At 56.3% G+C, this 69,390-nt stretch overlaps 1 protein-coding gene across 2 annotated transcripts; it reads right to left on the bottom strand.

The window, feature by feature from the left end:
• Positions 1–9,133: 9,133 nt before the first annotated feature.
• On the bottom strand, positions 9,134–60,903 carry FOXP4 (forkhead box P4). 2 transcript variants are annotated; one of them, XM_082638415.1, is made up of 17 exons: positions 60,422–60,903; positions 41,516–41,750; positions 30,071–30,166; positions 23,710–23,832; positions 23,124–23,210; positions 21,431–21,578; positions 21,076–21,286; positions 20,692–20,796; positions 19,855–19,942; positions 18,700–18,783; positions 18,387–18,594; positions 18,229–18,305; positions 17,343–17,444; positions 13,579–13,700; positions 12,100–12,166; positions 11,535–11,704; positions 9,134–11,086 (listed from the first exon to the last, which is right to left on the bottom strand). In XM_082638415.1, exons 2-17 carry the CDS (start codon positions 41,732–41,734, stop codon positions 10,939–10,941), a joined length of 2,055 nt encoding a protein of 684 aa, XP_082494541.1. In that variant the 5' UTR covers positions 41,735–41,750; positions 60,422–60,903; the 3' UTR covers positions 9,134–10,938. The 2 variants fall into 2 exon arrangements, with proteins under 2 accessions (XP_082494541.1, XP_082494542.1); XM_082638416.1 differs by having other exon boundaries at positions 18,387–18,558; positions 60,422–60,902.
• Positions 60,904–69,390: the final 8,487 nt, after the last annotated feature.

Genomic DNA, 69,390 nt, shown 5'->3' with positions numbered 1-69,390 from the left:
CCTTGGTGTTGAACATTCCATGGGTTGGGACCAATGTATAAACACAAGTATCAACCATACAGTCTCACAACGAGCATTTTCACTGCCCTAAAAATCCTGTGCTCCACCTATTCATCCCTCCCTCTTCCCAGCCCCTGGTAACCACTTACATTTTACTTTTTAAAATTCGCCTTTATCCCTACTTCTAAAGGTAACCAAGGTAACCCATGCCAACCCTCCCCTGACCTCTGGGCCCTGAGTGTGGAGCAGGGGGAGGCAGGGAGATTGCCTCTCAGCTGCCCTCTTCACTAGCTGAGGACTCAGCTTTCTCTGCCCATCCTCTCTCCAGCTTCTGAAACTTGTTGCTGTTGTCTTCTCTCTTGTTCTTTTGTTTTTTTTTTTTTTGCTGTGCCGTGCATCTTGCGGGGATCTTAGTTCCCCAACCAGGGATCGAACCCAGGGATCTTGCAGTGAAAGCAGAGTCCTAACCACTGGACTGCCAGGGAATTCCCTCCCTTGTTCTATTCTATTTGTTTTTATGAGTCTACACCCTAAAACAAATCCCTCTGCTGTAGTTTAGCAGGGCTTCAGGATGGCTGGAAGTGAACTGCATGAGCTCAACTGGCCACCTTTAATTAGAAGCTGCTCCAGTTGGATTTTCTGTTGTCACCTCAAATTCAACTTGACCCAGACACCCCACCCCTGGCCCCATCTTCTCCTGCAAAATAAGCTCCTTCGCTTAGGAGACTCTTAGTAGGTTCTGATTTCTGCCAGTGGCTTCCGCTGCTCTGTTACCCAAGGCTTAACACCATAGGGTCCTCTCTGCACCTGTGTGTCCCTTGCCTCCTGTTCATGAAACTAGTGTCCCGTCCGGTGTCCTTCCCATTTCCCCTCCTCTGTTCACAGAGGCCGCCCAGATCCAGCCTCTCACACCCAGGCCTGAAGGAACGGCCTGTTACTGATCTTCAAGCATCCTCCCTTCACATTTAACCTACAAAATGTCTTCAAACAAACTTGCCATGGTCATGTCATTCACGGCTCAGAAATATTTTGTCTAGAGTAAAAAGTGCCAATTTCTGAGTTAGGTAGGGGAGTTTCTACAATATGACTCCTATCCGCCTCTCCTGGCCTCATTCTCCTGCTAGGACCGCTGGGCATGGTTACGGCCACTCTGAACACACTGGCCCTTCCTGACTCTGTTCCCTCTGCCTGCACACCTTTCAAGACTCAGCTTAAATGCTGTCTCTGACACAGAGCTTCACAAGTTATCCCGGGGAAGTTGCCAACACCCTCTTCTGTGTTCCTAACCTCAAGTCGAATGTCCTAGTGCCATATTTCTTTTTTTTTTTTAATATTTATTTATTTATTTTGGCTGCACCAGGTCTTAGTTGCGGCATGTGGGGTCTTTAATTAGGCATGCGGACTCTTAGCTACGGCATGCATGTGGGATCCAGCTCCCTGACCAGGGATCGAACCCCGGACCCCCTGCATTGGGAGCGTGGAGTCTTACCCACTGGACCACCAGGGAAGTCCTGTATTACCATTTTTCGGCTTACATATCTGTCTGTCTTTGGGGTTCTCTGAGGGGAAGGACTGTGTCTTATCCATCTTGTACATTCAGGGCTTAGCTTGGTGCCTTGTATACATTAAGTTCTCAATAAATGTTGAATGTATGAATGATTGACATTATAGTTATACTTCATTATTTGTGTCTATTCTTTTCTATGCTGCTGCCTTCATTATCACCATATTAATAACCCTTTGATAGGAAGATCGTTTTAATAATTAAACTCCCTGCAAGTGTCCTCAGAAGGGCCTTCTTTGTACCAAAGATTGCTCACAGCAAAAGGGGAAAGAGTATGTTCTTTTTGCATGTCGCCTAGCTTCAGTTATTATTTTACTTCTTTACATATCCATGTTCTTTCTCCAGCTGCTCTGTAAGCCTCCCGAGGGCGGGGCCTGTGCCTAGCTCTTCCTTCCAGCATTCTCCATAGCACCCAGCACCAGCCTAGGTAGAGAGGAGGGGCTCAGTGAGGATTTGTAGATGGAACGCGTGTGCTCTGAGGTCGGGGAGGATAAGTGGGCTGGTCTGGGGTGACTCTCTGATGTGGAAGCAAAATCAGGAAGCCCAGCTGGGCCTGGGTCAGGCCTGGGAGGAGGGAGATGGCAAGGACCAGTGTGGACTATGGGAGAAGGAACAGCCCATCACAGCCAAGTGTTCTCTGGGAAGCAGGGAGAAGAGGAAGATGAGGAAGGAGGGAGGGGGAGGGAGGAGAGGAATGTGTGTGAAGAGAGTGGCAGCGGGGTGGGAGGTGGCCAGTACAGTGGGGGAGGAGCTAAGTGGGTGGGAAGGCCTCCAGGGTCAAGGCCTCAGGGCAATTTCTTCACTCTAGGGGCTGATCAGCCCCGGTCCTCCAACTCCCCTGCCTCCCGTTCGCCTCCGGAGCCCCACTTTGCAGTGTGGGCATCAGAGCCACCTTCAACTTCATTGCTGCTGAACCTTCCCTCCCTCAAGTGAGCACCACCAGGCCCAGGCCTCTGCTCGGGGATGGTGTGCCCTGCTCCCTCCCTCCTCCCCTCCCTCCCTCCCCTGGTGGGTCCCATGACCATTCCAGACTCTCCCTCCCAAAGGGGGCCCCACCCCTCTTCCTGAGCAGCTGTGGTCGAGTCCTGGGGGAGATCCTGAGAAAGGAGATGTGAGAAACACCTAATCTGATGGCGCAGGGAGGGTCCACTCACAGACACTCATGGGAGAATCAACCTGAACCTCTGCTGCCCTCTCCCCACCCCGCTTAAATATGTATCAGAAAACAAAATCATTCCAGCCGAGAAGACTAATAGCAAAACCTTTTCTAGACATTCCATGGCGGTGCCTCCTCCCCTCCACCTCTGGGGTCCTTCTCTCTCTCCCTTTGCTGCTAAACTCAGTGAGAGAGAGATTCCCCCCTCGCCTCTGTTTCTGCTTCACACAGGGACTCCTTCATGCAGCTCCTCCTCTCCTCGGAAACTATGCTGTCCTAGGGTGCCAGGGGCCTCCTGTTGCCAAGTCCACGTTGGTGGCGGTGGCATGGAGCCTGAAGGTGTCCCTGACCTTGCCTTCTGTGAGCACTGCGGCCCTGCCACTGCAGAGCCCCTGCCTCGGCCTCGGGACCACCTTCTCACCAGTTCTCCTCCCTCCTTGCCCCCTGACCATCTCTGTCTTCCTTCACAGCCATGCCTCTTGCCCCGCAACCAGATGTGGGCCCAGATGTGCTTCACCAATGTCCATTTCTCCAGCCCCTCTGCACAGGGCCAGATGGCTGTCCTGCCCCTTCCTGCAGGCCCAGTTGAACATCGAACTTCTTCCTTGGCTCTGTCTTGAGCCCAGAGGGGCTGAAAGCATGAGATTTCTTCCTCTGGCCCAGGACCCAAACCTTGGAATCATTCCTCTTTTGTTTTTAAATGAAATATTCCAGCCACACAAAGGTACAGGGAATAATGGAATGAACCCCTGTGCTCCCACCAGCTGGCTGAAGAATAAACCATTATCGATATACTTGAAGCCCCTTGAGTACCCCTCCCCATCGCATCTCCCCTTCCCCAAAGAGGCAGCCACCATCCTGAATTTGTTATCATTCCTACAAATTCTTTAAATGTTCGCTGCATGTGTATGTGCCTTACATGATATATAGCTTTCATAGGCATGGCTTTATGCATTATGTAAATGGCAGCACTACGTATCTTTCTTCCATTTTCTCCCCTTCAAATGTACCCAGCTGATGACAAGTAGCTCTGGTGTATCCCTTTTCTTTGCAGTCTAATATTCCATTGTGAAAATGTGCCACACTTGACGTCCCCCCGTCCTGTGAATAGACATTTCAGATAACACTCAGCTGAGGTCATTCTGGACCTCTCTTCTCTCGTGCAGTCACCCGGTCCCAGTTTCTACTCTGTTGTTCAAAAAACCTCCTGGTATCATTTTCCAAAGCAACCTCCCTATTTGGGACTCCTTCGCCCATCCCCTGGACAACCCCAGTAGCCACCTAATGGCCCCCACAGCCCCAGCTTAGCCCACTCGCCCCACAGCTACTTTCTCCCCGCACCTGATGTCAGTCGGTTCCCCTCTGCTCTAAACCCTCTCCTGAGTGCTACCCCTGGCCCCCCAGCCTGGACTCCCAGCTTGCCTTTGGACCCTCCAACAGTCACTCCTACTGGCTTTCCAGTATCATCTCCCAGTCCTGCAGTCTCTCTGGCCTTCTTTTTTTTTTTTTTTTGCTGTATACGGGCCTCTCACTGCTGTGGCCTCTCCTGTTGCGGAGCACAGGCTCCGGACACACAGGCTCAGCGGCCATGGCTCACGGGCCCAGCTGCTCCGCTGCATGTGGGATCTTCCCGGACCAGGACACGAACCCGCCTCCCCTGCATCGGCAGGCGGACTCTCAACCACTGCGCCACCAGGGGAGCCCTCTCTGGCCTTCTTGACTCTCCCCTAAATGCCCTAACCCATCCCACCCCTCTTTCTCTGGGTGGTTGCCCCGCTTGCCAGGCTCTCCTACTGAGCCTCATCTTTCCCTCGAGGCTACTACAGTGCCGTATCTTCTCCGAGAAGCCTGCTCTGAACACCTCTGCAGGCCACAGCATGGCGTGATGGAATCACGGATTTCGCCCCTGCCAAGCTCACCTATGTATTTACTGAAGTACCAGACTGTCCCCCTCTGATGTAAACTCCTCGGTGACATGGGCCACAAGTTTGAATCTTCATCAGCAGCGCTGACAGGGTATCAGCAGGCGTGGGCCCGTGTGCATGCTTCACGTCCACCGTTCCATTTGATTCTCCCCTTGATCTTCTGAGGAGTCAGGGATTCTGATCACCACTTTATAGATAAGGAGACTGCACCACGATTCACACGCCAGGGGCCTAGCCCGGTGCCAGAGGAGGTAAATGTGGGGCGGCAATGACAGCAGTGGGCTGGGTTTCTGTCAGTCCACTGGCTTCTGGGCCCCTGCCTCTCTCTCCTCACTCAACCCCTTGTTTTCTGCCACGTGAACCTTCCCAAAGCTCCATCTAGGTCTACCTACAGGCTTAGAACGTTTCTCCTCTCCCCACTTCCTACCCAAGTTTCCCCCTCCCAGCTGCAGCCTCTCTTCCAGGGAGTCCTCCAGGAGTGCACCGGTCCCCTCACCCCCATGGTAATTGGCATCCAAGACCACATTTTGTTAACAGCTATTATGTGCTGTGGGCCTAATATGCACTAGACATGTTTTGATATGCTGTATAATTAATCTTCTCAACAAGCCAGTGATGATCGCCCCACCCCAGTCTACAGACGAGGAAACTGAAGCCCAGAGAGGTCAAGAAGTTGTCCCAAGGCCACAGAGTCAGCAAGTAGCAGAGGCAGGGGCTGAACCCCTGCAGGCCCTGAGTTTTCTCCCCTGCAGTTCTCGGCACTTGGCTGATCACCGTCAGTTTCCCAGCCAGAGAACCAGCTCTCTGAGAGCTGAGTCCCGTGCGTCTCTGGTGTCTGCCCACCTGTGTTCCTGCGTTTGGCCTGCTCCTGAGCCCAGGCAGTGCCCTATGGAGACAGTCTGAGTTCCAGGTATGAGAGCAGGAGGGGCCCTGACCCCTAGCAGGGGTAGAAGCCTTCTACTCAGGGCCAGGAGCTCCAGAATGCCCACCCCACCCTGTACCAATCTTGCTAATTCGACCCATCTCCCAAAGGTGGCCAGTGCCCCCTCCCCACACCCCCTCCCCGGACCCTCTTGGGTAGGACAGAGGGCCTTTCAGCCTTGGCTGCCACCGTGACCATCTTCTTGGGAGGGGCTGTTTTTCTAAACTTTTGAACCTGAGGTGGAGGCGGACCGCAGGCGTGGAGGGGACCTGGGCCTGTGTGATGGCATGTCACTGTGACTACCGTGTGGTATGTGTCCCTGCCCTGGCTGGCCACAGGATAATAGCAGGCTTTCAAGATGGAAGGGACCTCTTGGTGTAAACGTAGCTAGCTAATTAGCAGCACGTGTGTGTGTGTGTGTGTGTGTGTGTGTGTGTGTGTGTGTGTGTGCGCGTGCGCGCGTGCGCGCGCGCCTTGTGAATCTGCACCCACTCCCACCCCTGCCCAGGGGCCTCTTTGCCTTCACTGCTCAGACTCACTCTGTTTTCCAGCAGAAGGCCCCCCAGTACCCCGCTCCCGCCTCATTAGTTTTATAGAGCGTTTCAGCCTTCTTTCTCCGGTTCCCTCTGTCCCTTAGTGACATTCCAAGCCCCAACTTACCTCATTCTGCCTAGAGAAGAGCAGCATCTGGGGAACTCTGAATTCAGGGCCTGATTCCTGGCTCTGAGGCACTCTGTACCTCAGTTTCCCCTTTGGGAGTCTCCAACAAGGGGTGGGGGGAAAGCCAAAGTGTATAGCGTCACTAGAAAGCTGAGACTAAGGCACGGAGCCGCTGTCTTCCCTTCCCCCACTGCAAACCAGATTCCTCATTCTTAATGCTTCATCTGTTAGCCTGAGTCCCTGAGTCTCAGTTTCCTCATCTGTCAAATGGGGATAATAACAGTATCTAACTCAGAGCTGTTGTGAGGATTACACAGAATATAGGGCTTCTAGAATAGTGTGTGGTATGAGATAAGAACATTAAATGTTAGTAATTATTGTTACAATTAAAAATCTTTACTGAGCCCTTTGTGGTGAGCAGTGTACTAGGCTCCAGAGGCGTCATCTCTCCAGATCACGCTCATCTCTCTTCTCCTATTTCTACTCGGGGTGCTTCATACGTCACAAGTTGGAGGGGGTCTGGAAGCTCCGAGAAACAGCAGGAGGAACCCTTTTCTGCCCGAGGCTAGAGACTGTTCTCAGGGACATGAGGTTGTAGGGCTGTGGTTGTCACAGGAAGCTGAGCGCCCTCTCCCCACACCCCCACCTCCCATCCTCCCCTGGAGGGCAAATTTGCCCAAAGAGGAGCAGAAGCTCGGCTTTGTCTGAAGCGCCCTCTGCTGGCCATCGGCGAAGGCCTTGGGCAAGGGCGGCGAGTTAAACAGAAGGTTGGGGGAGGAGAGCCGTCTGAATGTGAGGGGAAGGGGACTTCTGCCCGATGCAGAGCCCACAGTGCCACCTTCTCACCCTCAAAATGCCTGGCTTGGAGTTGTTTTTTTTTTTTTTTAACCAGCCTGAGAACAGTTTCCAAAGACAGCTTCTCTCTCCCCTGGTAAATGCTGAAATAGACCAGGGCAAGCAGCCAGCCAGAGCTAACAACCTGCCCCCCACCAGCTGCACAGAACAGTAGGAAGGATAGCAGCTAGACAGCATGCAGAACTTCCTGACAGCAAAACATGATTGGGGGCGGGATGTGGGAGGCGGTTCTTATTTAGAAGAAGGTAACGATGTAATGACGGGGAGGAGTGTCCCGCGTGGGATCTGTCAGATCAGAAAGGAAATTAATTATTGAGTCTGTACTCAGAAGATGGAGGCCCACAGCAGCCTCCTGTTTCTCATATTGTAAGACCTTCTTCTCTGCCAACACCTGGGATAGATCTTCACCCCATGTCCAAATGTACTGACCAGACATTTGCCGGATCCCTGTGGGGAGGAATCAAAAAAAAAGGACTCAAGTTTGAAGCAGGAGTTAGATCACTGGACGGACTGCCCTGGAAGTGAGGCTGGGTGTATCCTTGTCCCTCTAGAGTCTCCCATGTGGGAAGGATGCTCCCAGGGCCAGCCTAGAAAACAAATCTTCTTCCGTGGGTGGAGTAGGGAGTTTGGCAGCCAACACCTCTGGATTTTCTAGAAGGCTGGTGGGTTCCAAGGGGAAGGGGGGAGGGGAAGCGGCGGCTGCAGTGAAGCTGAGGGTAACTGCTTTATTGCGTTGTAGAGAATGCCGTCGTCCACACCAACTATTCTGTTCTACCGTACAGAACCCTGGCGGCCTCCACGGAGAGCGAGGTGGGGCAGATTATTATCAGTGCCACTTGTTCATAGCGCCTCGTGGGCGAGCTGGTGGGTGGAGGGTGGGGATTCTGAGCCCCCAGGCTGAGCTCCCCTGGCCTGACCTGGCCGGGCCCCTCCTGAGATGCCCTCTGAAAGGAGGGACAGGGTATTCACCCTGGGCTCTACAACAATGTCCGGATGCTTCGAGCAGGGGGAGGAGGCAGGGTGGACAGAAAGTGGGGAGAGTGAGACAGGACACAGATGATGGCTGACAGGAGTAGGAAAGGCCTGAGACCCGTCAGTCAGCGGAGACTCCACCTCCGGCTCCTGCTGGCTCTCTTCTGCTCGACTTCCCTCAAGCTTGGCTTTCGGAAAGTTCCAGCAGTTTGGTGATTTGTGGGGTTACCGATTCCAGTTCTGCTGCTCTCTCAACATCTTCCCCCCTCTCTCCGCACTTCCGCCAAGTACACACACTCCTTCCTGCGCCCTGCTCTGGAGGAGGGAGTGTCTGGAAGGTGAACACAGTGCGGGGAGTAGGGAACTGGCCAATAACCCAGTAACGGCACTGGGGTCTGAGGAAGGCGGAGGGGGCTCCCTTGTTGGGGTGGGGCAGCAGATGGGGAGCCAGGACTTAATGTGGGCTGGTGTGGTGGTGCCCCCCACTCCACCCCGCCTTTAACAGCCTGCACCTTTTCCTCCCCCAGCTGTCAGGGTCCAGATTGCATGGGCTAGAATAACCTCTTTTTCGACCTGAGCCCACCAGTGCTATGACATTGCACACAGGGGTGGGTGAGCATTTCAATGCCCCCCCCCCACACCTATCCAGGTAGCCCCCAGGAAGACACGGGTGATGGGCCCAGAGGCCACCTGGGCATGCGGTCCTGCAGCAGGAACCCTCTCCATCCCTAGAGGAAATCTACTCCCTGATGAAAACATCCAGGCCAGGAACCTGGATTTCAAACCCACGAAGGAACCGGGGCAAGGAGCTATGACTTTGAGAGAAAACAGGAGAACGATGGAGAGACCTGGTTTGAAATTTCCGAGAATACTAAGATGACGGATGGAAAAGGGGGCCAGGCAGAACAGAGAGGAGCCAGAGCCCTGGCTGGGATGAACGTGGAGGTGCCGGTGCCCGGGGCTCAAGCCCACTCCTGTACGTGCAGGAAGTGGCCCTTCAGGAGCTCCCAGCTGTCCAGAGCCATCTTTGTGCTTCCACGCCCCTGCCCTCCCTCCCCTTGCTGACACACGCAGGGCCCTGTGAATAGAGGACGTTTAATATTTCTGTGCTGGTCAAACAGAACACAGGTGGGGAGTACACAGGGGAGGGGGCGGGGGGCCCCCTGCCTCTTGGGAGGGGTGGCTTGTGAAGGGGTGTATGTGGGGGGTTTCTTGGGAAATAGTCCAAGGAGTCTTCTCAGCAAAGGGGCCTGGCCTGGGGTGTCATAAGCATCAAATACACCCAGTCCTTGGCCTTAAGTTGGGGTCCCCCATAGGGGGTCTGTGGAGAGTCTCACTTTTTTTCCAGCTCCTTCGCTGGAATCCACACTCCCAGTGTGATGGGGAACTTGGTCCTGGAGAGAGGGGTCTGGAGAGCCCCCAGTAAGCAGCCCAGGGTTGGGAAGAGGGCTCCCGTGCCCACCGCCCAAGGGGCCGAGAACCCCGCGGGGTGCCGAGGGCTGCCCATCTCCTCCCCTCTGCCTGCTTTCCTTCCCCCCGGGCTGGGCAAGAGCAGAGGGGAGGTGAGCAGGGCCGCCAACCTCTACTGAGTCCCAGGGTCCTCAGGGTGGGGTGGAGGGAGGGCGGAGAGAGAGGGTCTTGGCCACCAACAGACACTGTAAACTTTGGTTTAAAACAATAACTTAAGTTGGGGAGGGCTTCCAGCCTGGGGCCGGGATGGGAAGCGGGATGAGCAGGGGGTATGGGAGGCGACAAAGGAAAAAGCCAACAAAAAGTTTTGGTTTTTGCTTCCGGCATAAGAAAGGTCTTTGGTCATCTGTGTAACTGGGGGGAGGGGGGCACAGGGAAGGGGTGCTGAGGGCGGGTGAGGGAAGACTGCGATGGGGGAACCTGAAGGCTGGGATGTGAGTGACCTGTCGGGTCACAGCAGCGACCGTATTCATCCCACCCGCCCCTCAAGCCTGGTTTCAGCCTGGCCTTTCCCTGGGACACAGGCAGATGCTTCCCGCAGTCCTGGCACCACCTGGGGCCCCAACTCCAGCCTCAAGGGCAGCTCGGCCGCCTTCAGCGGGTCCACTTCCACGAGTGCACCGGGCACAGGCCTCTGTGGAGGTGGGCACCGGGCCACTTCCTATGCTCCCTTGGCCTGGGGGGCAGCACCCAGCAAATGGGGGTGGAGGCCCCGTTCGGCCCTGTGGGGGGGGACCTGGAACCAGGCATCCCTGCTCCCACGGAGCCCCCCAGGGCACTCCACTTGTCCCCCCCCCACCAGCTGTGGCTCTTGATCGGGCACAGCTGAGGAGCTGGTTTTTTCTGGGGCTGCTCTGAGACTTTAGCTGCCCCCAACCCAGGCCAGGGCAGGGGTAGGAGCGGGGGTGGAGCTACTTCACAGTAAGGACAAGAAGGTGGAAGGGAGCACAAATTAGGGAAACGGGGTCCTCTGGCCAGAGTACTGCCAGAGCAAGATGGGGGGCCCTGGGTGTGAGAGGGTGGCTCAGCCCCGCCTGCGGGTCTCCATGGCACTGAGGGGCCCTGCGGGGGCGAGCTGGTGGGGGAGGAGGGCCCTGCTGCTGCTGCTGGTGGTTGGGGGGCGGGGGAGGCAGGATTCGGATGTGGGCGGGGGAGTCTGAGGAGGGGTCTGGGCCCTCCGTGTCCTCTACCAGTCCCAGACCAGAGGTTCTGTGTCCCCTCGGGGGGCGGCCGGTCCCTGCCCCCCCGACTCCGAGCGTCGTCAGGTCAAGTCACCTTGGGAGTTGCTGGCCCAGCCCCCCATCTGAGTCCTGGAAGTGCCTTGAGGTTGGGCGGGGCGAGGAGTCGGGGTAGGTGGGGCCTGGCTTCCGGGAGGGAGGGGTCTCACCCCTGCCCTACCTGCCCCTAGAGGCCCTTAGGACAGTTCCTCTCCAGGCAGCTCCTCCTCCAGGTCCCTGTCTTCTGGAGGCCCCGAGGTGCTGGGGTTAGGGGGCCCCAGGGGGGGTCCCGGCCGCCTGTCTTCCTCCGCCTCAGCTGGCTCCTCTTTCACCTGCACCTGGTGGCTGTGACAGAAGGGATGATGTGGGCACCCTTGAGGTCCTCTCCTGCCGGCCCCAGCCCAAAATGCATCCAGGATCTGGGGGCGCAGGGATGTGTCCAGAGCTTGCCTCCCCAGGACCCCCTCATCTCTGAGCCGCTGGGGCCTGACGTCTCAGGTCTGGTCTCCCTTCAAAGGAAAGGAGGTCTCGGGATGGACAGAGATTGCCTTTGGTTGGGAAGGAGAGAGGAAGGGAGATGACAGAGGATGGAGAAGGGAGGGAAATACAGAGGATACGGGGGGGGGGGGGGGGGGGCGGGGAGCAATAAGGGAGGGAGGGGCCACCTGCCCTGGGAAGAGAGCTGTGCTGAAGGCGACAAGATGGGGATCCCAGCTGCAGGGGGAGAAGACTCTGCCTTCCTGATGTTTGTGGGGGGCACGGCGGTGGGCTGGGGTCCATGCCATGGGCTCACCTGTACTGGGGTGGGGAGAGGCGAGGGGGGCTGCTGCTGCCGTTGCTGGGCAGCGGCTCCATGGGGGCGCCCATGTCGTCATGGCTGAGGGGCAGGAGGCTGCTGGCGGAGCCAGGGTTCAGCATGCCAGGGCTGTTGAGGAGGGGGAAGCTGCTCTCGGCCAGGGCAGCCTGGAGGGCACAGAGTTGGGGCCTGTCAGCGGGCTCCACCCAGTCAAGTACTGTCCCTTCCCCAGCCCTAGAGAGCCTCCCGTGTGTCCACGGGCTGGCAGATCTCTGGCACCCCCTCCCAAGGCCAGAGCTCCGAAGCTGAGCTGCCTCCCACCTTTCCTGAGAACCTGGGCCTGACTTCTTCCCTTCACGGGAGACAGAGGACCCCCACCCCCTGCCCCCGCTGCCACCCCAGATCTGTAAGCCAGGGAAGGGATCACCACTGGCTATGCCAACCTACCCGCTCTGTGTCCCGTCTCTGCCAGGGAGGGTGGGGGAATGTCTCTTCTGAAGACCAGTGTGCTGGAGGGAAAGTGAGGGGGTGGGAGGGCACTGGGCGGGGACCAGTCCACTACCTGGTAGCTGGCGTTAAGTGCTCCATAACTGAGGCCCGAAATCATGTTCTTCACCAGGGTGGGGCTCCTGGAGGAGAAAGAAGGCGGCGTCTGCTTCATTCATTCGCTTGTTCCTCACTCAGGCCTTGACCCCAACTGAGGGCGTGCTCTGTGCCAGGGACTATCCCATTCATTATCCTGGGAAGCCAGAGTTGGCTGTGCCCCATCTTATTCAATCCTCCCACTGACCTGGCACATCTGGGACCGAAAGCCCCCTTCACAGGTGAGCTGCCGGGGCTCCTAGGGGCCCTGGAATGTGCCCAGGGTCTCAGGGCTGAGAAGTAGGACCCAGATCCCTCCCTGTGTCTGTCTCCACGTCAGGTGGCCCAGTATTTTCTCTCCAGTCTAGATTTCCCGATGTCTGGCAAGGTCTGAGTGATAACCTCCATAGTCCCCTACTATAAAATCCACTTTCTTGCCATCCTGAATTTTGGGACACCCAATAAGCCGTGTGCTCAGCCTGTCCCCACATGCTCCACACCAAAGGCTTTTCTGCACAAAAAAGTGTTCAGGAGTTGGGTCAGGAAAAGCAACGGCTTAAGGCCATCCTTCCACAGTGACTACCCCCAGTTTAGAGGGTGTCTCAGAGAGGTTAAGGAACTGGCACAAGGTCACACGGCTGGTGAGAAGCAGAGGTGTAATTCGAGCCCAGGTCTTCTGATTCCAAGTTGATAACAGGATATAAAGATTCCAAGCATTGTGACTGGCACATGGGGGCACTCAGAAGGGAATGGCTTTCCTTTTCGGGTCCCAACCCTGCCCCAGCACCCACAGCTGCCTGAGGGTAGAGAGGCTCTTGTCTGGGGTGAAGGAATCTTTGAGGGGCACAGGCACCCACAGAGAGCCATCTAACTTGCTTCAGAGGCCCAAGATACGCAGGCAAGCCCACGTGGGGTGCTCAGAGTGGGGAGGTGGTGGCGCTGGAAGGGAAGCTGAAAGAGGAAACCTCCCCCAGGTTCCTCAGTTTCCACTGGAAGCGCTGCGTGGTAGAGGTCAGAGACCCAGCTCTGCCAGGAATCTGCTGTGTGACCACCCTCCAGCCCCTTGTCCTCTCTGGGCCTCCTCTCCCTGTAAAGTGAAGAGGTGGGGCCTGGAGATCTCACAGACTGGCTCATCCTGCAATAAGATGGGGGAGAGTGGCCCTGGGGATGGCAGCCCCCTCCCCAGCGGCCGCACTGGCTGCCATCTGCCCATGCCCCAGCTCCGGCCAGGGCTACTTTGGGCTTCTGTCTCTCTCTGGTGCCAGGTTCCCCTCAGCTCCTTCCCTCAGTCAGAAGCAGAAGACAGAAATGTCCTCTTCCTAATCAACTGTCACTTCCAGATTCCAGGCTCTTCTGGGCTCCTTCAGCCCTTTTCTCCCCCGCCCCCAACCCCACAGTGGGAAGGATCCGGGGCAGAGAGGTACCCTGGAGGGGTATGGGGGGGTGTGGGCCCACGTACCCCGTCATCTTTGGTGGTCTCCGCTTCTGGTATTCCCGCTCGTCCACAGTCCACACGGCACCCTTGACGTTCTCCACACGCACAAAGCACTTGTGCAGGCTGAGGTTGTGTCGCACTGCATTCTGGGGGTGCAGTGACAAGAAGCAGATGCTCAGAGGTGGCCCCTCCTCCACTCAGGGGAGCACAGACAAGAGGGTCCTCAAGTCCCACCTGGTCCCACCTTCCCCAGCAACAAGCAAGGGGAGGGCCGGGCAGGAGAAGATGCAGCCGGAGCCGAGGGAAGACCCCCCTCGGCCCTTGGAGCCAGGGGCTCTGGCATCCTCACCACCGCCAGCCCGTTGTATTGTCTGCTCCCTTCTCCCTGCCACGTTTTGGAAAACTCTGTCTACCAAGTGAATGATACCTCATTAGCAATAATCTGTTTTCTCAACATCATTAGTCAGATGCATGTAGCTGTTAGGGCTTCTGAGCGGCACGAGACCATACTCAGGTCCTGGCACCTCAGTGAGCCTGGGACACCTTACCTCAGGTGCACACAGAGTTCCCACTAAGCCTTTAAAAGTTTTGGAAATAACTCAGGAAGCCTCACTGCAACCTTCCTTGACCACCTTGGAGCGTGGGAGCCTTGACTTTGGGCTGTGGCTCAGAACAGACGGCTTATTGAAAGCATGAGGTATACAGTAGAGGCCTAATACATACTTGTTAACATAAAGAAGCTGAGAGAAAGGAGAGCCCGGGTTTAGTGGCTGTACAGCAGGAAGAGGAGGGAAAAGTCACCTTGTCGGTCCCACCTCCTCCCAGCAGGATAACTTCAGGAATTGAGGTCATGCAGTTTGTAGGACACTTGGGTGGGGGCAGGGGTGCTTGGCCCAATCCCCCCCCCACCGCCCACCATGTGCCTCGCTCCTGTCCCCACGCTCTCCTCTCGCAACTTCACAGCCCCAAACCGTCCCTGTCCCCTGTCCCCTCCTCAGCCTCCCACACCTCATCTCCAGCCTTGTCTCCTCTTTACATTTCTAAACGGGGAAGAAAGCAGGCTGGGCAGGCAGCCCATGCCCCTGGAGATCGATCCCCTCTCCCTTTCTCCCTTCCAACTCTTGCCACTTGCAACTGGCCCGATTTCATTACCAATTTTAATTTGCCTCTAATTAAATCCTGTGTATTTTTCCGACTCGCTTGCTAATCCACGAGGGAGGCGGGCGGCTGGAGTGGAATCTCTTGGAGCGATAATTACAAAGGGCCTAATCACGCCGGGGCTCCTGCCTTGGAATAAATTTGCCCGCATTACGGGGCTCCGATCCTCTGCTTTGCAAATGAGAATGACCCCAATTTCCGAGGATGGCCTCACTGGGGCTTTTTTCCCTCATTTCGAAGCCTGATTCGTGATGAGAGACTAATTCGTTACGCTGAAACATTAACGGCAATTTAAGGGGTCTGGCAGGGGCTGCGTAAACAAAAGGACAGGCCCACAACATGGGCCCTGGGAGGGGACAGACACAGGGGAGGGCTGGCGAGGACCATCAGCTTGGCAGATGGCAGCTCTGTCCCCGGATGAACGGCAGCTGGCCTGGCCCACGCCGGCTCCCAACCCTTCTGCCCTGGTCTGAAGTGGACAGCATCCCAGGGTGGGGGCCCAAGAGAGTAAAGGAGGAGGAAGGAAAGGGAGCTGAAATAGTTGAGGAGAAGAGGAGGGACCTCAAGGGGCAGATAAACAGGTCGGAAGCGGGGGTGGAAAGAAAATAGAATTGGGAGTAGACAGGGTGCATTTCCCAAGTGACATGAATGGAAGCTTGGCGGCAAAAAATCCTGAAGGTCAGAGTGGACCGCAAGGTGAGGTGGATTCTGCTGGGCCACAGGGAGGGCGCAGGCAGTGCCCCCAGTGGCAGAAACAGCAGCAGAGCACTGTTAAATGGGAAGGTCACTCAATGAGCTGGCTTCTTGCTGGGACCTAGACTAGGGGAGGGGAGATGGAGGTGAAGACCTGGGAGGGAGGCACGCCGCTGAGATGACCAAGGCTGGGCCACCAGTCAAAGGTGGTAAGAAGGCCTAAGGGGGCTGGGCTACAGGAGAGGTGGCTTCATGATGGTCATCGAGGGGTTTAAGAAAGTCACCTAAACCAGCTCCTCCCGACCTCACGAAAGGAGAGAAGTAGAGATTGCAGAGGGTGATGCAGTTAAGAGAGAACAAGAAAAGAGGGTAGGTGGATGAGAGGCACTCTGCCCCCAAGGAGGAGGTTGCCTAGGGCAGTGAGGCTCCACATTGACTCCCCTAAAGGTAGAGGGTTAATATACAATATTAAAGTGAACATTACGTAACAATTGTAATGATCCCTAAAGTTTGTATAGGACTCTATCATTACGAAACCTGGTATCCAAACTGGCCTGCAGGTTGGAGACTGAACCAGGTGGCTCCAAGAAGGCTCTGATGGCTCAGAGAGAGGGCAGGACTGTGGTTGGCAGGAAATGACATCACTCGCAGCCAATCACAGCAGCTGTCCCAGCCTTGCAGCCTCTTTGCCAAGCTTTGGGAATTGGGCACGGGGATACAGAAGGTCACGGAGCAGTCTCTCCTGCTGCACTTAGCACAGAGAAGGCAGAGAAGGCTGGGCCCTTACAGACCCCACCTTGTCCTGGTCACTGGTAGGGAGGGGGCCCTAGTGACACTTGTTGAAACCTGGTGGGATCCGGGAGGTAGGCTGTTTAACTGCAGCTTCTGCACTGGCCAGCAGAGGGACTCAAGAACCAGGGATCCAACTCAGGTCCTGAGATGTGGGGGACTCCTTCCCAGTGTCCATCCTGTCCATCCTACCCGACACTCCCTTCTCCTTCTCCTCACCCCCTCCCACCCTGCTGCACAGAACCTAATATTCTCACCCATCAAGACAGCCAGACAGACTCATACCCCCCATGCTGGCTCTAGAAAAACAAATGGCTTAGTGTCCCAGCCCACAACTCTTGTGTCCCATTTTCCTAGGTTCCCTCCCTTGTCTGTTTCTGATCCCCCAGGAAAACTCTTATGGCTGAAGGTGTTAAAATGACTAATTGGATGAAGACAATTATCTTCCTGCTACTGATGGCAGAGCTGGGGAGAGTGTGAGCGTCTCTGTTTGTGCCCCAGTGTATTACAGTCCAGGGTCTTGGTCCACCCACGTGTCCAGGCCTGTGAGCCCCCTCTCTCCACCGATCCTGGGCTTCAGAGCATGCGCCTTTAGACGAGGACTCTGAACCCTGAGGGTCTCCTGTGAATGTAACCCAGGCCTCCCTACCAGGCTCAGGCACTACCGACTCCTGCAGGCCCTACTTCAGGGGGCTGGGGTTTTTGGGCCCATGGGGGGAGTGCTCCAGAGAGGTGGAGGTAGAGGGGCCCAGGGCCCAGAGCCCAGCCTGGAACCTGGTGGGGCCACTTCTATAGAACTGCCTCCCCGAGGGGACTGTTAGGCAGCCTTGGTCTCAAACAGATCTGGAGGGGCTTCCCTGGTGGCGCAGTGGTTGGGAGTCCGCCTGCCGATGCAGGGGACACGGGTTTATGTCCCGGGCCGGGAAGATCCCACATGCCGCGGAGCGGCTGGGCCCATGAGCCATGGCCACTGAGCCTGCGCGTCCGGAGTCTATGCTCCGCAACGGGAGAGGACACAACAGTGAGAGGTCCGCGTACCGCAAAACAAAAACAAAAACAAACAAACAAACAAAAAAACAAAAACAAAGAGATCTGGAGATGTCCAAGGCCGCCTGGGACCCTGGCAAGGAGGAACGGGCATGCCTCACCTTCCAGGTGGCCGTGTTTCTCCGGAAATAGGCGAACATCCTGGTGAACCAGTTATAGATCTCATTCAGGGTCAGCTGCCTGTCGGGGGTTTCCAGGATGGCCTGTGGACAAGGAAGAAGTACGGGGACCCTCAGTCTGGGCCTGCAAGGGCCACAGGCCTGTGTGCTGTGCTCCAGCTCCCCTCAGCCTGGCCCCTAACTCATCTGAGAGCAGAGGAGACCCGCTGCGGAAGCACGTGGACAAGGCTGGGGGTGCTCGATGGTCCCGAGAGGGGCAGGCTGGTTACAGCCCAGCCAGAGGCTAAAGGGAACACGGGCCTCGAGGGTCATGCACTTGTGCAAGGAGCACGTGAACTTCTGCTGGAGGGAAAATGGCTCCAAGGGCCCCTGCCCTAGACTGGGAAGGAAAGCAGAATTCTTGGGAGAAAGAGGTCCGGGGGTGGGGGATGTTTGGGATTTGTCCTGGTTTTTGTAAAGGGCACCCTAAACATGAGATGGCGCGCGCGCGCGCGCGCGCGCGTGTGTGTGTGTGTGTGTGTGTGTGTGTGTGTGCGCGCATCTGAGACAGAGAAAAGGAAACAGACTACAAGTGACCATAAGTCTATCAGAAAATTGTCTCATGGGAGTGTGTGTACGTGGAAATGAGGGTATGGATGACACAGGGGGTGTAAGTGGCATCAACAGTGTGTACGCTCCCACACAGGTCTGAGTGACCAGCAGGATGGCTCAGCCGAAGCCCACGTGAGGGGCCGTCTGGCTGAGAAGGAAAACGCAGGTGTGAGTGGGAGATGGAAAGTTACGTTCTCTGGTCCCAGGACCCTGAGGGAGGGGTGCAGACTGTGTGCCTCCCCCCACCCCCCGACTCCGTCTACCTTCCCACGCTCACCTGGCGGATGAGGGAGGCGTAGGTGAAGGGGGGCCGGACGTCGGCATTCTTGTAGAACTCGTGATTCTGGGCCAGCTCTGGGGGAGACAGGCAGAGGCTGAGGTAGCCAGAAGGGGGGTCCAGCTTGGGGAAAGACGCCCCCTCCCCACGGCCCTTACCTGAGGAGATGGGGGAGCAGAACTTGTCGCTGGCCCTCCGCCGGGCGGGTCCCCCACTGTGCAGGGAGGCAGAGCCGAGGCCAGGGGGCCGTAGGGGGGTGACAGGGGCAGCGGCCGAGGTGGGGGGGTGTACGAGACCGTCTGGGAACGAGTCCGCCGCGGAGACGGTCACCTTGGAGAATGAGGAGGAGCCGGAGACTGGGTTTAGCTGTGAGCAACGGGGAGGATGCTGAGACCAGTGCCGACAGGATGAGGGGTCCGGGGTGGGGGGGCACGGTTCTTGGAGGGCCGCAGGGAGGGGAGAGTCACTCACTGGCTGGCTGAAGGGCTTGGGCTCCGAGGGCCGCATGTGCAGATGGGCCATCATGGCCTGCAGCCGCTCGCTCTCCTTGGCGAGCTGTGGAGAGGTGGGAGGTGAGCAGGGGTTGTGCCTGGTGTCGGGGAGCGGGCGGGGGTGGGGGGGGCGGGCGCAGCCGGGCCCTCCTCCTCCACATACCAAGCCCGTCACCACCACGCGCCCCCGCCCTTGGCACCCCAGCTCCCTCCGTCCCTTGCTCCTGGAGGACCTCGGCTTTTCCCTGCCCCTCTGGCCCCTCACACCTGAAAGCCAGGACTGGGGGCTGCCTGCTCCATGAAGCCCTCCCCGCTTCTCCAGACTGTGTGTCCCCAGCCTAGACCCCCGCACAGCCGCTGCACTCTGGGGGGCCTTCTTCCCAACAGCACACGCCTTTCCTCCCCATCAAGAGCAGAGGCTGTGGCTGAACAACACCCAAGTTCAGAGGCACTTGTGTGTGAGAGTGCCCTCACATACTGAATGGAGATGCAGGAATGGATGAATGATTCATTCACCTCTATTCATAAATTCAATAGATCTTTTACAACCACCCTCTCATGCAGGGAGCTCTGCTAGGTGCCAGAGGGAAATGGGTAAATATTGATTGGCTGCCTGATGGACTGTCCTGAGGAGCCTCCTGAGTATTCCGTGCTGTGGAGTGTAGACTCCGGAGCCAGCCTGCCCTGGTTCCAATCCCAGCTCTGCCACCCACTGGCTGAGTGATCAGAGGCAAGTTACTTCACCCCTCTATGCCTCTGCTTTCTCCATCTGTAAACTGGGCATAATAAGAGTACCTACCAACCATATCATATAAGGTTGTTCAGAGGACCCCTTGAGTCACATAGGTATTTAGTATAGCACGAGGTGAGGGCTCAGTATGTTAGCTATGCATACCATTTTTGTTGTTTGTATGAGTATGAGTCTCTTCAGGACCTCGCATCAGAGAGGCCCCCAACCCTGGTTTCCCCCTCAGAATCTGGCTGCCCTCACCTTACAACCATGGTAACAAGGACCTAGAAAGCATTAGGTGACCCTTCCATGAGACCCCCTAAATCCCTCCTGGAAAGTCAGTGCTGTGGGTGAGGCAGGGGTGGGAGCCCCTCCACGCCCCTCTCCCGCAGCCTGAGGCCACACCTGGATCTCCAGCTGCTGCACCACCTGCATCTGCACGCGGCACTGGGCTGTGCTCCGGTCGTCCAGGGCGTGCTCTGTGTTGAGGTGTCTTCCGGGGGAGGAGGGGGTGGAGAAGAGAAAGTTGGCCCTGGTTCTCCTGCTGTCACCACCCACCCCATCCCATCCTCTAATCCCGCCCACAGCCTGGAAAGCAGACAGACCAAGAGATACAAAGAAGGGAAAGAGATGGGGAAAAAAACAAACACAAAAACGGGGCAACAGAGGAAGCCGCCTTCTCGTCAGCCTCCTTTGATGTCTTTGCTAAAACCCCAGCTACAGAGAGATCTAACTGCAAATGAACTAATTAAGTAAACCTCTGACGAAGCGTGAAAACAATTTGTTTGACCCTGATGCTGCAAGGGTCTGGGAGACAGTGGAGTTAATCAGTCAGTGACAGAGCCTGGCACGGCTATGGCAGCTGGCCGCCTGCTGCCAGCCGCCTGTCCGCCAGGCCCGAAGGCCGTCGCTCTCCGGGGCTGGGGCTGGGGGAAGCCGGGGAGGGCGGTGGGGGAAGTCTTCTCCTTCTCCTCACACCCCCAACCTGCTGGGCTCAGCAGCCTGGGGTCGGGGTGGGGAGGCTGCTGGCCCAGGAAATACAGAACGCAGACGGGGTAGGAGTGACCGGGGAGTTGATGGGGGGCAGAGAAGGATCAAGGCCCCCCCCCCTGGGGTGAGGATGGCAGGACAGCTGGTGGCTGAAGGCGCAAGAAGTGGCAAGCTAGGTGGCAGGCTGGGGGATGAGGGGCCCTGTTAGGGGAGGCAGGCTGGGGGGCAAAGGAGAGTGGGGCTGACACCTACTTGATAAACTGGCCCAGGTCTTCACACAGGGTCTCACAGCCTGGCCACTTGCACTCTCCGTGTCCGTAGAGGGGGTGGGAGCCGGGCGTCTCCTCGTGGGAGGAGCTGGGAGGGCAGGAGGGAGATGGTGGTCAGGGACCCTGAAGACCCCGGCAGCCCTGGGTCCCGCCCAGCCCCAGCTCCCCTACTGATGACGTTTCTGTCCCTAATACAGGTTCCCCAGAGGCCAGGCACAGCTGTGCGTGCCCCGGGAGAGGCAAACCTGCCGGTCGGTCCCTGAGCTACACAACCCCACCCCAGCCCCTACCACAGGTGCCAGCCCTCAGGGTCAAGGCCAGTCCCCGGGCAGGTCTGCAGCACCTCCTCCCAGCCCGAGCCCCATACCTGTCTCTCCGAGGTGTGAGCACAGTGGGCTGTCCGTTGGGCAGGGTGTGGTGGGAGAGGGGGGGTGAGACTTTGGGGGGGGCGGCGAACGAGGTAGCGGTGGTGGCCGTGCCGGTGAGGTCCAGCCCCTCCTGCTTGACGCTGTCCTCGGCGGGCTGCCCGGGGGCACCCTCACCCTTCCACAGCTGGGGCAGGTCCGTCGGGCACACGGCTGCGATGGGAGGGAGAGAGAGGGGAGGCTGGCCGGGCCCCAGGAATGCATGGGGCCCCCACCTCACTCCTGGGAGCAGGGGCTGACAGCCGGCGGGGGCAGCGAGGGCGTGGGGCTGGGGCTGGCTGAGGGGTGGGTGCTCACCTTGCGGCAGGGTCTGGAGGGGCCCCGAGGCTTGGCCGGGCTGCAGGCTGACCAGCCCCTGTCTCTGCAGGTTGAGCAGGTGCTGTTGCTGCAGCTGTTGCATCTGCAGGAGCTGCTGCTGGAAGGCCAGCTGCTTGTTCCCCAGGGCCTGGTGGGGGGCCCGAGGGGGCGGGCGGAGAGGGCTGCCATCAGCCTCAGGCGTGCCATCTGGCCCCCACCCTGCGGCCACCCCTTCCCAGGGCCTGTCGGCCCCCGGAGCTGTCGCGGTGGTGTCCGCAGCTGCAGCCTCCCTGCTCCCGGCCCAGCTTCCATAGGGCTGCATGCCTCCTCGCAGGAAACACGCACGCACACACACGCGCGCACACGTACGCACGCACGCGCGCAGACACACACGGCCAGACCCAGACACGCGGCACGACGCCCTCCCCGCTCCCGCCTCCCTCCTGCTGCTGCTTCGGCTCCCGCACCACAGCTGTGCTCGCCTGGGGGGCGCGGGGGGCTCTCATCACAATGATGGATGAGCCTGTCAGACTCCAGGGGCCACTCCCGCCTGGCGGGCACCCTTCCCACGTGCCCGGGGTGCCCCCCTCCCGCTCTCAGGAGGGGGCCTTCTCCCCTCCAGCTCCTCTCCTCTCTTGCGTCTTAGATACAGAGAATCAAGGCATTTGATGGGACTTTAAAAGATCAGCATCGACAGGTCATCAGGACCCAGGCTAGGAAACAGTCACATCACTACTGCCCAGATGCCCGCCGCCTGCCCGCACTTGCTCACTCTGCTCTTGGTGGCTCCCTCTCTCCTGCTCTGGCCCCGCTCCCCCCGCCCGCCCCTCCCCCCCTCCAGATTCAGTACTTCACACAAGCACTGACAGTCAGCCTGTCAGCAAGCCTTTTCAGAGCCCCAGGAGCCAAGCATGTCCCAGGCACTCTGGAGGCAGGGATGGCTCAGCCCACCTGCCCTGGAGGTGGGGTGGTGGGCTGGCTATTCAGCCTAGAGACAATGCAGAGAAGGAAGCAAATAGGAGACCTTTGAGGGGGAGGCTGAGGGCGGGAGGGAATGACCGGGTGTCAGCAGGGCAGCCTCCTGGGAAGAGGCGACTTGACCTCGGCTGTGGTCTGGCCAGCAGGAGAGAAGTGCGTGTCTGGGACATGGTATGGAAGCTCAGAAGGCACTGTGGCCCAGATGGGGCAGGGGGTGCAGGCTGGGGAGTTCTCTGGAGAGGCAGGGCAGGATGTTACAAGAAGCAACAGAAGTTGGGGCAGGGCTCAGGGGAGGGACTGCAAGATTTTCAGGACCAGCCTAGAGGGCTGACGTGCTGGGTCACTAACAGACAAGCAGGCAGGAAGAGGGCATGACCACGAGGCAGCCGCTCGTGAGTGCGGACCATCCGACACTCACATACCCGTCTGCGCGTATGTGCTCAGATGACACAGGGCTCAGCCCTTCTGCTCCCCTAATCCAACACCACAAGGCGAGGAGAGGAGGACTGAATGCGGCTGAGGGAAGGTGGTGGAATGTGGGCCTCCATCCCCCCATCCCGCCCCCCCCAGCCTTTGCTGGTTTTTCTACTATCCCAAGGCCATTCTGTCCTGACCACTTTGGGACTCCCAGCCCCTGGCTAGGAGAGGGCTGCCGCTGCAGGTGAGGGGCGGGGGTCCTTTGAGGGGCACATCCGGCCCTGCCTGAGCCCCTTACCTCTTTGGGTTGCTGCTTCCCAGCCTGCTGTTGCGTGAGGAGCTGTAAGTGGAGTTGCTCTTGCTGTTTCTTGTAATATTCCTGCAGCTGGGGGTCGACAGCAGAGCGGGAGTGGGTTAGCGCAGGCGGGGGACTGCTGACCCCAAAGCAACGGCCAGCCCTCTCGTGACTGGGCTGCCGTCAAACAGGTGGTCCAGCAGGGAGATGTCTGCTCCGAGAAAGGCTCTCCCAGAGCAGAGCCTGGACGGAGAGGGGAGAGGGGAGCCTCCCCCTCCCTTGGTGGGGGAGGATGAAGTGCCAGGATGTTCTTTGTCCTTCCCCGGGGTTTGGAGATACAGGTGGGGCGCTGTGAGGGCGCATGGGGGTGTGTGGGAGTCTGCTGTGGGAGAAGCCTGACCTCTGACCCCTCCCCAGCTGTCTTGGAGGAATGCAGGTCAGTCCGGCCAGAGCGGTCTCTCTGGTTTCTGCCACTGCTTTGGCCTTTGGTGATGTTGGTAGTAAACAGGGTGGGAGTGGGGAGGCCAGTGCCTGGAACACCTCGCCCTCCTCTCCCTGCCCTTCCGGGCGGCCCCGGGGCCAGACTCACCTGCTGCAGCATGAGCGCCTGCTGCTGCTGGAGCAAGGCCTGCAGCTGTGGGGGTGACAGGATCTGCTGCATCTGCTGGGGGGTGAGCATCTGCGGCGACATCATGGCCACCGACACGGGCACCTGTGAGATTCGCCCCGTCAGCCCCTCACCTCTGCCCCACCCCGGGGGAGGGTCCGCGCCCAAGCCCCTGCCCACAGCGGGGCACAGCAGCTCCGCAGTGAGCTGCCTGGGCTCACATTCTGGCTCTGCCACCTGCTAGCTGTGCGTCTCTGGACAAGTGACTCACCTCCCTTGTTCCTGGTTTTCTTGTCTCTGAAATGGAAGTAGCGACAGTGCCTGCCTCTTAAGGTCATCACGAGGGCTAATGAGTTAGTACTCAGAACAGAGCCTGCAGGGCCTGCAGGCGGCTGGACATTACTGCAGGATGTGCTGTCTCTGGCACAGGAAGGTTAGACCCCAGTGACACTGGTTAGTAGAATCCATGCTTTGCAGGGTGTCTCCCCCAGTGATGGGGAGGGGCAGCACCTAGCCACTGCTGACTCCTGCTCGGTCTGTTCTGAGAACACGATCCACAAGGTGGGCCTGGCCAGGAGGGCAGCCTGCAGCCATGGGAAGGTTTCAAAATGTAGCCCACATGGCATGAGAACCTGGACTTTGGCCCCTCTCACACGCGTGTCACGTACTCCAGCACACCTGTCTAGACGGCACACACAGTGACCGGGAGCTGACGGCCAGGGAGCACCATGAGGGCCACCCTGTGTGAGTGTGTACGTGTAATCACCTAACTAGGTCCAAGTGGGGTGGAAAGAACACCACGCAGAGATGCGGGGAGAGGCAGGCTGCTCCTCCTCGCTCTGCAATGAACTTGCCAAGTGACCTCCAGCCATTCACTGGCTGTCTCTGGGGTGTCAGTTTCCTCCACCATAAAACAGAGATGCCTCCTTCCAGCTGGAACTTGCAGGATTCTCATAGTAGGGCAGCTTTCTGCCCTCTGCCCTGGGTGAGGCCTCTATAGGAGGCCCAGAAATCTAGCTACAGGGCTTCCCTGGTGGCGCAGTGGTTGAGAGTCCGCCTGCCGATGCAGGGGACACGGGTTCGTGCACCGGTCCGGGAAGATCCCACATGCCGCGGAGTGGCTGGGCCCGTGAGCCATGGCTGCTGAGCCTGTGCGTCCGGAGCCTGTGCTCCGCAGCGGGAGAGGCCACAACAGTGAGAGGCCCGCGTACCGCAAAAAAAAAAAAAAAAAAATCTAGCTACAGGCAAAAGGTTCAGGGAAAAGCAGTATCATCATTCTTTCCCCAGTTCCCACCTCCCCTGAAACCCCTAGCCTGTGCAGTCACAGCCTGGGTAGTCCAAGTTGCAGCACTGTCTTGATGCCCAGGACAGGTGTCCTGACAGGGCAATTGGCCATCCCCATCACTCTTCAAGCTCCATGTGCACAAGTCTCTAATCTCCCATCTCACTCCCCAGCCCAAGCAGAGCTGACACATGGCAGGCACTCACTAGGTGTGTGCTCCCCCGAGTTGAGTTACCTTCCTGGCAGATCAACCTTGGGGCGGGGAGGGACGGGTGCTGGTGGGCCAGTCCAGGGGGAGTGTCTTGCAAGAGACTTGTCCTGGTCAGGACAGCACAGGTTATGTCCCCAGCAGATTCCTGGGCCCTTTCACCTTCCCCCAGCCCCACAGGCGGGGCAGAAGAGGAGGAGTTGGTTCCATTCAGGATCCCTGGCAGGGGCAAGGCTCAGCCTCCAGCCACCAGTGAGGGCATCCCCAGGCAGAGGAGCAACGGGGGGGAAGTGCAGTGGCTCCAGGGACATCGGTAGGTCTCACTGCCCCCACCTCTTCTTGCCCCCCTTCACTAGTGGCTGAGCCCCAGCCCTGGGCTCCCCTCCTTTACTCCAGGCATCTCTGTGCAAACATCCCTGGAAGGGGCACCTAGCTTTTTAGCCATGGCCACACCGTGTGAATGAAGGCTCTGAGGGGCCTCTAACGAGGAGCCCTAAGCGCCAGGGTTGGGACTCATGCCCAGGTCTGTGTGCTCTGCAGTTCCCGCTGTTCCCACATCCCGCACCGCCTGCCCACACCCCGCCGCCCAGGGCAGGTCTTGAGAAGGGTTAGGAGAGTGTGTGGAAATGGAACCGTCCAGGGAGCTCAGGGGTTCGATGAAGCTAGAGATCCCAAAGGCCAACCTCTCTCTTTACAACTGTCTCCTGGGGAGGCTCGGGAAAGTCAGGCTGCAGGGCTGTTCTGGTCCCCACTCTCGGAGGGTCAGGCCATGGCACAGATCCAGCCCCCCCCGTGCAGAGCCAGCCTGTATCCTTTGCTGGGTGCCCCCGAGGCAGCTGCATACCTGTCCTTTGACATGGGGGCCCCCAACATGGTGGAGCTCAGAGCCCTGGATTTCTGAGTCAGATGACCCAGGTTCTTATCCCTGACATTGACTATCCCTTTGAAATCGCCAAGCCTCACTTTCTGCATCTGCTAACTGGGTTTGGCACAGCTGCCCTCCCTGCTTCACAGGACTACTCAAGATGATGTTGGTGGCGGCTGATTACATGCCAGGCGTGCCAGGTGCTTGGCTAAGCCCTTCATGTGTATTATCTCCCTGAATCCTCACAGCAGCCCTGGGAGGAGGGTACCATCATCGTCACCATTTTAGAGGTGAGAAAACCGAGGCCTAGAGGGACAGTGGGGGAAGAAGTAAGTGAAGGTGATTTGTATGGTCATGAAATTCTACACAAACGTAAAGAAAATTACTTTTTAAAACATTCTGGGTTTTCCTTTTCCCTTCTTTCTCTCCCCTCCTCCACGAGTGCACCTTAGGCACGCCAGGGGCCCAACGTTCCGGCCCCAGGGGCATTACGTGGCAAGGGTCACTTTGGGCAAAAGCTCTGGGCCTCCCATGCTCGTGGCTGTGAGAACTGAACTAGAGGAGATGGACAGGGCCCCCAGCCGAGGAGACTGAGCCTAGACACCCAGGAGGTCTTTCCAGGCACCAGGGGTGTGAGTCACTGCGAGTGGCCTGCAGGAAAGGATGTGGTATTTCCTTCCTTGGGGCTTTCCTCCTTGGAGGCAGGGGAATGGAAGAGATGACCTTGGAAGGCCTCCCCGGCCCCTGCTGTTCCTGCCAGTTGGCTGAGCCGCAGGCTGGAGAGGTGGCCGCAGTAATCTGGATGGATTACCTTGTGTGTACTTGTCTTGAAGGTGGCCCAGCAGGGTCAAGAAAGGTCAGTGAGGTGGCAGCTGCCTGCTATTTCCTGAGCTGGCTGAGCCCATCCCTTCCCCTCACATCCCTTGGGGGTTCTGAGGACTGAGCTGGAGCTCCCCTGGTGTCCCCACTGACCCCTCACCAGGCTGGGATGTGTCAGGATGGGCACCGTCGGCTAGTCAGCCCAGCGAGGCCCGTGAGTCACCATCTGGAGGGCGGCCAGGGCAGCTAAATGCTTACAAAAGCCCTGGCAGTGTGAGCCCCAGGCAAAACGCCGACAGCTGCCTCCAGCCCCTCCCTCGGGGACCCTGCTCAGGCCTGGAGCCCTCCAACCACCACGTAAATCAGCGTGGGGCAGACACTAGGTGATTTACAAAATCATCTCGTTTTATCTTCACCATCCTACGGGATAGATGCTGTTATTAGCCCCATTTTGCAGATGAGGCAAACTCAGGCCCAGAAAGGTTAAGAAACTTGTCCAGAGTCACACAGCTGACAAAGGGCAGAGCCAGGATTTTAACCCGAACAACTAGCTTCAGGACTCACACTTCCCTGCACACACTGCGATGCTGCCGCGTGCTTAGCACAGTGAACTGCATCCCCAGTACAGAGCCCTGGCCTGATGGTTCTCTGGGCGTGGGGAGATGGGGGTTCTTGGGGCCATGTCTGAACTTCTCCAGGAGCCTGGAGCCCCAAACCCTAGATACCTTCCTTGCCTCTCATCCCCACCCTCAGGTTCAACATCTCCAAGGAAGTGGGGCTTCTGACCCCGCGTGGGGTCCAGGGCCTAGAAATAGCTTTTCTAAGAACTCAAGGCTGGTGGTGGGATAGGGGAGAGCGTATTTTGTTGATCTGGAGCCTGAATCAAGTGGGTAATGCAGATCTATGGCAGCCTCTTTCCCAGTGGTCCCCAACTCAAGGCAGGATTGCCTGCCCACTCACCTCCCAGCCATGTTCACCACCCCTCTCTCAGAGCCAGCTTCAGAAGAGTTTCTAAAACCATATTAGGTCTCCAGCTCCAGCCTGGAGATTGCCTGGCTTGTGCCTGTGCCTGGGCCCCAGGCAGGGAGAGCTCAATCACAGAAGGCAGCACAGGTATCTGAGAGTTTGGGCAGAAGGTTGGCTAGAGCAGGCCCCTTAGCTGGGCCCAGCCTTCGTCTCATCTTCTCAGCCCCCTTGCCATTTCTAGAAGTTCTTCTTGGTGTCTCACCACGATCTTTCTTGCTGCAGCTCCAGCCAGGACTGAGGACTACCTTCTGGTCATTTGCAAGGGAGTTTAACCTCAACTAAGCTCTGGCCTAGTCTCCCCACTCACCCAGGGACCCCGATCCCCATACTTAAGAGGTTGAGTTTGGGTCCTTGATTCTGGCACCAAATTGTATCCATCCCAACCCTCAGCCTCTAAATAGGCTTCCTCTACGTCCGGTACCATCCCTGCTCCTCCCAGCCCAGCATACATGGTAAGCACTCTGCAAATGCTGTCAGTTTAGGAAGTACTGAGTAAGCTTTGTTGAGCGACCCCTCTCGTTTTTGGGGGGTGCGGGTGATCTCCGAAGGAAGATTCCACAGCCTCTTTTCCTTTCTTAATTACTTCAGATCCTACCCTTCTTACCCTGCTGCAAGTCCTTCCTGATGTCTGACCTCAGTCCCTCCAACCACCATCCAGCGCCCTCCCTCTTACTTGGGTCAGGAGACCCTCTCTGGGTTGGGGAACATTCCTACTGTTCCCCAGCCGACCCCTCCCTGTTCTTAGAAGGGGGTACTAGGCTGGGCCCAGGGTAGAAAATTCAGAACAGATTCAGAACAGTAGCCCGAGGGCCACTTCAGACCCAGGGAGTCTATGGGGGGCTCCTGAATTCAAAGAGACCCAGTCCTGACACTACGGGGGCATGAGAACCTACCACCTCATTCCAGTGTGAGAACTTTTTCTTCCAGTTAGTGGCTCTCCGAACTGTCCTCCCCTTCCCCGCCCAGGGCACTACCCCTCTTTGCCCAACTCCTCCCCCTGAGGCCTGTCTCATTAGGTTGGAGACTTTTAAAAGAGGGTCACTGCTCAGGCCCCACAACTGTCCGGTCCGGCACCTTCAACTTCTTGAAAGCACTTTCGGAATGTAAGCTTGTTTCACAGAAAACCCAGATATGCCCTCGGAGCCGCAGAGCACTGGAATCTGCCCCAGGACAAACCCAGTCCCGGGTCCTTCTCCGGCCACCCTGTACCCCCTCCCCGCCCTGCTCCTCTCGTCCCCCCACTCCCTCAGCACCCCACCCTTCAGGCTTCAGCGCTTTGCGGATCTGATCAGTGCTCACCCTTCCTCCCTTAGATAAACTTCCTTCCAAAGCCCCGCTTAGTCCCCTCCCCAATTTGGAGCCACCACCCCTCCCCCCGCCCCCCCCCAAAAGGGGTGGGAGAGCGAGGAAGCCCGGCTGCGGGGGGAGGGGGAGGGGAGCCGGGGGGGGGGAGGGGAGCAGGCTGCCCGCGGAGCTGTGACCCACCCCGACTCAGACGGCAATTCTCCCAAGTTCTTTGTGACACAAAAGGTAAACAGAAGGCCTGGCTTACCCCTGCCCCCAACCCCGTCTCCCCTCCCCTCCCCCAGCCAGCCAGATGGGCCGGCACGCTGCGGGGAAGGGAGAGGGGGACAAAAAGGGCAGATTGTGCAAAGGAAAACAAAAGAGACAGAGAGACATCAAGAGACAGGAAATGTGGGGAGACAGAGAGAGTTGGTGGGTGAGAGACGAGGAGGTGGGGGGAGGGCGTAGTGGCCTCAGCAAGTGAGAGAGCCTGGGAGGGGAGCAGAGAGGGACGGGCCCAGTGACCCAGAAGTGCCAGGGAGAGACCCTGAGCGCAGAGCCAGGGAAGAGGAGGCAGGCAGACAGGTACAGAGACAGAGGGCTCAGACAGACTCAAACTCTGGGCGACAGACGCGAGGCTTGGTGGAGGAAGGGCTGGGCGGTCAGGTGCAGATGAGAAGGTGGTGTTTCTTCACCTGCCCCTGCAGTGACTGCAATCCCCTCTGGAAAGCCGCCCCCTCTCTGGCACTGGGGATGGGGCCAGAGCAATTCTCCAGCCGGTCCTTCCCCTCCCTCGGTGCCAAGCCCACCCTCCGACCTGGCCCCAGCCCAGCCCAGTACAGCAGGGCATCCTCCTCACCTGCACGGCAGAGGCCGACTGCTTGCTGTCATTGTTCCCTGGGGAGCTCAGGCCTGAGGCCTGCTGCAGCAGGAACTGCCGGGCCACTTGGAGAGCCTGCAAGACAGGGACGAATCAGTGCTCCGAGCAGACGTGGGGGGGCAAGGGTCGGTGCAGGATCCTGGATTCAGGGAGCGTTTGGAGAGAATAAAGGGGAGGAGGTCAGGGTCATGTAGAAGGTCTTCGGGATGAGTGAGAGGGTCACAGGGTCCACCTGGGCTAGGGGATAAGGATAAAGGTAGGAGTCACTGAGAGAAGCTGCCAGGCTTTGGGGATCAGAACCTGTAGGGACTCACTCTGGGACCTGGTGAGGTTTTGTTGGGACTCAATGGGGTCAGCAAATGGGTCAGCGGTCAAAACAAGGACGCAGGAGAAAGTCGTGGTGGACTCAGGCTATTAATAGTAGGTACAATTTGTCGAGCATCTACTATGTGTCAGGCACTTTACAGGCAAGATGTCATTTAATCCTCTCCTGGGAGGGTGTGAGGTAGGGATTATCAGTCCCATTTTGCAGAGGAGGAAGCTGAAGTTAAGTAATACGCCCAAGGTCACACAGCTAGGAAGCGTCAGAGCCAGGATTTGAGGCCAAGAAGCCTGGCTCCAAGGCCATCTGCCTTACTAGGTGGTCGGTCTGGGGGCTATGGGAGTAGCATTCACTTGGAGTCAAAGCACACAGTTGGGGGGATGAGGGTGGAGTCTCGGGGTCTCAGGGTCTGAGCGCTATGTGGCTTTATGAGTCAGTGCAGGAAGTCTGGGAGCAGGGCCTTGTGGCACTGGGGGAATTGGATCAAGTCCTGAAGGGAGTGTGAACTATCAGTGAGTTACACTGACTGTAGTGGTCGGGTGGACTCTGAGCCAGTGGGATCATGAGAATGGGAGGTGCATGGAGTCTGCAGGAGGAGCCTCTCCGGCCAGGCAGTGGGCCTAGGAGGTGGGCGGACGAGCAGTGAGAGGTTGAGAAGGAGAGGTCAGGTAGGAGACAGAGGCCAGGAAGTTCTCTGTAAGGTCAGCCAAGCAAGCCCTCCATCCCCCGCCACTCCAGGTCAGTAGAGGGCTCAGAGGCAGGGGATGTGGGGACCTGTCCTGAATCCACATTTCAGGAACACAAAATATACCCAGGTTCCTCAAAGATCTCCTTGGGGGCCAGAGCAGTTGTGTCCAGGCCTTTGAAGGGGGGCCAGGCATCAGGTAGACCTGGCTTTGAAGCCCAGTTGTGCCGCCTACTGGTAGTGTGACCTTGGGCAAGTTATCCCCTACCTTTGTGCTCCAGTCTGCTCTGCAAAACTGGGCCACTACCTAACTCTGAAATACGTGCGGGTGGGGGTGGGGTGTTAAAGGACCAATGCTTGGCACTTGGTCGGCAACGAGGAGCGTATCCTGAATCTCTCACCTCCTCCAGCCTCTCCCCAGCGCACCTATTAAATGCCACAGGCCACCTGCGGCTTCCTCGCACATCTATCCACACACACTTGTCTGTCCTCACGTGGACTTCCACTCTCCTACCCACCGCGAGCACCACCAAGGCAGACCTATAAGGTGGGACACAGATGCACTCATAGCCCCCCACCCTGCCACTCAGCAAACACTTAGGGGACGCCCACTGTACACCAAGCATATATACACACCCCCTTCGCAGCCCTTTCATTGAATAGCTGAGCCTCCCTGAGGCTTAAACCTAGTTTACCTTAGGACGGTACCTAAATACACCCTGGTGTATCTATGGGAGCGTGTCCCAGGGCAGACCTGGCGTCCAGATTGGCACGCCCCTCACCAGCGCCCCAGATCCTAGGCCTCTTCCACACCCCTCCTCCCCAGGACCTCACACTGGGAGGAGTGGCCCGGGGTTGCTTCTCTTCAAGATTCACATCAGAAAGTAGAAATCTGACCTGAGTCAAGGGCTCTGAGAGGCTGTGGGAGGAGGTGCAGGGTGAAGAAGAGGGGAAGGAGGTGGCCAGCTGGTCATCCGGAAGGAGCCCTGCCTCTATGTGCCTCGTTTTTTAGGGACCCCGCCCCAGGTCTAATGACACGGGCTGGACAGATGCTCTTTGTCCTCCAAAGGTAGAGATGGGGTAGAGGGGTCAGAGATCAGGGGGCAAGGTGGGTGAAGGATGGCCCAGAGGGGATGCTGGTCAGGGTGGGGGGAGGAAGCCCCCCCCCAATCCCTGGTGGGAAGAGGGGAGCCACAGGGGAGGGTTTTCCAGGGGAAGTTGGAGGGAGTCCCGAGCAGTCTCCTGGTGGGGGGAGTGGCCTGGGGGGCTGGATTCTCTCCCCACTGACTCACTTACTTGGTGGTCCCCTGGAGCATGAAATTACAAGATTTACAGGAAAAAAAATGACAGGGCCTTGCAATCTCATTCCTGTGAGACCTCCCTGCGACAGGCCCCGCCCCTCCTATCACTCTGAGCCTTTCCTCCCCCGTTAGGCCAGGTGACAGGGGACCAGGTGAGACTCTAGGCCTGGCCAGGTTGTCACCTCCTCTGACCTCCCACCCTTCCCCCCACACTCCTTCCTTCCGTTTCCTACGTGCCAGGGATGGTGCTGGGTGCTGGGCATACAGAGAAACAGAACTTGGCCCTGCCCCAGGGCTCAGGGCCTGTGCTGTGATGAGACGCCCGTCACAGACTGAGGTGGAGATGGACACCAGCACCGGGGCCCAGACGAGGTGGCAGCACTGACTGGAGGCTGGAAGGGCAGGTTCACCAAGTGGACAAGGAGGGTGAAGGGTTCAGGGCGTTCCAGGCGCAGCGACCCTCACACCACAGACGACTGAAATAGCTGGTGAGTCTGGGGACCTGGAAACCACTTGCAGGGACAGAAAATTGAGCTGTGCTGGAGGTGAGTAGCCAGAGAGGCTGGAGTAGCCCACGGGGCCTGCTCCTCTAGGCACTTCATTCATTCATCCTTCACTCATTCCTTCATTCACTTTCATGGCCACCCACCTCATACTGGCTTGGAGAAGATGGGGAGGTGACAGTGGGCAGCACACGCTCATTTCATGGACTTTACTTACAGCCCAGCCTTGACCCAATTAGGGACTTGGTACCACCTAAAGATCACCCTATAGGTGCCCAGTGGTGAGGGTGATGGGCAGACCCTGGGTTTGGGGCCCAATCTCCTCTCCCCAGATGGCCTGGACATGTCACTGACTGCTCAGTGCCCTGTAATGCTGCTCCATCCCCCACCCCCATCTGGACCCCTAACCAGGGATGGTGCTCTGGGAGGAGGGGCGGGGGAGGCCCTCTGGCCTAGGATGTCCTCCTCCAGGGTGGTCACCCAAGGGATCAGGTAGGTCTAAGACTTTCTAAAGCCCCATCCGAGTCACAGTCGCCACTCTGGCGGCACCAGGCATGTGTCTGCACTGCCTGCTGTGGCTGGGGACTGATACACGGGGTTCAGTTTCTCTTCCTTGTGGGCCAGATACAGCTTTGAGTAGGAAGAGGCATTGAGAATCCCACTGGGGAGAAGGCATGGGGGGGCTCAGGGTAGAATGGGAAATTGGGAGCCATCTGGCCTTTTAAACCTTATTTTCCTGCTCCCTCCACCCTTCAGACTGAAAACCAAATGCCCAGCTCTGTGGTTTGGGGAATGAAGTCTAGTTTTCCTCTAAAGGAAGCAGTACTGGTCCATTCAGGGCCCGGACCCTGGTCAAAGGGACCTGGATCCAAATCCTGGCTCCACCAAACACTGAGTGACCTTGGGTAAGTCACATCACTGCTCTGAGCCTCAGTTTCTTCCTGTGTAAAATGGGAATAACCCTGTAGTCGGCTCACAGGTTTGCTGTGAAGAATACAGGTGACAGTGTACATGGAGTACTCAGCACAGTGCTGGCAGTGGGTCCTGGATGGACATTAACTCTTGTGATTGTGATTATTGATCTTTCACCTTCCCAGGCAGCTCCTGATCATTTGTCCAGTGCCACCCAGAAGGACTTGTTAACCAAGCCCTCTTCCGTCTACACCCACCCCCATTCCCCCTCAAGCCTAAGAACTCAGTCTCGCTAATGAAGCCGAACTCTCCTCCCCCAACCGCCCATTCAGAAGTCATTAGCAGGAGCTTCACAATTAGGAACAAATGGCTTATAACGGATGGCATCCAGGGAGGGCGGCAGGGTTGGAGGGGAATGAAGCTAGTGCTTTGAGGGCAACAGGGAGCTGCTATGAAAAGAAAAACAAGTCTTGGGGCAGATGCATCTCTCATCTTCGGGATGAGACTACACCCTCATTTCTGTCTTGGAGAATTTGGGGGAGGACCAGCATCCTCTCTGTGGAGGCCAGGTGCAGGGCTGTTTACTGGTTCTTTCTCCAGGCTGGAGGATCCCAGGTCTGTGTCGGGGTCCCAGCCTTACTCTGTGCGTTTGGGAGGGCGGGGACGTGGTGCTCAGGGAGACAAGCACGAAGGGCTGAACTCTGAGAACAGAGAAGCAGAGTCACGCAGGTCACAGACCTGGTGAGCTGGAGTGTTAGAGGGTATCTAGTCTAGTGTTTTCCCAATTGCTGGTCATGAGCTAATGGTGGGTCATATAATATCAACTTAGATGGTCAAAAAAATAGGAAAAAATACACACACACACACACGAAAACATCAGAGTTACTAGGTAAGCATAAGCATTGTTTCGTGAAACTCTTGTGCGCTGCCACGCCAAATAAAAGGCATTTCTTACGGCAGATCTCCAGCAAAAAGGTGTGTGAAACACTTATCTAGTTCACTTTATCGATAAGGAAACGGAGATCCGAAGAGGGGCAGCGAAGCGCCCAAAGTCACACAGCGGCAGAAGCAGAACCTGAGTCCCCCGGGGCCTGACACGGGGCTCTGCACAGGGACGAGGAGCCAGGAGCTGGGCAGACAGGATGGAGGAACCCCCGCCCCAGCAAACTCTGGTCTAATCCCGATGGTGGTAAAGAGCAGCCAAAATAAACAAAACCCAAGCTTCTTTTGTCTGCATCTAGCTAATTTTGGCAAAATTGGGATCTCAATTGTCATGATAATTTCAACTGGGAGCTGTGGCTAGGTTTAGGGGAAGGGGCCCTAGAAGGGTGTTTGGTGGGCCGGCCCACCCCAAACCTGAAAAGCCCTCCCAGGAAGGCCCATCACCTGCCCCCCCCCCCGGAATATGACTTTTGATTCATTTATCTATAATTCATTTTTGTGAAGCCCCACAGGGCACTCACACTGTCCTAGACACTGGGGACATGGCGTATTTGCTTTAATGGAGCTCATGTTCTAATGGGATGAGACAGACCCTACAACAAAGCGAAGCGAGCTGTGAGAGACGGTGGCCAGCGTTACGCAAAGGACGGCTGGCTGGTTACTTAGATTGTGTGGCCAGGGAAGGCCTCTCCGAGGACGCATTTAGGATTAGGGGGCTACTTTTTCAAGGGAGAGTATTCACGGCTGGAAGGAGCTGGTGCAAGAGCCCGGAGGTGGGCATATAAGGTTGGAGCATTATGAACCAGAAAGGCTAGTGTGGCCAAGCTGAGTGGCCTGAGAAGAAGTCCCAGGGGTGAGCAGCAGCCACATCACTGGGACGATGGCTTTTTATTGCCTTCTACACTCAAGGAAAAACTGCTGGCGGATTTTAAGCAGGAATTGATACAATCTCTGAGAGGAGATACCTAACCCACTGCTAGTAAACAGTAGGTACCTAATAAGTATTTGTTGACTTGAATTAAACAGGAAATGTCTCTCCATCTACCCCTTGAAATACAAGTCCTCTGGGACCAGAGTGTGGAGGGAAGGGGTGCAGGGAGAAGGGTCAGGGGTCAGGGGCCCCCACCACTAAGGGTGCTGACCTGAGGAGATCCAGGTTCTCCACCAGCCAGGCTTTATCCTCCAGCAAAGAGACATAAAAATGAAATTACACAGAGAAGAGGGGCAAGGAGGATGGGGGAGAGGAGACCATAAAACCCCCGAAGTGATTCTACACCTTTTTCCCTTGGGAAAAAAAAAAAAAAGCTTTTTGGAAAAGGCTGTAAATTTTTTTTACACCAACCTCGTAAAAATGACATCGGCGCATTCTCAAATTAGAACCGTTAAAATGAAAACCAGCAACGCGCAGATACAGACAGGCCCACGTGGGTGGGAGACGCACAGACCGGTTTTAGGACCCCTTCACCGCCAAGCGAGCGTCTTGAGAATGCCTCCTCTCCACAGAACAGAATTAACAAATGAACCCAACAGTGCCCAAAAGGGCAAGGCCCTCCCCAGAGGCTCCTTCCTTCCCTCCCTTCGTGCCCCCAGCGGGGAGCAGCCCCAGGCCCATCCAGCCCCTCTGGGCCAAAACCGGCTCCACCAGAAAGGTCCAGCAGTGGCATCTGGGAAGGAGCTGAAACAGTGCGGGGCAGTCGCGGGATGGTGGCGCTTCCCCTCAGAGAGACTCCTCCCAGATGCGTCCCAGTAACTGGAGTTCTCCAGAAGGGTGTCTATTCCCAGGCCTGGGTTCAGCGCCACCCTCACGCTAGCCATTCCGCAGGGGCTGTAAGTGTGGGGTTTAGAGTGGGGACTGTGGGGGGCATGCAGTTCCCTCCCCACTGACTCCCACAGGGGCTCCTCAGAATGAAGGGGCTCCAGTAGGAGAAAACCTAGCTCACCCGCTGGGCAGTGGCCCTGGGATGCGGCCTGTCCCGCTTCAATCCTTCACCCTCAGAAGCGGAAACACTCACTCCCTTTCCCCAATTCTCCCCAGTCCCCGAACTCCTATCAGGAAGGACAAGAGCTCTGGTAATAAAAAGGGGGTGAGAGGGGGTGTCAGAACTCCACAGCAGAAGGGAAACCTGGGAGCACAGTGGACTTGCTCTTCCCTAGTCCCAAGGAAGCAGGGGCCTGAGCATCCCTTTCCCAGGCCCCAGGCCCTCTCCTTGACCTTTCTCTCCCCTCTTAGGGAAACTTCCTTTTTTGTTGGACTAGGGGGCAGACACACAAAACAGGGTGGCCTCTGGTTTAGTAACCCAGGAAGGGTAAGAGAAGGGGGGTTAGGTCCTCCCCCCTGAGGCATCCTCTCAGGACCCTGCCTGTCACCTTACTACCTGGGCCCACCTCTCACCTGCTCTCTGTTCCCAAGCAGGAGGGAGCGGTCGGTCTTGTCTAACACTACCCCACAGCTGTCCCAGGTCAGGGACCTCACCCACGGGAACTTTCTAAGTCTCGCCTCTGAGGAGTTCGGGTCCCAGCTCTCCCTCCAGGCCCCCAGCACTTCCTTGGAAGGGGCTGATTCTACGGAAAGAAAAGGGGAGTTCGGAGGGTGTAGGACTAGAGATGAAGGAGCAGAATCTGGGGCAGGAGGGTGGGAGTCCCAAAGACTGAAGAAACGGGCCCCAGACCTGAAGACGAAACGCAACCGTTGACAGCGTGTGTGAGGTGTCTGGGCTAATTCACCTCTGAAGCCTCCCCTTTCCACCCCCTCCCCCTAGAGGAGAGCCAGATGGGGGAGGAGAACAAAAATCTCTTCCATTCTTCTTTCCCCAGCTCCCTGACACTCCCCTCGCTCCATCTCTACGGAGGGGGGTGAGTTAGAAGCCCATGGATGTGCAGAGCCCCCAAACCATTTTGAATCTCCTCACAGGATGTGAACAGGGTGGGATTTGGCCCCAGTTGCCAAGGCAACTGCGGTGGGAGTTCCCAGACGCTAGGCAACCCTCCTGTGACCCCCGCTGACCTGTCACCCCCGCAACCAGAGGACAATAGCAGCGCAGGCTCCGGAGGCCCGGGACGCCTTTCAGCTCAGCCGCAGAGCCAGCAGCCCTGCCCGCCCCCACTGTCTGGCCCAGTCCTCCTGGCCCCAAGTCCAGCGAGCATCCAGCCTGGCCCCCAAAACCTCCCCAGGCCCTCCACCTCACCTCCCCAGAGCTGGCACACACTTCTCCCAGCCCTGGCTGCCCCCCATCAGGGATATTTGTGGAGTCTATGCGGAAAGCCCTACACACTGGGAACATTTTCATACAGGTGAAATTAGATTAGGAGAAAATGCAGGGGCGACCTTCAAAGAAAAAAGCCATCCTAGAGGGGAAATATGTGGCCGGGGGCCACTGAGGAAGGAGACTTTGTCTTGGTGAAGGAAGGGAGGGGGTTGATGGGCAGCTGGCACGCCTGTTCGGTCCAAGGCATTCTTTAACAGCAGCTGGGGATCACCAACTCCAGCGGGCCAGCAGGGTGCCAGGTGCAAAATAAGGTTCAATGCGTGTTTGCTGAGTGAATGCACGCTCCAGGGCCCACAGCGCTCTCCTCTCCACGCTTCCTTCTCAGGGGTGAGTCTGCAGGAGACTGGAGACCACATGAAAGCCCCAAGGACAGAGTGGAGGCGGTGTGGCTCTGTCACTCACCAAAGAGAGGACTGGGAGGAGGGAGCGGGAAGCTGGGGCCTTGACTGCTGAAATGGGGCAGCCAGAGGGGGACCCTCTCTCCAGTCAGACAGAGCCTGGCAGCTGAGCCCTGTCTCCCCTACCCCGCCTCTGTTTAAACAAGCTCCCGGCCTGCTGTTGCATGGAAACAGGCGCCTGCTCTTGTTCCAAAGTGACGTGGCTGCCCTCTTCAGCACTGTTTGTTTCAGCCTAAAGTCCTGTCACCAGCCTGACTTCTGACTCGCCCTGTTTATCTCTCTCTCTCCTTTGTCAACTCATTACTCCCAAAGGCCAAGACTGCATTTCCAGGGCTTGTTTATCCAGAGCAGAGGGGCAGGGACCAACAGACCGACCGACAGACGGACAAAGAGGAGCCACGGAGGCACAAGGAGGAGGGACCAGGGCACTGCCCGAAGACCCACTCACACCCTCTGCCTCTGGAGTGGCCACTTAGAGCCGGCGCCCATTGCTGCTTTTGTTGATTTGTTTTAAGAGCGCTTTTAGATTGGGAATGGAGTGCTCTCATTCACTCACCAGCAGCGGTTAATTTAGCACCTACTAGGCGCCAGGCCTTGCTGCCTCCATTACCCTCAGGGGACTGTGAGTGTGGTGGGAGCTGAGCCCTGCACTAGGAACCGGGAGACCTGAGATCTAGCTTTTCCCGTGTCACCTGGACAAGTCAGTGCTACCTCTGGCTGCCCCCTCGTTGTGACATGGGAATAATAACACCCATCTCCCCAGGATGGTGAAGCAATTAAAGACCCAAAGCACCAAACAGAGGCAAGGTGTTTGTTTGTCCTCGAAGGACTTCCTGGTGGGGGTCGAGGAGGAGGGGGCACTCGCTGGGCCACGGCCCTCTTTCCTACATTCGCTCTACCCCACAAACAGTCAGAGACACTTGTTGGGGGGGACCAGAAAGTGTTACCCTCAAGCTCCCCCCAAAGCCTCGCTCATATATTAGGAGAAGGACAGCCCATAGACTGTTTCCTTTTAATTGAAAATTTTGTAATTTTAATTTTGCAGGGTTCTTTTCATAGTTTGGAGCCAAGAAAACCTTTTTTAAGTCTCAAATATTTTCCTTGGCCCCAGGCACTACGCCCATAGTGAGCCCAAATGGATAAAACAGCCCTCCCTCCGCCCGCCTCCAAATCTCCACCCCAGTTTATTTGTGAAACAGATATAGGATTTTCCAGGACTTTGGGATATTCACCAAAACAAACAGGGATAACTGGAACGTGGAATATAGATGGTAAAACATGGCCTGAGCGCGACGCAGAACAGAGAAACCTGATCGGTACAGACAGTTCCGTCCCTCCCCACCCCACACCTCTCCCCACTTATCCTGATATCTGTGTTCAGTCTTCTCTTTAAATAATTTTTTTAAAGAAACTTTCCAGTTTCAGTATTCCTCCCAGCCCTCCCCCGACATTCACACTTTTTCATAGCTCTGTCTGCATAGAGGTGCAGGAGGGGAAGAGTTTTCACCCATACAAAATGGGTGGCCTTGGAGATTCCTGGTGGGGTGTGTCCTATTATTATTTTGATGAAGGGCAGGGTTCTGCCCTTTGACCTTCTGTCCCCCGTAGGTGGTACAGATTCTGTGGGTCTCTTCCCCAGACAACCTGTTTAGGAGGGCTTGGGAGATACCAGCAAACTCCCAAGGACCATCTCCCTGGAGAAAGGAGACAGGCCCTTACTGCTCAAGTTTCCACTGTTTGCAAGAGGAAGGAATTTTTTAAAGTCCTCAATTCTGTTCACATCCGTACTGACCAGGGATTTTACCCCAAATTGCATCTGATCCTAACAACTCCTGTACTTTAGGTGCCAAGAGGTAAGGGAAGCCCAGGACTGGCCAAGGTTGACTGCTGGAAAGGGGCAGGCTGGGACTTAACCTGGGTTTGTTCAGTTCCTGCATCAGTGCTGGCTGACCAGCTCAGTGCAGAGCGCGGGGCCGAGCTTCTGACGGTGCTGCTTCCAGTCTGACCTCTAGCTTCAAGAAGTGTGGTGGTAAAGGACCCCTTAGGGGCTATGGAGTCGGGGGAGGAGCCCCAGGGCAAACCTGGGAGAGAGCATGAGGGCGATGTGGGTACACACATCTGTGTGCACGAGGCAGGGGTGGGGTACGGGCAGGGAGGAACATGCAGTACCCGAATTTTCCACATTCCCAGCAGAGCCCCCAAGGGGCAATGCCACCAGCAGTGATTCGAGGAGCAAAGTCAAATAAGAGAAGGAGCATCCCAAGGCCAGGGCTGGCTGGGCTGGTTCTCCTGAACTTGTCAGGCACGATTCTCCCTTCTTCCCGGGTGGGGCCGGGACCTGGGGCCCCTGCTCTGTCATAACCCAGCTAGGCTTCCCCACCCCCTAAGGCCTCTCGATCCTCAGAGAGGCTGGTCTTGGACTCCTGAACTCTGCAGTTTAGGGTGGGAATGATGAAGGGGAAGAGGGCGGGGGACACAGACAGCGCTTCCAGTCTGAGCGCTGAAAATGGAGGCCTGCCTCTGCCTACTGCTCTTGACCTTTTCCCAGCTGCCTTGACCCTTGGTGCCTGGAAGTTTAATCTCACAGCTAGCTTGCATCAGGGCCCCAGGCAGAGGTGGAGGTGGGGAACATTTTATAATACAAATAAAATGAAGATACCACTGTGCACAGCCCCCCTCCCCCAAAGAGCACACACCTAGAGCAGGGTCTCCCTACCCCAACCCTGTTTGTTAACTTAGCGGGAGTGTGGGAGGAGAGCCCAGGCGCCCGCCCACCCAAGACGCACACCCTCAAGCCTGCTGCCCAGGCGTCTGTCTGCCCTTGTGGGCGTTTCTGAGGCTGCCCTAAGGTCCATGATCTCAGGGCGCCCAGCCCCACTTCTCTTTCTGGGAGGGCGGCTCTCCCCCTGCCTTAGTGACCCCTCGAATGGGAGCGCACAGAGGGGGCCCCTGCAGGCTGGACCTTCTCAAGAATGTTAAAGTGAGGCTGCGTGGCAGGGAGCTGTGGCCCCCAGGTGGCCAGGGTGTAGTGGGAAGAGAGGCCTGGCGCCCCTCTCCCCTCTCCTGGGTTGCTGGGGAGAGGCGCCAGCTCCTACCTGTTGCTGCTGGAAGTGGAGCAGCTCCGCAGGGCTCATCTCGCCGTTGCTGTCTGCGCCCGCGGCCGCATCCCTGCCTGCGCTGCCTCCGGCGGGGCCCGCAGTCCCGGCCCCGCCGCCACCGCCGCCGCCGCCATCGGCCTGCCCGGAGAGGCTGCCCACGCCGTTCTGACCAGACGGAGCCGACCTGATTGTCTCCGAGGCGGATTCCACCATCATGTCGCTCTAGCGGGACCTGGAAGGGGAGGAGAGACACGGGGGAGGGGCTGAGGCTGGACAGGCAGGGCGGGTTCCACCCGAGGAAGCAGGCGGTGCCCCTCAACACCCCATCCCTAAACAACACAACCCCCACCAAGTCCTGGGGCGGCTTCTCCCTCTCAGTTTCCTGGAGGCTGATCCCGGGACCCCTGTTGCGGTGCAGACCCTCCCTCCTAAGGTCAACCTCCGCCCCAGGCAAGGGAAGCTCCAGACTAAAGCGGAGGCCGCCCCGTTGCCCCCGCCCCCATTTCCTCAAGGAGGCGCTCCCCCCGCAACCCCCCCACACACCCAAACCGGTTCAGGCCTCTCCCTCCAGGCTAGTGTGTAGGGAAGAGCGAGGAGGGGGCGGGGGTCCTGCAAGGACTTGAAAGCAGGTGAGCTAGTCCCCAACCACCATATTGCCCGCCCCCGCCCACACGCACCTGTAATGGCCTTTGTGTTTGCTCCCCCCCTAGATGGGGAGTTCCCCAAGAGAAGGGCCTCCTTCCCTCACCCCCCCCCCACACACACACAGCAAAAGCCGCTGCCATTTTCCCAGCAACTATTGGGTGCCAGACCCTCCGCTGGGCCTGGAGCTGTGCAGGGAAGGCAGCTGGTGGTCCGACTTCTCTGACCTTCCATTCTAAGGCCCTCAGACCAGCACCTGGCCCAAAGCAGACACTCAATATTTACTGTCTCTACAGGCAGCAAGATCCCTTCTCACAAGAATTGTGGGAGAATAGTTTTTTGGGGTCTTTTAAATTTTTATTTATTTATTTTTGGCTGCGTTGGGTCTTCGTTGCTGCACAAGGGCTTTCTCTAGTTGCGGAGAGCGGGGGCTACTCTTCGTTGCGGTGCGCCGGCTTCTCATTGCAGTGGCTTCTCTTGCTGTGGAGCACAGGCTCTAGGTGCGCGGGCTTCAGTAGTTGTGGCACGTGGGCTCAGTAGTTGTGGCTCGTGGGCTCTAGAGCGCAGGCTCAGCAGTTGTGGTGCACGGGCTTAGCTGCTCCACGACATGTGGGATCTTCCTGGACCAGGGCTCAAACCTGTGTCCCCTGCATTGGCAGGTGGATTCTTAACCACTGCACCACCAGGGAAGTCCCGGGAAATATAATCTTGATTTTACAGATAGGAAACTGAGGGTCCAGAGAGTCAGAGGATTTACCCAAGGCAAAGTCAAGGCCTGAATCCTGTATCTTCCCCCATCTCCCCCAGTTGCCTCTCAAGGAGTGGCTGAAACATGCTCAGAAAGAGAGAGGGTATGACTGGGATAGTTATGGTTATAGCGAGGAGGAGGCCTGGGTTTCCTTCTACAACTCATGGAGGCTGTACTATCTCAGGGACTTGTACACAGACTATGAAGCAGATGGGGGACTTCAGCATGCAGAGCTGTTCTCAAAGTCTGGGGTCTCCAGCTATCCCTAGATTCACAGCCCCTTGAGAGGAACAAAAATTTCAGCCAAACAGGACAGTTGGTATTCCCCACTGATCTCTGACATGAGTCTTAAAACTCCCTAAACCTCAGTTTCTTTGTTTGTATAAGTAATGACTCCAAGCCTCTCAGATCCTGTGAGGAGTAAATAAAATAGCACATACAAACCACCCGGCAGAGTAAGCGCCAATAATGATGAGTCCCTTCTTCACCTGCCCTATTTGTAAGGCTGAACACCCTGGGCTCAGAGAGGTCAAAGACTTGGCCCAGATCACCCAGCAATCGGGCTGGAAGTCAGCCAGCGTTCTTTCCTCCCTTCTTGATTACCTTTTGGCCTTGGCAGACCCCACAACCACACGGTGTCCCTGACCCAATAAATAGGTGCAGGAGGACCTTAATAGAGAAACTGCTGGAAGGATTATTTCCCGAGTTCCTTCTCCGAGGTGGCAGCTCCCCAATTCTCTTTCACTCTGGAAGAACTCTTTTCTCCTCACTCTATTGGGCCACTTGCTGTTTTTGTCCCTGCTGTCAGCAGAGTGGGCAAGACAGTGAGGGTATCTAGGTGTGTGAAAGGCCCGTGGGGAGGCCACTAGTTCACGTGTGTGCCGTATCACCCTGTTCTTGTGACTCTAGGTGTCTGTCCCAGTGGACCTGTGTGGCCTCCTGGGTGACTGTGCTGCTGCTGGAGTGCCCCACGTTTGTGCGTTTCTCTGTGTGTTCCCAAGGGCTTGTTGCTCCCCCACCCCCCAGCTGCTGCTCCCAGTCCTGGGTTCTGCGAGGAGCTGGGCGAGGGGCAAGGGCAAGGTTGGGGGCAACGGTTCAGAAGAGATTGAGCACTTGGTCTCCGGCCTTAATGGCCGTGTCAGCCCCAGGGCCAGTAGCTACCAAATGATGGATGGGGTGGGCACCGTCCTCCACCCACCAGAGCGCAGGGCTCCAGCCCCTCCCCACAACCGCCCACCCGGATCCCTCCCAGCAGCCTACAGAGCACTTTCCCTCACTCAGGCCTGGGCCCCAGCTACACGAGGGGGTGGGGAGACAGCAGGGGCCACTCTGCTCCCCCTCTGCCTGACCCTGGCCCTGCTGGGGGTGGAGAGCAGCTGCCTGCCCCATTCCAAGTGTAGCTTCCCTGAGATCTGAAAACTCCTGGGCCCCAGGGGACAAAGACCAGAGCCTCAGGGGTGTGTGTGCACAGGAGAAGGAGAGAGAATCCAGCAGTTTCTTCTTGGGGTAAAGGGAGAGTGCCCCCCTTCCAACATTAGCACACACCATAAAGTTGCTCAGACAGCAAGTTTGGAAAAGGGAGAAAAAAGGAAGGAGGACGCAAACAGAGGTGCCCTTTTCTTTTCTTTTTATTGGGGGGGGAACAGAGCGACACCCAGTGAACAACATAATTGCTGCAATGTGGCGTGTAATAACAGCTATTCAAGGGCCGATCATTCATATGAAACAGGGTGAAGCCAGCCTCTCATTTGCATGCTTGAGATTATATGCATTTGAAAAGTCATTTCCGCAGGGTGTACGAATGGCATTAATTCCCACGTGGCGCGCCGCTCTGCCCCCTCCCGGGGCCTTCACCTCTTTCCAGGCTCGCGCCTGCCTGTCCACCAAGACCAATCCAAACCTGCAGGTGGGTGCTCCCAGGACTCTCCTCACCTCTGCCCTGAGACACCTGTCCTCCTAAGGAGGAGCACAGCAGCAGCCTCAAGCCTCCTGCCTGTCTCTCTGCAGGTGTTGCAACAGCCCTGGGTTGCTCCCTGCACTGTGGGTGAGCAGGCTCTGGGTGCCTGGCGCCCAGCCAGGTAGGGATGGGGTGGGGTGGAGTGGGGTACTGGAGGCAGGCCTTGATATCCGTGCCCTGCACCCACAACAAGGGTGTGGGCTGGAGGGGAAAGGCAGAGTCCATGGGAGCCTGGACTTTGGCTAGAGAAGGCAGGGGACTGGGTGTCAGGGGGCCTGAGCTCAGTCACAACCAGCTGTGACTTCTTTGCCCCCCTCCTTCTCTGGGCCTCCATTTCCCCATCTCTACATGGAGAGGTGGTCTTGAAGGCCTATTCTGACTTGGGAGCTCCAGGAGGGAAACTCCCTAGTCAGTATCTACACAAGAAGCTACCGTGTTCTAGCGGCTGGTGAGAGCCACCGAGGCTCCACTTGAATCACAGCTGTCCCTTTCCCAAAGGGAAATGTAGGCCTCACATTTCCCAATGGGGACCGGGGCTGCCTGCTCTGGTACTGAGGGGGACCCTCCAAGAGCCCCCTCCTCCATTCACTCCCACCCTTCCGCCTCTCTCCACACCCTCCTATCCTGCCAATCCGCGCTCCCGCCCCAGGCACCCATTTCCTCAGTAAAGAGCTGCTGACTACCTGCAGAAGTGGAGAGGCGCTCTGGGAATGAGACCATCTGGTTTCAAGGGCCTGCTGTGTGACCTTGGGCAAGTCACTGGGCTCATACCAACAAGTAAGTAGAGGCAATTAGAAGGTCTTTCTAGGATTTGCTAATGAGGCCCACCCCACCCTTCCCTGCACCCTCTCCTACGCTGCGCTGGGGGCAGAGGCCGAGTCATTTCCCGTGCTCTAGGATTTTTGTCTGGGGTGCTGGTCCTGTCCTTGGGTAGGCCCTGGTCTTCCGTCTCTCAGGGTTCCCTTGGGGAGCCAGGGCACCTCGGAGCCTTTGGCCAGTACCCCGACGCTCCCGCAGACAACGCCGTCGAAAGGAAGGAAGGAAGGGAGGGAGGAAGGGAGGGAGGGAGGGAGGAAAAAAGGAAGCAAGCAAGCAGGGTCAAAGCCACAGCCGCCTCTTCCGCTCCGGGGGAGCCTGCGGGCCGCCCGGGGGGGGGCGTGTGTGGGGGGGTCCCACTTCCCGAGGCTCCTGGCCCTTCGAAGAACGCGGGCTCGCAATGAGGGCCGCCTCGGAACGCGCCCGGGTCCGCCTCTGTCCCCTCCCTGGCCGGAAGTGACGAGTTCCACCTACCTTGGGGCCAAAGGGAGGACCCAAGGGCTAGGGTGCTTTCGGGGGAGGGGAAAAGGACGGGGAGCCCCACACGCGTAGAAACTTTTTGTGCCTTTTCCGCGGGCCCATATGGTGTACGGAGTATTAATTACCGTAGCTTTTTAATTAACAATCGCTTAATCTGAGCCGTAACATTTGCCACGACACCCTACGCCTCGTTGCGAACCCGCGCCGCCCGCCCTGCCAACTCATCAATTAATTTTTATTGACGTTTTCTTCCCCAAACAGGCACAATACCAGGGTTTTCCAATTAACACCTCCGCGATCTCTAATTAGTGCAATTAACAGACTGATGGATGCCCGGAGTTTACCCGCGAGGGAGGGAGGGAGGGAGGGAGGGAAGGAGGGAAGGGGCGGGGCAGTCCCCAGCGCGCTCTCTCCCGGCGCGCGTCCCGCAGGGCGCACACGTGCATGCGCTCAGCCTGAGAGGGGGAGCACCCCCAGCACTTGGGGGAGCACGGCGGATGGGGGCGTGACCACAGGTAACCTGTACCCAGAGCAATGGTGGTGATTTGAGTTGAAATAGCATATACAGTTTCCAGCCCTTTCGGAAACCTAGAAACTAGTTGGAGAGACAGCTGAAAGCCTGAGACTAGAAGTTGGGAAACTGGCTTCTAGCCCCAGCTCTATCACCAATTTGCTGTGTGACCTGGGCCAAGTTAGTTCTCCCCTTTTCTTCTCTGTATGATGGGGGAAACTAGACTAGATGTAGTTACCTATTTATAATGCATACCCCTATCAACTTCCAAGAAAGACTGGGAAGCAGACTGCAATAAAAGACAGATTAAGCTACTTAAAATATAGTATCGTGGGGTAGTAGGAAGGGAGAATAAATAGGCCAAGATCTTAAGCCAGAGGATCTCACACTTGAGTGCATCAGAATCACCTTGGAGGGCTTGTTAAAATACAGATTCCTGGGCCCCAGGCCTGGAGCTTCTGATTTTAGGTCTGGAATGAGCCTGAGAATTCATTTCTAAAAAGTCCCCAGGTGGGCTTCCCTGGTGGCACAGTGGTTGAGAGTCCGCCTGTCGATGCAGGGGACACGGGTTCGTGCCCCGGCCCGGGAAGATCCCACATGCTGCGGAGCGGCTGGGCCCGTGAGCCATGGCCGCTGAGCCTGCGCGTCTGGAGCCTGTGCTCCACAACGGGAGAGGCCACAACAGTGAGGGGCCCATGTACCGCAAAAAAAAAAAAAAAAGTTCCCAGGACATGCTGATGCTGTCTGTCCAATACAACAGGGCTTCAACGGATGAGCACTGGCTTTCAGTTATGAGCTTCCTGGTGGCCAAAACGAGATGATCTACCTCCGAGACCATTCACTCATTCAACATGGATTTAGTGCCCGATTAAGCCAAGCACTGAAGACCTATCTGCAGGAAACTGAAATTCGGTCCTGGCCCCCTACAGGCTTACAAAACACAAACAAGCCAGTACAGGTGTCCTGGCTGCTTTGAGGGCAACTGGTAATAATGGAGGTCCTATTCCCCCTCCCTTTTTTTCCTGGGTAAACCTGGCATTTGCCTTTTCGAAAGTTTAGCCACTAGTGGAGTTATGGTCATGAACAAAGTCATTCTTCTCTCTCCTCTGACGCTGGCCAGGAGAATATTTCACCGGCAATCACCCTTCATCCATTCATTGGTTCATCAAATATTTAAGCACTTACCCATGTGCCAGGCTGTGTGTGTGCAGACCTGAACAGAACATGGCACAGGCCCTGCTCTCCTGGAGCTAATGTTCCCAGGAGGTGAGGCAGATGATAAATAAGGACACAAATAGATAAGCTCAAATAAAATAAATTCTATCAAATATGAGTGCAGGGAATAAACAGGGGGATTTACACGGGGGCAGGGGGCAGGGAAGCCTTCTATCTATCTATCTATCTATTTTTTTGCAGTACACGGGCCTCTCACTGCCGTGGCCTCTCCCGTTGCGGAGCGCAGGCTCCGGATGCGCAGGCTCAGCGGCCATGGCTCACGGGCCCAGCCGCTCTGCGGCATGTGGGATCTTCCCAGACCAGGACACGAACCCGCATCCCCTGCATCAGCAGGCGGACTCTCAACCACTGTGCCACCAGGGAAGCCCAAGGCTTCCTTTTTAAATGGCGTCTATACTTAGAAAAGAATGAGCAGGTATGGGTCAGGTAAGGTGTACACTGAATGCAGGGGAACAGCATATGCAAAGACCCTTATTTTACAAGAGAAGTCACTGGTTTCAGACTTTCTTCGGAGCAAAAAGTCTTTGAAATGGACACATTTCTAGATTATATAAAAAGACACAGAAGTGGGTACCACATAGAACAGAGCATGAGGATGCCGTCTATTTCCTTCTCTTTCTTTTCCTTTCTTTCTAGCTGTCCTGCTATCAGCTCTTACTTGTGTCAAGGGACGTAAAGCAGAGGGCTTTTCAGAGCAATGAGCACTGGCATTTCAAGTAACTTGGGATACTTCCCAATCTGTCATCCCAAGACCCAAGGATCTCCTTCCCCATTCAGCTCAGGCCCCAAAGGCCCACTGGCTTCAGGCCACCAGGTGAGGAAGGGCTCAGGGAGGAGCCACTTTGGGCCTCAGCCTTTCTTATCGGCCCCTCATTTAGCATCCTACCTGCTGACCCTGCTCTGATCTCTTATTACCTCTGTAATTAGAACATGAGCAGTGAGGTCACCATTCTGAACCTTGGTTTCCTTGTTTACCATACGAAGCTAAGACCAATAACCCTTCCCTTCAGGGTTGCTGTGGTATCAAATAAAATACACTGCCAGAGAAGGTGTTCAGAGAAGGGTAGTTACTACAGTTATGGGGACCTAGCAAGTCCAGATCCCATCCCCTCATCCTAGCCTTATGGTTTGGCACTTGAGGAAAGTGAGACAGAATCCAAGGGTTAGAATGTCTCTAGCTCCAAAATGGGTCCCCACACCAGAGCAGGGTGATGCGAGTCACATGACTACTTGGTTCTCTGATCAGCCCGCCAGTGTCTCTCCTCAAGCAGATGGGGCTGTCAGAGTTCCAGAAAAAGCTCAAACCCTCTCCAGGCCCAGCCCTCCCTGTACTTGGGGACTCTCCCTCGTGTGGGTCAGAGGCTGGCACCCTCGGTTTTCTCCCTAAGACTCCCACTTCAGCCTGAGAGTCTCCCTAAATGATACACTAGGAGCTATCTGGTCCACCTGTAGGGACCATTCAAGGCCTCTTCTTAGCACAAAACTTCCAAGCCCAAGGAGCTAGTGCACGTGGCAGGGTGAGGACACACCTCTCAAAGGCTGCAGCAACCTCTGATTTGGAAGGGGAGCCACCATCCTGGGCTGTCTGTTCCAGGTTCTCCCCCAAGTTTTGTGTTTTTTTTTTTTTTAATTTTTTTTTTTTTTGCGGTATGCGGGCCTCTCACTGTTGTGGCCTCCCCCGTTGCGGAGCACAGGCTCCGGATGCGCAGGCCCAGCGGCCATGGCTCACGGGCCCAGCCGCTCCGCGGCATATGGGATCCTCCCAGACCGGGGCACGAATCCGTATCCCCTGCATCGGCAGGCGGACTCTCAACCACTGCGCCACCAGGGAGGCCCCTCCCCCAAGTTTTTTATTTATTTTTTTCTAAATTTATTTTTGGCTGCGTTGGGTCTTCATTGCAGTGTGCGGGCTTCTCATGGCAGTGGCTTCTCTTGCTGCGGAGCAAGGGCTCTAGGTGCGTGGGCTTCAGTAGTTGTGGCTTGTGGGCTCTAGAACACAGGTTCAGTAGTTGTGGCACACAGGCTTAGTTGCTCTGCAGCATGTGGGATCTTCCTGGACCAGGGATCGAACCTGTGTCCCCTGCATTGGCAGGCGGATTCTTAGCCACTGTGCCACCAGGGAAGTCCTCTCTCCCAGATTTAAATAACTTTATTTTCTAATCATAAAAGTAAGACATCCTGGTAGAAAAGTATGAAGAAAAAGTAAGTAGACTTATAAATACCTATAAGTCTACCAGCCAGAGATCCTTTTGGGATCCACCCCTTCCAGTCTCATCCATCTTCGCTCTCTTTGGGCATATAAACATTTAAAACGTGAGCTTGGGTTCATAATCTGTACATGGTTTGAATTTTTCTGTTTTCCCACTCACCACTTATGGTCATAACCATTTCCACATGACATCAAATATTTTAATTAACAGTTTTTAGTGGTCACAGAGTTGTTTGAATGGGCTGTGTGTTCCAGAATTTATTTAGCAAATCCCCTAAAGCTGGACATCCAGACTGCTGCCTATTTTTTCACTATGACACTGTAATAAACACCCTCATGCGAACAGAATATTCTCCATTTCTATTTGCTTAGGATACATGTTTAGGTGGAATTGCATATTTTTAAGGCTCTTGATACATTTATTCCTTAATTGATGTCCATAAAATGTGTGCTGACTTTGCCCTACCTTCAGCAATGCACCCCTGTCCCAGAGGACTCCATTCTCCTCAGCTCATTCTCCAGAGGATTCTCAGATTCTGCTTATGGTATTGAGAGCCCAACACTACCGACCCCGTCAAATCTGGGCACATAGTTGGGTGATGGGCCTCTGCCTGCAACTGACACTGGGCACAGTGGGTACTGGCATTTGGACATACAGAGGGTGATAAAACACAGCCCTTGTTTTTGGGGGGTGGGTTATAGTTTGGTGGAGAAAGACATACAGACAAACACAAGCATTTAAAAATACCCATACTGGGACTTCCCTGGTGGTTCAGTGGTTAAGACTCCGAGCTTCCACTGCAGGGGGCGTGGGCTCAATCCCCTGACAGGGAGCTAAGATCCCACATGCCATGCAGTGTGGCCAAAAATTTAAAAGAACCAAAAACATACCTAGGTTCCACTCCAAATCAATTTAATTGGATTATCTGGGATCGGCATGGATAATTTAAAAAGCTCTTCCAAGTATTCTAAACTTCAAGTACAGCCAGGGTTGAGAACCTCTGCCCTACACAACACACACAACTTTACAAATGTTAAGTAGATACTGGGGTGGGGGGGGTGGCGTGGTTGCTGGCTATGGGTGCCTAGAGGGAGTGGGGGCGCTCCGGGAAGGCTTCCTGTAGGAGGTGACTTCTGAGCTGAGTCTTATGGAAGTGAAGCCTGGGCACACAAGTTGTGAATATATTTTAATAACAACCATTCCCCTCAGGGTCCTTGAAAGTTCTTTCCCATACCCTGTCACACACAACCTGCACTCACTCTGACAGATGAAGGAACCATACTTCAAAGATGCTTAGTGATGTGTCAAGGTCACTTGGCTTCTAGGAGGTTGAGCCAAACTGAAACCCTAGAGCTCTTCTGACTCCCAAACCAGTGCTCTTCCCCAGAATTCCACCTCAGACATGGCAAGGCCCAGAGGGCGGTCACTCTGGAATTTCCCTGGAATCTGAACCTTTCCCCACCACCATCACCACACCCCAGCGCACTTTCACTGGCTCTGGCCCCAAAATGCTCCCAGCAGGCCCTAGCAAGGTGGCCTCCCTCAACACGCCTTCCAAGTACCATGACCAAAAGGAAGAATTAACTAAAAGAAAAAAAAAAAAAGAAAAAAGAGAACCAAAGATCCCACTCCATCTCATTAAGAAAGTAAACATAAGAGCCATCTAAGTGTCTAATTAAGCTTCTAATTAGTCCCTGCTTGTTACTAATGCAAATTAGATTACTCCGCTTAACTACAGCATGTCCACAACACCCTTGTTAATTGCGGCCTTTTGAAATTAAATTACTCCCTAATTAGCATATCAAAGCCATTGATTCGGAGCTGGGAAAGATGAGGGCAAAAGGAGCCGAATGCCAAGTTTGGTTAATCAGAGACGGCTAATTAAATAGTGCCGTCTTTCGTGGGGGGCCTGCTGGTTAAGAGGTGGGGTACTCATCCAGGGCCCAAGTGGCCATCTGGAGCCTGGTTCTGGTAGTGCCCTTGGCACCAGGGGGCTCCAGCTGGCCTGGGACAGCCCAGTAGTCTGGCCTTCTCTGGGGCCCTGGCTGCTCTGCCCAGCCCGCCTCTGACATGCCCTGGCCCCTCCCTTTGTCTCTCCTGATGATATCTAGGGGTGGCATTCACAGGGATCTTGGGTACCAACTCAGGGGCATCCAAAAAACACACCCATGTTCGAATGTGCAAGATTCAGCATCCTTCCACATCTCTCTCCCTGTTCCAAGATGAATTCTGGAAAGGTGACTGCTCCCAGTGCTTCTCTAATCCCCACCTGTGGTTCCATTCTCGGAAGAGTCTCCTGATCCCCAACAAAAAGTACATAAATTTCGGGGGGGGGGCAGGTAAGAGGGTGATGACTTTCATAAAGGGGCTCACCTGGGCAGGCGTGAGCTGATTTCAGCTTGGAACAGACCCCTCAAGACACAAGATCCTGTAATTCCCTCCGTGGTAGAAGGAAGGGGAAAAAAAATCACCCACCACCATCAGTTCTTATGCAGCTGTGCAAGAATTAGATTTGGGTCAGGGTGTCGTTAAAGGTCTTCTCTGAGCTCTTGTACAGGCCCTGCAAAGCCTCTCAGACACCTGCCCCTCCCAGCTCTTCCTAGAATACTGAGGATGGGCAAAATCTCCATGAAAAAGTTGCTAACTGAAATGCCCTCAGGGGCTAGGCCGGTCCCCAAGGGGGCCAAGTGGGAAGTGGAGGGTACTCAATCCCAGTCTATCTTTACCCCACAGAAATGCAGGCTCTGTGTTTGATAGGGTTTGGGTTTTTCAAAAGCAGCCAAGTGGGGATATTTATGTGAAGTTTACCACCGTAATAAACTTTGTGTGAGCCAACAAAACACATAAGGGGTGAAGTTGGTCCATTTGTGACCTCAGCCCTTATGGCCAGCATTCTAGACAGGCAGGTTCCAGTCAGCTGTGTGACCCTGGACAAGTTACATCACCTCTCTGGGCCTGGGGACCTCACCTGTCAAACAAGAGCAAGGAGGTATGTGAAATGGCAAAGCACAGCTCCTCAGTCAGGGTCTGGTGACCATCTAGTTCTACTCTGTACCTGCCATAATCCCTTCCCAGACTTCGGATGTCTTCTAGAACCTTCTTCCATGCAGAAGGCAGAGTCTGGGCTTCCAGGTGTCCTTGGAAATGCTGAGGGCTTGTTCCTACAAATGCCTGACTTGGCAGCTGGGCAGCTAGGAGGTACACACCTATGCTCTCTGCCCTACATTTAACAGATTAGCCCTGGTGGGTGCAACAGATCTTAAATGCCTCTTCTAAAAACGACAGAACTTTCACAAGAACAAAATCTTGATGACTGACAGGTCCCTAGCCTGGTCCTTCAGTGTCCCCCTCCCCCAACTTGGGTGTGTATATGTGTGTGTCTGTGTATGTGACTCTGTCCACAGCTCTCCTCCCCCCAGTTCTCCTCTCCAAGTTTCTCACCAGCAGCCCTCGCAGCACAGAGTCAGGGTCATGGCCAAATTCCCAAAGGGTTTGGTTTTGCTGATTTACGTACGGAAGGATCAACCAGGGCCCAGGGGAGAGGAAGCCCCTGCCCCCACCCCCCAGTGCCCAGCTCAAAAGGGTGAATCTCAGGCAGTGCCCAGTCCATGGGTATTCATCCAAACTAATTGGTCTAAAGGGCCCATAGCAGTGGTTTTATTTTAGAAAACAAGCGAAATTTAAAGCAAAGCAGAAAAAGATAAATGGGGAAGGGGTGAGGCTGTCCTGGTGTGAGGGGGAGGGCGGAACGGTGGCACAAGCGGGCCAAGCTGCAGCCCGCCTCGCTGAGCTCTCTCTCCCAACGAGATTCAATTAATTGATAACAAGAGGCATCAAATTAATTTCTGGAGGATGTGAGATTCTGATGAGGGGAAATCTCGTAGATGGGGATCGGGTGGGAGGCGGCGGGCAGCGCCCCCTCTAATCAGGCTCCGCTGCCTAATTGGGGAGGAGGAGACTTGCCTGGACCGCAGGGTCGTCTGCCCCACGCTCCACAGCGCCCCTTTCGGGCAGGACACGAGGAGGCAGTGAGCTCCGGATGCGTGGAACAAAGGGGGCCGGTCTCCTCTCACCCAACGCCCAACTCCCTCCTCCCCGCCACCAGCCCACAGCTGCGGGGAAGGGCGGGGGCAGGGAGAGGCGAGTGTGGGTGCTCCCTCACCAACTGCACAGTTATGAAAACCAGGGCCCAGAGAGAAGACTGTCATGCCTAAGGTCACAGAGGGAATGAGGACGCTGGTAGCAGTGCGCTTACTGGTGCCCTCAGGGGTGAGTCCCAGACCCGTGAGTCCCAGACCCGCGTGTCCCAGACGGGTGAAGTCATCCCCAAGCTCAAGGAGGTCGGCACACAGCGTGGGAGACCCTCCCTGTAGCTAAAAGATAGAGGCCACCCGCCCCCTCTTCCAGAGTTCCCTGGACCCCCAGACCCCAGCATCTTAGGGCCGAAGACACCGGGCGCGCGAGCTTCCCGCCCCTCGCAAAGATGTGCTCAGGGTAACACTGGTCCGGCTAGCAACCCAGAGGGAGTGCCCCCAGCTGGGGGGCGAGGACCGGGAGCCCTGGCTCTCCTGAGAACCCTGGAGGCTTCCTAAAGGAAGGATTCTCCCAAGTGGACCAACTGTGCACCCTCAATATCCGACCTTCACAAGTGCCTCTGTGCCTCCGGCTCCAACCCAGAGATGTGGAAGCCTCCAGAAGCACTGCGCCCAAGCACTTAACAGTAGCCGCCTCTCCCTCGGCCTCCTGCAGATCCTGAGTTCCCACCTCTCCCCCAAATTCTCCTCAGCTGCGCCCACCCTTTTCTTTCAGGGTGTGATACACATCTGCCCAAAGAACCCCGTGAAGGAGTGAAAAGAGAAAGTATATGCTACCCTCTTTTGGACCAACTTCTTTCGGCCTGGGTCTCCTGGAAGCCTGAGCTCCAGAGCTGGGGAAAGGAATCCCAGGGAGCCCGCCCTCCAGCACGCCGGGTTGAAGAAACAAGAACAGAAGCCCCTTCACCAGCCCACGGGCCAGTTTCCCTTCACACAGCTCAGCCCTCCTGAAGGCTCTCAGGGCCAGCACCTGCATCCTGTGCCCGCTGCGGAGTGTGAGGACCGGAGCCTGCCTCCAATCACCAGAACTTGCGGGAAAGATCCTCACTGGGGCACTTGCTCCATTTCTGATTTTCCAAGTTGTAAGCGAGCCACCTCTTATTAAACCTCTTCACCTAGGCTCCTGTGGGCCACTGCACACAGCGATGGCTCCACAATATCTGTGGAATGGAGAGGAGGAGTCCCGGTCTCCATGCCCGGACCCACCCTGCCCTCCTGTTGCCACCATTTGTCCCTCCCTCGTTGCCGGTGGGAATCCTGGGTAATTGCCACCCGCTGACCCTGCCTACCTTGAACAAATGCAGAGGGTCACTAGTCTACACACCTCACTTTGTTACTGTCTGAGGAAAAACCATCTCACCTCCCCCCCCTCCCATTTGCACCGTAGCCCAGGTCAGGTGCCATCAGAAACTCCAAGTAGGGGAGAGGACTTTCCCCATGCCCTGCACCACCAACGACTCCACGCACCCTCAGGTCCCAGCTTGGGAGGCTTCAGCTGGGCAGAGGACGGGGCCTGGGGAGGTGGGCAGAGCTGCTGGGATTTTGGGGAACAGGCTGCATGGCTATGACCAGGGCTGGGGAGAAGAAAGGCACCGGGCTGCACTGGAGCAAGGGACAGCCAGGTAAAGATCCCGGGAGGAGTCATCCTGGGACAAGGAACAAAGGAAGGAAGGGCATGAGCCTGGCCCAGGCTTGAATGGCTCACTCCTTTGAGGGACCAGATGCTTTGACTCTACGGCTCAGCGCCCTGTGGCCTTGTCCAAATGGGCACCTTTTGTGCTAGGAGCTTGATTTCCAGCTCAGGCAGGCATGCCCCGAGTCCAGGCTCTGCCCAGGGCCCACGAAACGCCATCTCACAAGGCCACTGCGTCTGCACGCCTCAGCGTTTGGAGTGGAGGGTTCCTGCTGTAATCCCAGCAGGGCAGAACTGGCCGTGGGTGAAGGTGTGCATTTCCATGGAGAATCCAGGAAGGCAATGTTGAAAGAGGCAGAAACTTCGCACTCAAGGGAAGTTTCTTTTTGCTTCTTTAAGCTGGTCCATCCAGGAGTAGGTCCCAGATTGATCTGAGACTGCCTGCCAAGCTTGTCTTCCATAACGCTGCATAAGCCAGGGTTCCAAACCATACAAAGTCTCCCTTTTTGGAGAAAGGTGGTGCCAGCCATTTTTCCTCCTCTGTGTTCTAGGGAATTATCCCTCCCAGTTTTGTTTCCATGAGCACCTTAGGATGCTGGGGGAGGGGGGATGACTGGACCTTCCAGGGTCACGTGCACGTGGGAAATGTCAAGTTCTGAGCCCAGACCTTCCCTTAAAGGGAAGACAGGAGGAGGAAACCCAGCCTTCTCGTTGGAGGACTGAGGGGGGACGCAGGCCTGAGCTTTTTGAAGGAGGGATGGGGAGTGGCAGGCCCTCCCATCCCCTCCTTTCTCCCTTCCCCACAGCAGAGGCTCAAGCCCCACCGGTTACACTGGGAGTCCTAGGAGCCCCACATGTTAGTCCCAGCCCTACCACTAACTAACTGTGTGACCTCAGACAAGTTGCTGCTTCTCTCTGGGCTTCATTTTCCAACCCCCTAAAATGGAGATTAATTTCCAGTATTCAGTCCAGCATGTGGCCTGGCAATGCTGGGAATCTAATAATAAAAGCTACCCCTTGGTCAGCACTACCCTGTGCCACTCACTATGCTAGGTTCTTTACATCTGCTCTTCCACCCTACTCCCAAACAGGCTCTAAACGGCTATCATTGACCTACTTTACACGTAAGAAAACTGAGGTTCCAAGAGCTTAACTAAGTTCTCCAGAGACCCATCACCATTGGCAAGTTCCAAAGGCTTTTCGCCTGTGACCCTGTGACCCATGTTCTGCCCTGGGGAGGCCTGAGTTCCTTGCCCTGGGTTCCAGAGTTCTGGAACCAAGTCATAGGAAGTCATTTCAGCCATCGGAGCCTCAGAATCCTGTCAAAAACAGTGCCTGCCCTGCCTTGGTCTGGGAAGCTGGGAGATTTTGAAAGGAAACTGTGCAGAGCTCCTTGGATGGAAGAAATTATTACTTTGCACAGTTTGGGTTACTAGAAAAGTAAAGACATTGTGCCTGCTTGGGATGGGCATGGAGGGGTTTGCATTTCAGCTGGAGAGACAGGAAAGCCACCAAGGCAGTGGGGCAGCAAAGGATTAGGATGGAGGGAAGGAGGGTGCAGCTACTCCAGGTGTGGAAGATCAGGGAAGCCTTCTTGGGGAGATGGCCCTTCCCCCCTTGCACCTCACACCCTTCCTCTGAAACAGACACCCTGCTCCCACCCTCCTCTCTCTAGTGTGATATCTTATCTGCCTCTCCTACCCTGACACTGTGCAGACCCCAGCCTTCACTGCTTGGGCACACCAGTGCCCAGCCTGGGACCTGCCCAGACAGAGTAGGGGCTCAGCAAACCTTTGGGGAATTAATGGATTAAAGGATCCCCCCTCCTTTCCTGCCCCTAAGGAAGAGGTGTGTTTGGAGTAGGGGCCCAGCAGGATATGCACATTCCTGGCAAGAAGGGATCTACCTGCCAGCAGCCAGAAAGGAAGTTTCTGGCTAAAGGCACAGGAAAGGAGGTGGGGTAGGGATATCTAGGTGTGAGAAGTGTACCTACACAGAAAGGGACAGGGACAGGTCCTTTTTCAAGTTAGGCCCAACCTGCCCTCCCCCCACCCCCCAGCACTGGTGTCAGGCCTTTCTCCCCGCAGGGCTCACGGGTTCACCAACTCCATAACTCCTGCAAAACCTGCCCAGAACCGGGAGAAGGACAGAAAACCCCACCCAGGGGCCCAGCACTTAGTGCCAGAAGAGAAGGTCCCCATGGTCCCCCCAGTTTAGTGCCAAGGCTGGGATGGGGCTAAGGTAGTGGGGGCGGGGATCCAGGAGAGATTCACATCTTACAGGGGTCCTGAGCTGGCGGGGAGCACTCTCTACAGCCACCTCCTCCCCATGCCACGTTGCCCCACTGATGAGAGGGGGAGTGACGCCAAATGGGGAGCCCCACGAGACATAGCCCTGCTTTTGAGAGGCTCAGATCTAAGGGTGCCAGAGTGAGCAAGCTGTCCAGGTGCCCACAGCACAGTCTCAGGGCCCTCCCTCCCTCCTGCCAGGTGACAAAGAGCCCCAGAACCCAGGCAAGACAAAGTTAAAACAAAAATAAAAACAAAATAAGCCTGCAGATTTCCCATCTCCTGAAGCGGTTTTCTGCCAGGTTGGGCAGGGGTTGTCTGGGGCAGGGGCTGTCTGAGGTGGGTGGCTCTCCTTAGGGCAGCTGGGGCCTGGCCAGCTTGTTGGGCCTTCGGCCCCTGCACCCACCCGCTAGCTCACCAGGAGGATCATCGGCTTGAAATGCCCAGCGCCAGCAGCGCTCAGTCCCAGAAGTGAGCTTCTGGGTTCAAATTCCTGGTGTCGAGGTCTCCATTACCCACTGTGCTCCACAATGGGACTGGTCAGACCTTCCCGTGGCTACAGGCGGTACAGATGATCCCACAGCTCCTTCCTTCTGGGCGGGAGAAGGGGGCACCCAGGTGGGCCTCCAGCTCCGACCCTAGCTGCCTCTCAAACTGCGCTCCCAAGGCCCTCAATCCCAGACCCAACACGGTTCGCCCTAGGACAATCCAGGCGTGTGCTTTAACACGGGATGAAGATGCTGAAGTTCAAGTGAAAACCCGCATTGGCCAAAATGCTCCTGGGCTTTCTCAGCAACCACGGGGATGACAGCTTCAGACTTGGGTTTTCTCCTCCGGGCACCCCACCTCCAACCCCTGCTCCAGGCTCCGAGGTCAATCAGCAGGGAGACCCGGCGCTGGGGTGCGAGACACGCGGTGATCTCCAGACGCCTTAAACCCCAGGCACGGAGTGAGCGAAGAAATCAGTCAGGCGGGGGATGGCAAGAGAGGCCGGCGGTGCAAAGGGACGAGCCGGGTGTTCTAAGGGCTCAGGGTCTCCGCGTTCCCGTATCCTCTTCCCCTAACCTAGACAGTCCGGGTGAGACGCCGATGTGTTCACGAGGTCGCCCCAGTTGGAAAGAAAGAATCCGCAGCCGTCAGGGCCTCTGACTCAGAATCCGCCTCCCGCGAAATCGCATGGTCCTTTGCCGGGGACGCCGGGACCCCAGGTCGCTCAGGGCGCCCCGCATTCTAGCGCCTCGAGCTGTAGCTGGGCTCAGCTCAAGTTAGCTTGGCGTTGATGGGGAGCGCAAGACTCGAGCACTGCCGAGGTGACCGCCTCTCAAAGAGAGGTGTCTGCCAGGGGGCTGTCCAGGGGAGAGGCCACAGTCCTGGATCTGAGGGGGGGGTCTTGCTTAGTTATCCCGGGGCACTCTTCCCTGGCGGCCTCCGAACCCTGCTGCCGCCCTCTCTCCCCACTACACGGTGAGGCGGGGCTCTCCCCAAATGCGGTGAATGAAGATATCGGCCGGGTCAACCCCCCGACCCGCCAGCACCGGCGCACAAAATCACAAGGGGCCGTTTCCAGACGCTCTCAAGTCCCCAAGAAGTTTTCCGCTCTATCTCCCAGCCGACCCAGGTATGGCGGAAAAGCGTTGACTGGCCCCGGAACCTCCGAGGTGCGACCCCAGCAAACCAAGTCCCCTCCTCACCTAAGGCGACGCGTTGGATAGGATCCCGGTGCCCCCCCCATCTATCTGCCTCCGGCGCGTCCTGGGGAGTCCTGGACAGACAGGGGTTGGGGGAGCCCACTTCACCACTTCCCTCCCCGGCTCAGGAAAGTCCGGGCTGGGAAGTACTCTTTGTCTGACTCGAGGCGGGGGGGTGGTCGCGCCCCCAGACACCCCATTCCCCGCGGCCAGGCCGGGAGGAGGCCGGTCCTAGATTCTTGGGGGGAGGGCGGGCCTTAGTAGCCTTTCCAGCCCCCCCCAACCCCTGCCGACCTCCTCTGCCCGCCCCCCCGGCGCCGCGCCGTAGCCCCCACCTGTTCCCCAGGCAGCTCCGGGCCGCGGGGGCCTGAGCCGGGGCGGCGTGGGTGTCGCGGCTGCGCTGGGTCAGGGCGCCGCAGCCGGCCCCGGCTGGAACAAAGTGCGCCGGCCTGGGCCCGGCTCCTCCCGGCGCGTCTCCCGCGGGCAGTTTGCAAACACAAAGTGAGCCAGTGAGCGGGCGAGAGAGTGCGCGAGCGAGGGAGTTGATCTGGTCGCCGGCCCAGCCCCCACCCGCGTCCCCGAGCTCGGCCAGCCACCTACCTGTCCGGCCCGGCCGCTCCGTGCGGGCTCCGGCCCGTCAGCCCGCGCGGGGCATGGGGCTCGCTCCGGTCGCCGCCCGGGCCCGCCGCCGCCCGCTGGGACTGCCCCTCCGCGCCGCTCGGCGCCGCGCAGCTCCCGGGCGTCCTCCCTCCGCGCCGCGCCGGCCGGCCGCCGCGCGCCCTACCCTCGCCGGGGCATCGCACTTTGGGGGCAGCTCGGCTTGCTCCGGCTGTGCTCCTCCTTCCCGATGCTCCCGCGACGCTTGTTCGCTCGCTCGGGCGCCGGGGCTCCGGGACCCCGGCGTCCCCGCCCCCGGCCCAGCCCTGGTTCCGGCCCGGGCTCCTCCCCGCTGCGCCGCCGCCGCCTGCGCCGCGCCCTCCTCGCGGGCTGGGGGCTACGTCCCGGTCGCCGGCCGCACAGTCCGGTCCGCAGGGGCGGCCGGCTCCGGACTCCGAGGGGCTGCGACTGAGCCCGGGCAGCGAGTGGCTGCGTGCGGGCGGCGCGCGGGCGGGGCGGGAGGGGGCGGGGAGGAGGGGGAAGGAGGGAGCGCGCGGAGAGCGAAGGAGGAGGGAGCGAGCGAGCAGCGGAGGGAGGGAGACCAACTTCTAGCGCTACCATAATTCACCTAAAGCAGGTGCAGCAACTTTCACCCTGCCCGACAGCCAAGTCGTGAGCGAGAGGAGACCACGTGGACCAAACTTTAGGGGAAGGAAAAGTGGGGATCTGGGGAGAAGACGTAGGGCTGCGATCCTGTAAAAAGGGGGGGGGGGTAGGCGGAGAGACCCCAGGGGCTCACCCTGGCCTTGCGAATCCCTTGGCGCGCTTTGCAAACTCCAGCTTTTCCCTGGAGTCTGGAGGTACGGCCAAGCCCTGCTCACACACGGTTCATTGGTTCCCGGCGGGCTGCGCCCTATGCAGGGAGTGGCCGGGGGGCCCAGAGCCCGGAGCCGGTGTCCTTCCTCCTCTCCCTTCTGCGCCCCACTGCGTGGGGCTGGGGGTGGGCTTTTGAACCGGGGGTGGGGGAGGTGGGAAGGCTCCTTCTGGGCTTTGTGAACGGTCACCCCGGGCGCGCGCCGCCTCCCTCTCCGGAAGGGGAATTTCCCATAAAGTGCTCTGCGAACCGGTGAAGAAAGGGCCCAAAGCCGGACCCACGCGGGCAGAGCGGAGTGCAAAGTAGAAGCAATTATCCGGACAAATTAGATTGTAAACAAAACTCAAAGTCTTTTGCCTGAGGGCGGGGTAGGGTGCGGGGAGGAATCGGAGGGATTGTGGCGGTAGCCAAGGTGTGTATTTGGGTTGGGAGGGGGAAGTCTGGATGAGGAAAGGCCCCAGATCCAAGAGGGAGGGCTGTGCTGGTAGCAGGCACCCCATTCAGAGACCCGTGGAAACCTGAATAAATCCTCCCCCCGCCTTCCACCCCCAGAACATCTCCGGTCTGGCTCAGTGTGTTGCAGTGGGGAGGGGTGAGGGACACCTCAGGGGTTGTCAAGGAGTGCCCATGACCAAGGGATGACCCTGCTGTGGGGGGAGGGCAGGAAGACCGTGGCTCTAGAAGGCTCTCCTGCCCCAAATCACCCGGGGCAGGTGGAGACGGGCAGGCGCAGGATGCTCCCGTGGAATGTGAGCTGGGGGTGCTTCAGGGATTGGAGCTTAGGGTATGCCAGGGCTTTGCCCTGGGGAGAGAGGATTTCTTGGAGGAGAAGCCTTTCCAATGGGGCTTGGAAGAAAAAGAGAGGAGACTCCCCCTTGGGTTCTCCATCCCTTATTCCATCCCTTTTCTGTGGGTGCAAATAGCCAGAAGGAGCTGTAATGTCAATGCTCTCTGTCCAGGCCTAGATCCTATGTATTGCCCTACACAGGGCAGGTGTGACAGGCATATTCAGCTTCTGCTGGTGTATTTCAAATAGCTAGGTGTGAAATTGTTGGGAGGAGGACCCTAAGCACCATTTATGTGGATACCACAGGGTCCTTTCCAGTGTAGTAAGAGCAGAAGCAATAAGAATAAAATAACCACAGCTAACCTTTGAGTCATACCACATGCCAGGCACAGGACTCATTTCATCTTCACAATAACCCTATAAGTAGATAGTACTGTTAACTCCAGTTTACAAAAAGGTTAAGTCACTGTCCAGGCTTACCTGGCTGGTAAGTAATGAAGCAGGATTTCAACCAGAGCTACTTCTGTGGGGCCTTTAAAGCAGCACTGCCTGCTTGTGGGTTACCTGAGGAGTATGGTTTGGGAGAAAGGAAGCCTTTGGTGGTGTGACTCTATTTATTTTCTATAGAGAGTCAGCGCTGGTGGGAGTCAAGGTGTGTGGACAGGCCTGGGCGTGGCCTGGAGTTGGCAGGTTCTTGTGTAAGCCCAGCTGGATTATGACCACGCCATGCCCCTCAGGTCTCCTTACCATCGGTCCTACAGAGGCTTCAGGTCAGGTGAGAATTAGGGACTTTCAATACAAAAGAAGGGATGAGGTGACCTCCAGTGGGCTTCTCTGGCTGTCTGTCATGCCCACTGCATCCTTTCCCATCACCTTTGTGCAGCAGCCCTCCATACCTCACACGTGGATTCACGTGCCCAAAGGGATTTCCCTAGGAAATGCTTTGGCTTTCATTTCAGTTTACCCTCATCTCCAGGCCAGTTCAGTTCCCAGCACCCTGTGAGTCACAGTGGGGGGCCCAAGGGAGGCAAAAGATCCTGTCTGGGCCTCACCTAAAGGGCATTTTAATGAGGAAACAAAGCCTCAACGGGAGAAGTCTCACAAACAGAATGTTGAGCATAAAACCAAAGAAAGATACAGAACACACCCCCCAAAATTAAAGCAGCCCTTCCTTCTGATGCAGGCCCTCTAGGAGAAGGTTCAAAAAAGTGGCCCTTGGCTCCTGAACCAGAGTGCCTGGGAACAGGATGGTCCTCTTTCTGCCCTTGTTCCTTCAAAAGGTCTAGGCTGTGGTGTGGCAAGAACCAGGGCCCATGGCGTGTCCTACTACGGAGGCCATGGTTAAGAGCACAGAGACTGGAGTGAGACAGCCTAGGGTTGAACTTCAGTGTCTGTCACTTACCAACTGTGTGATCCGGGCAAGTTACAGGATGGAGCCAGTTTCCTCATCCACAACATTGGGAGAATGCCTCCTGGGGGGTTGGGAGGGTAGCATGAAAAAGCCTGGGCAAAGCATCTAGCTCTGTGACCTGTTCATCAGATACTTTCCATAAACACTTATTTTCCGTTTTCTGAGCTCCAGTTTCCTCACCTAAAAATGAGAATACTGACTTCACAAAACTGCAAGTCATACATACATCTGCAGTTGATACTTAGTAAGTGCCTGCTGTGTGTCAGGCACTTGATTCACGTGCTATTTGGCTGCATCACCCCTGGCATAGTTGCTTTTCTCATTTTACAGTGAGGTACTCAAGCTCAGAGAGGTAAGGCAACTTGCCCCAGGTCACACAGCTAGAAGATGGTGCAGCAAGGACTAACTCACAGGTCTTCCTGCTCTGAAGAGTTGCCCTTTCCCAGGGTCAGCTGCCTCCCTGTTGTGGGGATGCAGTGGGTTAGTGGGTGAGCTTGTTCTTAATACCAGGCCTGGCACTGGGTGTGTGTGTATGTCCAGAAACATTAGTCAGTCCTTTTATTCCCACAGTCCCAACACATCTAGACCCAGGTATTTTATGTTTCCAGTCATCCGATTGCTTGAATTTTACTTCTTTTCCCTCTTCAAAACCTTTTTTTAAGGGAATTCCCTGGTGGTCCAGTGGTTAAGACTCAGTGCTTTCACTGCCATGGGCTCGGGTTCCATCCCTGGTCGAGAAACTAAGATTCCACAAGCCACGTGGCATGGCCAAAAAAAAAAAAAAGTCAAAAAAACTAAACCATTTTTTAGTTAATTAAGGAATAAAACTTTACCAGCATCATGTAGTGGCTCAACACCTAAGTATATACCAACAGAAATGCATAATGTGTTCACCAAAAGACAGACACTAGAATGGTCTTAGCGGCCATTCTACAAATAGCCATCAACAGTGGAATGGGTGAATAAATGCTGGTATTCTCATGCATGGGCTAGTACTTGGTAATGAGAATGAACAGGCCATTGCCACACACAGCAACGGGGAGAAGTCTCACAAACAGAATGTGGAGCATAAAAGCCAGTCGTGAGAGAGAAATTCCACCTATCTGAAATTCAAACATCGGTCAAATAAAATCGAGGTGTTAGAACTCAGGAGAGTGGCTACTCTAGGCAGGGGAATAAGTAGGGGTTCCTGGGGGACTGGGAATGTTCTGTATTTTTTGAATTTGGGATTTGGTTACATGGGTGTGTTCACTTTGTGACAATTGAGCTGGCGTAGACTTATGATCTGTGCACCTTTCTTTATGCTTTAAAAAATAAAGCCTACAAATTGTTGCTGATAAAGTTGAGAACCTTCCATATCCTTCCCTCCCTTTCTCCATCCTTCCCTTGCCAGAAGTAGCCAGTTTCCAGAAGCTGGGAGGTAGCCTTCTCAAGTAAGTGTTATGCTCTTAAACATTTAGTGTGGCTTGGGTGTCTCGAAATTTTAAATAAAAACTATCCTCCTGCTCCTTGCTTTTACTATTTATTGGTGGTATTATTTACTAAATTTCATGTTGCTGAGATTAATCAGGTTTGCTATGTGCATCTCTAGGTCATTAATTGAAAAGGCTTGTGTTCTATCACGTCAGTGCACTGCCATTTCTTTACCCAGCCTCCCAGTGATGGATGGTTGGGTTGTTTCCAACGTTTGGCTATTGTGGTCACACTGCAGTGGGCTTCCTTCTGAGCAGCGTCTCTCCACCCACCCACCCAGGGCCTTCTGCTTCTCTCTCCTCCTTTGCCTCCTGCTCAGTCAAGCTGACCCCCTTTCCTTTTGTGGTTCCTCCACTCTGGCATCTTCTCCCCTCCCCATCTCCCAGCTGCCCCTCCCCACCCTGCTTCCCAATCTTTCTGACTCAGAAAGACCCAGGATCTGTGCTGGGTGGAGGTGGGGGAGGGATGGAAGGGGGTAGCCTCTTTCTTTGCCACAAAGGCCCCTGTTCTCCAAGATAAATGACGATTTTAACAAAGAAATATTTCATTAAGGGTTGGTATCTTAATGAACTGTGCCAGGAACCTCTCAGGCACTCTCCAGACTCTCCCCCTTTTTAAGGGGGGCTCCTACTCTTGAGGGGAGGCTTATCAGTTTACCATATTGCCCTGAGTAGAGGACCATGCTGTGTGGAGAGCTGTCCCTGGGGGCTGTGGAGGAGGGGAGGGCATCCAGGCCTGGGGGTGGGGCCTGGTTACCCCTCTTGGTGGCAGGTGCTGGGCCCTGGGAGATGTTTACAGACCTCACTTTTAGGGCCTCAGAGACTCAGGCCTTGTCCACGGGGTGGTGGGCATGGGACTCCAGGCTGATTGGTGGAAAATCATTCATTAAGGATCAGGAAATGAACAGTAACCTGACAAGCAGTGAACAATTTTCCATCAATTAGAACACAGAGTCTTTGGGTGAAATGAGACCCTCTCCGTGGAGGGATTTCCTAGCAAGGAGAGAGCAGGACACAGGCAGGGACGGGCCAGGAGAGCAGACTCGGCACCCTTTCCCTATCCCATGCATCACAACCAGCCATTCACCCAGGGGGCACGGGTGGGGGTGGGGCAGGGGGAGGCCGTGCCCAGGGACAAGGAAAGGCCAAGTAGGGGCACGGAGAGGAGAGCCCCTTCTCCCTTCATGCGGTTCATCCTTCAAGAGCTACCCGAAGTCTTCCTTCCTCAGAAAAACGCTTGGATTTAAATCCCAGTTCTGTCGCTTTCTAGCTTGAAACCCTGAAGCAGGAGGGCTTAATCTCAGTTTCTTCAACTGCATAAGAGGGAGAAAGATGAGGGTCCAGCAGAGGTGGTGAGTGAGTGTAACACCTGTAGGGTTCTCCACCACCCCCACCCCCACCCCACCCCACCCCCGAGGCATCTCCTAGCTCAGGGCCATGATCATTATCTCTTGATCGCTCCAGCCCACTTCCACCTTTTTCCGGCTCCTCCTTAGCTGGCTCTTGTTGATTTTACAATGTGCTGTTGGCTAACTTTTATTTCATAAGCACCAAGTAACTTTTAATACATTGTATTGTTTGTTCACTGTTTAACCATGTATGCCTCATCTCTCTAACTAGATAATAAACTGAGGTTGGGGCCCATGATTTTAGTCATTTTGGGATTTCCTCTTGCACCCAGCCCAGTGTGCTTTGCAGGGTAAATGCATGTTGAATTGGTTTGATTGTAATTTGATACTTAGTTAAAAAAAATAGCCTGACACCTCAGGGCAAGTTGGTGCCCTGCAGGTAACAGTGAGGGGGGCTGGGGGAGAGTGCTGAGTTTTAGGAGCTATGCAGTAAAACTGTGTCTTCAGTGATTGGAGGGAAAGCGGGGGGGGGGGGGGGGGAGCGGGGGGGGAGTGGAGGGGGAGGGGGCGGGGAGGGTCAAGGTGGGGACTTGGATGGAAAATGGGACAAGGCAGAACCCTCACTCCCTCGGGGCTGTCGCCTCCTGCCGGAGGGCTGTGCCCCCCATTCTTCTCATGACTGCTCCCTGCACGTTTTCTGCTTGTCCACGGGGGATGCCTTCAGAGCTCTGCGCTCAGCAAGGGAAGCATTCCTTCCTCAGGGAACCTGGAAGGCCTGCGTTTTGGGGTCTCGGCCAGTGGCACTGGAGGGTGAGGTGGGATGTGAAGGAGGAAAGTCAAAGCCAAGGTGGCCTCACACTGGAAATAGCTACCACCTATTGAGCACCTACTGTATACCAGGCACTTTTCATATGTATCTCTGATCTCCACAGTAGTCCTAATGTTTGATTCTTTTGTTTGTTTATTATTTATTTATTTATTTTGCGGTACGCGGGCCTCTCACTGTTGTGGCCTCTCCCCCCGTTGCGGAGCACAGGCTCCGGACGCAAAGGCTCGGCGGCCATGGCTCACGGGCCTAGCCGCTCCGCGGCATGTGGGATCTTCCCAGACCGGGGCACGAACCCATGTCCCCTGCATCAGCAGGCGGACTCTCAAGCACTGCGCCACCCAGGAAGCCCTGTTTGTTTATTTTTAAAGAGAAGGCAGTGCCCGAAATGGCAGAGGCAATCGATGTAGGGTGGATATAAGGGGAGAGAAGAGAGAGTCTTTATATGTCTCTGATTGTGTGTGGTGTCTGGCAAGCCCTGTGGAGTGGGGCTCACACACTTTCCTGGGCTCCTTCACACTGGTTTGAGTCCATTCCGTGCTGGGCCTGGACTCCAGCACCCACCTCCTTCCCAGTTCTCCTGCACCTTCTCTTCTTTCTGGCCTTCTCTCTTCTAGATCCCTCTGCTCTTGACCCCTGGCCCTCCAGCCCCAAAGACCTCTCTCATGGTTGCTGGGCAGCAGGAAGTCCCTGGAACCAGGCATCTGAAGGCTGGAGTGAGGCTGGATCTTGATTAGAGAAGAACCAACTGTGCACCGGTCCCTATGTTAAGCACTCTTCATTCATGACGTCATTTCATGACGTCCCACCAGCCCTCTGAGATGATATAGCAGATGCTGTGAGTGCCCTGTCTGTGTGCCCTCAACCTGACCACTTATACCCCTAAGGCTTCCAATCACCTACCTGCCTATCTTTGCCTGAGGGCTTCCTCTGGGCATTGGACTCTGCTTTGCCACTATTGGGAGACCAGAAGTGCTGGGGAATTAACACCATCCAAGAGAGTCCTGCACCCATGACGGATGAGCCTTGGTGTGTAAATAACTGAGGTGTGTGCTCTACATGCACTCACAGGGTTTCCCCAGCAGGGCTGAGCCCACCCGAGGAGCTAACTTGATAACCAACTTGACTGCTTTCCTTCCTTTCCTTATCTTATTTCCCCACTTCTCTACTGGTGTTTCCTTTACCTCCTACATCAACCATGTGTACTGGAATAGTTGTCTCAGGGCCTGCTTCTGGAGGAACCCAGCCTAAGTCAGGTGGGTACCATTATTTTATCCTCATTTTACAGATGACAAGACCAAAGCTCCGAGACATTGAAACTCACACACAGTTCCACAATTATGTAAGCGAAGTGCCTGCATTCACACCCTGGCTTGTTAGACAGCAGAATGTCCACTTCATTGCTCTCCTGTATGCCTTCCGGTTTTGTTTTGTTTTTGTTTTTTTTTTTTTGCGTTACACGGTCCTCTCACTGTTGTGGCCTCTCCCATTGTGGAGCACAGGCTCCGGACACGCAGGCTCAGCGGCCATGGCTCACAGGCCCAGCCACTCCGCAGCATGTGGGATCTTCCCGGACCGGGGCACGAACCCGTGTCCCCTGCATCGACAGGCGGACTCTCAACCACTGTGCCACCAGGGAAGCCCCTGTATGCCTTCATTCATTCATTCATTCATTCATTTATAGCTGTGTTGGGTCTTCGTTTCTGTGCGAGGGCTTTCTCCAGTTGTGGCAAGCGGGGACCACTCTTCATCGCGGTGCGCGGGCCTCTCACTATCGCGGCCTCTCTTGTTGCGGAGCACGGACTCCAGACACGCAGGCTCAGTAATTGTGGCTCACGGGCCCAGTTGCTCCGTGGCATGTGGGATCTTCCCAGACCAGGGCTCGAACCCACGTCCCCTGCATTGGCAGGCAGATTCTCAACCACTGCACCACCAGGGAAGCCCCTGTATGCCTTCTTGAAGGCCCTTCCCCCTCTGCCCCCAGTCTTGTTCAAGGCCATTCCCCCTGGTTTCCTGCCTTGAGAGGTAAGAGATGAAGAGCAGGGTGGGTCGGGCGTACACTGGCCGGAACTGGGGAGTGTTTACAGGTCACCCAGCTCTCCCCGCCTCCCCGTGGGTCCCAGGCCAGGAGTCAGAGCCAGTTCTTGGATCTCAGACAGAAAGAGAAGCGATGACCACCCACAGGACTGGACATAGGATGAACAGAAAAAAGTGAATGCTACTTGGAGTGCTGGAAAAGGAGAGGACAGAGTC

Source organism: Mesoplodon mirus (genome assembly GCF_964341445.2).
Source record: "Mesoplodon mirus genome assembly, chromosome: 12".
NCBI lineage: Eukaryota > Metazoa > Chordata > Mammalia > Artiodactyla > Ziphiidae > Mesoplodon > Mesoplodon mirus.
This window is presented reverse-complemented; position numbering and strand designations above follow the sequence as displayed.

Coding starts and splice junctions, on each gene's coding strand:
- FOXP4 (XM_082638415.1), bottom strand. CDS start 41,734: ATGATGGTGGAATCCGCCTCGGAGACAATCAGGTCGGCTCCGTCTGGT. Junction 21,287..21,430: donor CCTCCAGACCCTGCCGCAAG/GTGAGCACCCAC, acceptor CTCCCATCGCAG/CCGTGTGCCCGACGGACCTG. Junction 12,167..13,578: donor AGACCACCAAAGATGACGGG/GTACGTGGGCCC, acceptor TTTCTCCTCCAG/GAGCCCCACCCTGGTGAAGA.